Source organism: Gossypium hirsutum, chromosome D10, assembly GCF_007990345.1.
Source record: "Gossypium hirsutum isolate 1008001.06 chromosome D10, Gossypium_hirsutum_v2.1, whole genome shotgun sequence".
NCBI lineage: Eukaryota > Viridiplantae > Streptophyta > Magnoliopsida > Malvales > Malvaceae > Gossypium > Gossypium hirsutum.
The window spans coordinates 62,638,870-62,707,942 of record NC_053446.1 but is presented as its reverse complement, the minus strand read 5'-3'; the positions used below and the strand labels follow the sequence as shown (position 1 = coordinate 62,707,942).

At 33.6% G+C, this 69,073-nt stretch overlaps 4 protein-coding genes and 3 long non-coding RNA genes across 8 annotated transcripts; 4 read left to right on the top strand and 3 right to left on the bottom strand.

Annotated features, from left to right (window-relative positions):
• Positions 1–12,289: 12,289 nt before the first annotated feature.
• Positions 12,290–16,937, bottom strand: LOC121222113 (ankyrin repeat-containing protein BDA1-like). Its single transcript, XM_041102024.1, has 5 exons — positions 16,647–16,937; positions 16,344–16,559; positions 15,952–16,254; positions 12,895–13,000; positions 12,290–12,777 (listed from the first exon to the last, which is right to left on the bottom strand). Exons 1-5 carry the CDS (start codon positions 16,935–16,937, stop codon positions 12,290–12,292), a joined length of 1,404 nt encoding a protein of 467 aa, XP_040957958.1.
• A 739-nt stretch (positions 16,938–17,676) lies between these two features.
• On the bottom strand, positions 17,677–18,351 carry LOC107935703 (ankyrin repeat-containing protein BDA1-like). Its single transcript, XM_016868323.1, has 3 exons — positions 18,143–18,351; positions 17,928–18,030; positions 17,677–17,847 (listed from the first exon to the last, which is right to left on the bottom strand). Exons 1-3 carry the CDS (start codon positions 18,349–18,351, stop codon positions 17,677–17,679), a joined length of 483 nt encoding a protein of 160 aa, XP_016723812.1.
• A 1,943-nt stretch (positions 18,352–20,294) lies between these two features.
• On the bottom strand, positions 20,295–21,919 carry LOC107930710 (ankyrin repeat-containing protein BDA1). Its single transcript, XM_016862419.2, has 2 exons — positions 21,278–21,919; positions 20,295–21,189 (listed from the first exon to the last, which is right to left on the bottom strand). Exons 1-2 carry the CDS (start codon positions 21,869–21,871, stop codon positions 20,296–20,298), a joined length of 1,488 nt encoding a protein of 495 aa, XP_016717908.2. The 5' UTR covers positions 21,872–21,919; the 3' UTR covers position 20,295.
• Positions 21,920–29,021: 7,102 nt separating this feature from the next.
• LOC107930674 (uncharacterized) lies at positions 29,022–30,879 on the top strand. Its single transcript, XM_016862384.2, has 2 exons — positions 29,022–29,701; positions 29,780–30,879. The coding sequence occupies exons 1-2, from the start codon at positions 29,507–29,509 to the stop codon at positions 30,701–30,703; spliced, it is 1,119 nt and encodes a 372-aa protein (XP_016717873.1). The 5' UTR covers positions 29,022–29,506; the 3' UTR covers positions 30,704–30,879.
• A 6,039-nt stretch (positions 30,880–36,918) lies between these two features.
• LOC121222557 (uncharacterized) lies at positions 36,919–37,719 on the top strand. The gene is made up of 3 exons (XR_005919862.1): positions 36,919–37,183; positions 37,291–37,448; positions 37,629–37,719. It is a non-coding gene; the product is annotated as an uncharacterized lncRNA (long non-coding RNA).
• An 863-nt stretch (positions 37,720–38,582) lies between these two features.
• Positions 38,583–40,106, top strand: LOC107930712 (uncharacterized). The gene is made up of 2 exons (XR_001693058.2): positions 38,583–39,497; positions 39,769–40,106. It is a non-coding gene; the product is annotated as an uncharacterized lncRNA (long non-coding RNA).
• A 9,501-nt stretch (positions 40,107–49,607) lies between these two features.
• On the top strand, positions 49,608–50,252 carry LOC121222556 (uncharacterized). Of its 2 annotated transcripts, none has more exons than XR_005919861.1 (2): positions 49,608–49,724; positions 50,020–50,252. It is a non-coding gene; the product is annotated as an uncharacterized lncRNA (long non-coding RNA). The 2 variants fall into 2 exon arrangements; XR_005919860.1 differs by having other exon boundaries at positions 49,608–49,925.
• Positions 50,253–69,073: the final 18,821 nt, after the last annotated feature.

Here is a 69,073-nt window from a genome sequence, read left to right as displayed (position 1 = left end):
TACGAGAAAAGGCAGCAACATTGTAAAGGAAAAATTATAAATGCCAGAAAGAAGTGCGTTTTTATTGGAAAACTCACATAAGGAAGCATATAACTCCGTGTAAGATGCCATACAGTAGGAAAGTGGTAAGTAAATCAACAAAGAGAAAGGATGATATGGTAGGAGAAGTCCTATTAAAAGAACTGCAACCGAAAAGTTGAACATGTTCAAAACCAAAAACGAGTGATTAGATGTCCAATAATCTATTTTGGAAACGTCAATTGCGGAGGGACTGGGTATGGGTGCAGTATTGATGTCGGTTTTATGCAAAAATGTGTGGGAATTGAGAGACTGATCTTGACTTAAGGAGACTTGGTATTTCATGGGTGGACTGTCATAAGACATCTTTGGAGGGTTTAAAGAGGGTTCGTAAGTGGTTGTTATAAGTAGCACTATCACTATTAGAAGTGTGTTACGCATCTCATATGAAATACCGTTCTTTAGTCGACCTGTTTTTGTTTCCAATTTTTGAGACCATGGCATCTTTTCCTTTAATGATTCGATGTGGAATAAAGAGATGGAGGTATTCGGAAGCGAGTGTTGAAATTGGCCAACCATGCTGCTGTTTGAAGTGCATGCAGCTTGATGACATGCTGCAGCACGTATACTTGCTGTAGCAGCAAGGTTTTCTCTTTAGTTTCTTTGTTAAGCTACTTAGTTGAAAATGAACTAAGTTGGTATTGTTTTGATGTTTTTAGGTGTTGATTGACATAATCAGCTTGTGTGCAAGTTAAGTTTTACTTGTTTCAAAGTAAAACTAGTGGTAGTAGGTAGTATTTGGTGATGTATTTGACTATAAATATGTTGTTTTTCTAGTTGAATGAATGAGCTGAATAGGCTATCAGCCATAAGCTCCATTGCTGCACATTTGTGAGCAAGTAAAAATCCTTCTTGCACCTTGCTTCATTGTTATGCTCTCTGTTCTTTTCTTTTGCTGTTGCCAAATGTTCCAACAAATGGTATCAAGAGCCTAAGTCTTAAGGGACCATTGATTTTGCTTCCCCTGCTCAACACCGGCTCAAACTTATAAGACCCCCAAACAAGCTTGAATAAGCTGAAGGAGGAGTTTCAAGGAAAGGTGTGAGCTTTCCAAATGTGCAAGCTTAGCAAGATGTCAAAGCTGCAAGCTTAGCAAAGTGCGAGCCTATTGAAGACACCTATTGAAGACAATATGCAAAGATGTGAGTCTGTCAAAGGTGTGAGCTCAGCAACATGTGGAAGCTTAATGTGTGTTGTATAGTTGCAAGCCAAAATGGCAGAATGAAGGCAAGCAACTATACTCAGGAACTGTTTGTGCAAGAAGAAACAAGTTGTCAACCAAGGCTGTGAAGGAGGAGAAGACTCCATTTGGTGAACAAATCTTTGGCACAAAAGACTGGGATAGTCAAGTGTGTAAGTCAGATTTGTTTGTGAATGAGGCCAAGGTTGAAAATGAATTGGTCAGCTTGAAACAAAGCATCTAAGGGCTGCCAAGTTCAAAAACTTGATGAATGATATGTATTTGCAGCATGGAGTCCAAAGGAGGAGTGTTGAAATTGGCCAACCATGCTGCTGTTTGAAGTGCATGCAGCTTGATGACATGCTGCAACACGTATACTTGCTGTAGCAGCAAGGTTTTCTCTTTAGTTTCTTTGTTAAGCTACTTAGTTGAAAATGAACTAAGTTGGTATTGTTTTGATGTTTTTAGGTGCTGATTGACATAATCCGCTTGTGTGCAAGTTAAGTTTTACTTGTTTCAAAGTAAAACTAGTGGTAGTAGGTAGTATTTGGTGATGTATTTGACTATAAACATGTTGTTTTTCTAGTTGAATGAATGAGCTGAATAGGCTATCAGCCATAAGCTCCCTTGCTGCACATTTGTGAGCAAGAAAAAATCCTTCTTGCACCTTGCTTCATTGTTATGCTCTCTATTCTCTTCTTTTGCTGCTGCCAAATGTTCCAACAGCGAGGAAGAGGAAGCACTCAAACCTCCTGCTTTGCTTAGCATATCTATAATCCTATCCGCTTGCCTTTCATTCCATAGGTATTGTGATTGGATATCTAGTGCTGTCAATCCTTCCAAATTTTTGGCATTGATTTGGTCTCGACGCAAGTGTCCCAGCAATACTTACACCACCTGTTAATTAGAAATTAATTAATGTAAATTACCCTTTTATCATATACATACATATCAATAATTGACTTGATTAGGAAAATTAGCAAACCTGAGGTCTGTTTCTGATAGATGCAATGTGTAGCACAGTGTTGCCATCAATGTCTACCCAACTCAATAGTTCTTTCTCCCAACGTTCGGCAGACTCATGGCGGCTTCTTATAAGCCACCCTACCAAGACTTGGAAAGCTTCAAACATGTCGTTTTTCACAGCAAGATGGAATACCGTCTCATCTCGAACAGTCACATCTGCAATAGCCTCAGGGTAAACCTTAAGTAACTTGACCAAAAGATCAACATTTCCAGTTTGAACCACATGGTGCAGAGGAGTGAGGTCCTCCCTCCCTTTGACACGAACAAGGCCTTCATCAAACCTGAGGAGTCGAAGCACTGCTTTAGTTCTGTCATTTTGTGGAGCCAAGTGCATGGGGCTAAGCCCTGCTTGGTTTAGCTTTCTTGCAAACGTTGGCTTTAATTTGATCATCTCCATCATAAATTCAATATGCCCAACAGAGGTTGCTACTTGCAATTGAGTATTAAAAAAGGCACATCATCAATACGTTGTAAAACATATGGATGATATAATATAATTAAGTCAAAATTCATTGGATGATTGTATCATTAACTATTTCTTTATTTTGGTGTGAGGAACTTATCATGAATCCACTGATTTCTGCCGCTTCCGTTATTACTGCAGGGTCGGCTGTCGAGCTTGCTTCTATTGGACCTGGAGGCTGTCAAGGTACTGCTGCGGGCCAATCTGTAGAAGGTATCGCGAGACAACCTGAGGCGGAGGAAAAAATACAAGGTACTTTATTGCTTAGTTTGGCTTTTATGGAAGCTTTAACAATTTATGCACTGGTTGTAGCACTGGCACTCTTATTTGTGAATCCCTTTATTTAATCCTATAAACATGAGAATTTTGTATTTGTTTTTCTTATTTTATGGCTTGGGACTTACTCCTCGCTTTTTCGAATTCTATCAAGATTTCACCCCTACAATTAATATTCGTTAGGACAATAATCCGTGGGAAGGATTAATTTGAGGCTGAAGAATTATCACGCCAACTCGCTTTCTTCCTTCTCCTTCTTAGTTCAAAAGAACCCCTTATTTATTATTTATTGTTTAAAGGAGTGTAGCAACAAATGAGGTATTTTGCCATTGACATGAAACCTGCTCCCTAATTCTAATAAGAATTATTATTATTGGGAATTTTCAATTAAAAAAATATATTTCTAGCTAACTAGATAAATAGAATATATTTTTTTAACTCCGTTTAGACATAGGTAAATGAAAATTCATAATCATAATAATGAATAATTTTATAATAAATTTAATAATTTATTAAAACAAATAAAGAAATACATAGAACTAGAATAATTAGAATAATATAAATATGATAGAATAGAATAAATGGAAAAGGAGTCAAAGCGATATAATACAAAAAAAAACTGAATTCTTTTTGTTAGTCTATCTAAAATAAAATAGGAGATCATATGAAAAATGTAATCGATTCTTTCGTTTCCTTGGGTCACTGGCCATCTGCCGAGAGTTTCGGGGTTAATACCGATATTTTAGCAACAAATCTAATAAATCTAAGTGTAGTCCTTGGTGTATTAATCTTTTTTGGAAAGTGAGTGTGTGTGAGTTGTTTATTTCAAGAATAAGCTGGATTCACCCAATTGTACTTTTTTTCATTATCACTAGGAAATAAAAGAGTGCATGATCTCGCGAATTACTTCTGAATATATTTTTAAAATCATACTATAGAACTATAGCATTTCGTGATTCATTGGCACATCGACTTTGATTCTTTATTAACCAATAATCTGGGACCATTAACATGGTTAAGGCCAAACCCGTTTGAAGTTCAAATGCAATTGGGTACTCTTTTTACTACTATGTTACTAAATACAGAAATATTTTCAAAACAAAAATATTTTTTCGACATAAAACACTCATGTCGATAAAACGATTTGAGCCCCTTTTTCTAATGCTGAATCGATGACCTATGTATAAAGGGAGAAGAATTCTTTGAATTTTAAGGGGAAAAAAAAGAAACAACTTTGCTGACAAATTACAATTATACGTTATACAATTCTAAGTAGAATTAGAAATTCCAAATTATATGTAAATTTTTTATTTATTATTTTTGTTATACTTTTTAGTTTTTTGATATATTTTCTATTTTGGTTAGAAGAATCCTCCGAATATTCGCTTGTTTAAAAAATGAGGAGGATTTAGGTAAAAAGATTAGATTTGAAAAATGGGCTTGAACATTTAAAGACCAGGTCAGCCCAGGTTAAACCCGTTTTTATAAGTTTGTAATGTTAAATATTTTGTTATTTTTATATATTATATTATTTATAACACATAAAATTAAATCTATAGTAATATGTAATAGTACTCTAACGTGATGTTTTATATTTTATTATTTTTCTAAATATTTTACATATTTTTTATATCTATTTTATGGTCCATATTCGGAGTTCATGGCTGCCGCTCTAATAATATTATTTCCAAGGTTTGAACTTACATCTTTTCTTGGAAATGCAATATATTTTACTATTACACTCAACACTTATTTGTTTTGAATTAAGGATAATTATTTAAAATATTGCCAATGGAAATTTTTTAATTGTGCAAGTAGAATTTATATAGTCACGTGCCTTTAAATTATATTGAATTTTTTGAAAAATAAATAAGATATGTAACAAAATTTCAATCTCATTTAAAAAAAAACAAAACATGTAACAAAATCTCAACCTCGTTTTTAAAAAAAATAAACAAAATATGTAACAAAATCTCAACCTCGTTTGTAAAGCATACCAAGTAATTACAATTAAAGTAAATATTTTAGAATGCTGTTTTGATGAATCACGATGGTATGTATCATGAGCACATAGCAAATACATTTCCCTTTATTTAAGATCCTAGTTAAGATCCTTATTCAACAACTACTTGACAAACAAATTCGCACTTCTTTTATCATTACAACATAGCTCTTCCTCAAGAGACGATTAGGCCTAAACAAAAGTATGTGCAAACCTTCACCCTTGATAATAAAAAAGGAATAAGAGTCCGGTAGAAGAGATGAAGGGAACTAATGAACCAGCTCAACCCAATAACTACTCCATCACCATCTCTAATACAAACCCCAAAACTTCATTACGCTTTCGGCATTTACATTAGAAGGATCCACGAAACTGGACACAGTGTAGAAAGGAGGAAGCCAATGTAAAAGATTATATTATGAGGTTGGAGAATTTCGGATTGGTACTGGTTACCCACCTGCAGAGGCGGAGTCAGGGAGCTGGAGCCTCCTTAAAATGATTTTTTTTTCTATTTAAGTCTTTTATAATTTATAAAATTTTAAATTAGTAATGATAAAATTATATTTTGGCTCCTATAAATGACAAAATTTTGATTTAATCTTCTAAAAAATATAAAAATATAGACTATTAAATTGATAAATTTTCATTTTTATTATTACAGAAATATCGTTGGTGTTAAAGGCAGTAAGCAAGCTGGTCTAGCCTTGCTTGGACAGCAAGCCTCGTAGCTTGGGGAAGAAACAAAACAGAAGAAAAGCTTTGCAAGTGGAAAATAGAAAACAAAAGCAAAGAAAGGAGAGAATTTGAATGAAAAAGAAGCTAATTTTTCATTAACAAAACATTGGCAAGTTGGCATTACAAATATCAAACATTGAGTTAAACTTATAAATCAAAATACTACCTAATCACTTACCTAACTCCACTTAATACATTGGAAATTGTTAATCAGCTTGCATAAGTTACATTGGCTGGATTTTCAGTCAATCAATCATCAAAAATTACATCAAAAGTTTACCAACTAAGTTCTATAAGAACTAAGTTACAAAATATAAACTTAATCCAACAAAACTAGTTGAATTTGGACAGCAATGTCGAGCTCAAGCGGCTGCCTTCATGTGCTGCTTCTTTTCTGCATGTGGCTTGCATGGACACGTTTGTTGCTGCTTGTGTTGCATGGAAGCTAACTTCAACAAATATACAATTTAATTCAGATTCTTAGAAAATTTTGTCTCTTTGCCCATAACATAAAAGATTGACCCGCATACTACGAGAAAAGGCAGCAACATTGTAAAGGAAAAATTATAAACGCCAGAAAGAAGTGCGTTTTTATTGGAAAACTCACATAAGGAAGCATATAACTCCGTGTAAGATACCATACAGCCGGAAAGTGGTAAGTGAATCAACAAAGAGAAAGGATGATATGGTAGGAGAAGTCCTATTAAAAGAACTGCAACTGAAAAGTTGAACATGTTCAAAACCAAAAACGAGTGATTATATGTCCAATAATCTTTTTTGGAAACGTCAATTGCGGAGGGACTGGGTATGGGTGCAGTATTGATGTCGGTTTTATGCAAAAATGTGTGGGAATTGAGAGGCTGATCTTGACTTAAGGAGACTTGGTATTTCATGGATGGACTGTCATAAGGCATGTTTGGAGGGTTTAAAGAGGGTTCGTAAGTGGTTGTTATAAGTAGCGCTATCACTATTAGAAATGTGTTACGCATCTCATATGAAATACCGTTCTTTAGTCGACCTGTTTTTGTTTCCAATTTTTGAAACCATGGCATCTTTCCTTTAATGATTCGATGTGGAATGAAGAGATGGAGGTATTCGGAAGCGAGGAAGAGGAAGCACTCAAACCTCCTGCTTTGCTTAGCATATCTATAATCCTATCCGCTTGCCTTTCATTCCATGGGTATTGTGATTGGATATCTAGTGCTGTCAATCCCTCCAAATTTTTGGCATTGATTTGGTCTCGACGCAAGTGTCCCAGCAATACTTCCACCACCTGTTAATTGGAAATTAATTAATGGAAATTACCCTTTTATCATATACATACATATCAATAATTGACTTGATTAGGAAAATTAGCAAACCTGAGGTCGGTTTCTGATAGCTGCAATGTGTAGCACAGTGTTGCCATCAATGTCTACCCAACTCAGTAGTTCTTTCTCCCAACGTTCGGCAGACTCATGGCGGCTTCTTATAAGCCACCCTACCAAGACTTGGAAAGCTTCTGTTAAGTTTAGTTCCCATGCAAAGGTGGCCATGCACGACATGCAAAGGTGGTCATGCTCAAAGAAATAGCAGCAAGCAGTGGTGCCATGGTGTGCAGCAACTGAAGTTTGAAGCTGCCAATCCACTTGCTGTTTTTAGTTCCATTTTGATTATTTTGTAATCTAGTTCATGTTGAACTAAGTAGGTAAATGTTTTGATATTGATTGACTGAAAAATCAGCAATGCAAGTTGTACAAGCTAATCTTGTAAGTTTCAATGCAAATTAGTGGAGTTAGGTAGTTGATTAGGTGATTACTTGTTTGTTTTACTTGTTGACTAAAATATGTAATGGCTTAATGCCTTGTTGGTGTGTTAATGAAAAATATCAGCTCATTTTTCATTCAATCTTCTTCTCTCTTTTCTGTTATTCACTAGCTAGTTTCATTTTCTGTTTCTGCTTCCGAGTTTGCTTCTTCACCAAGGCTCGAGGCTTGCTATTCAAGCAAGATACAAAACAGCCTGTTATTGTCTCATCGTTCCAACAATTGGTATCTAGAGCCGTTGTCTTAGTGGACCTGTTGCTTCAAACCAAGGAACCTGATGGCTTCTTCAGGATTTTCACCAGCAGCCCCACCAGTCTTCAATGGAGAAAGCTTTCATACATGGCTGGTAAAGATGAAGACTTACCTGCAGGCCTTTGATCTGTGGGAAGTTGTTAACACAGATGCTGAGCCAGCACCACTAAGGGCTAATCCCACAGTAGCTCAAATCAGACAACATGCTGATGAGAGGACCAAAAGGCACAAAGCCATGTCCTGCATTTAGAACTGTGTATCAGATGTCATCTTTACCAGAATTATGGCCTGTGAGACTCCAAAACAGGCCTGGGACAAGCTTAAGGAGGAGTTTCAAGGCACTGAGAGAACAAGGCAACAGCAGCTGTTGAATTTGAGAAGGGATTTCGAGAATTTGAAGATGAAGGAAGAAGAAACAGTGAATCAGTATTCAGATAGAATTATGGCAGTGGTTAACAGTATAAGGCTCCTAGGTGAGCACTTTGATGAGGCAAGAATTGTGGAGAAAGTCCTCTCCACTTTGCCTGAGAAATGTGAAGCAAAGATATCCTCCCTAGAGGACTCAAGAGACCTTGCTAGCATTTCTTTGACTGAGTTAATCAACACCTTCTATGCTCAGGAACAAAGGAGAGCTAGCAGAGCTGAAGATCACCAAGAAGGTGCATTTCAAGCCAAAGCCAGAGAAGCCTCGAGCACCAATGCTCAAAGAGGCAAAAAGCCTTGGAAAAACAGGCCTAAGCCTGATAATGCAAGGAGTAATGACCAGCCCTGCAGACATTGCAAGAGGCCAGGTCATCCAGAAGACAAATGCTGGTTTAGGCTAGATGCAGTATGCCAACACTGCAAGAAGAAGGGTCATGTTGAAAGGGTCTGTAAAAACAGGAGTAAGCCAAGACAGAATCAATTTCAGCAGTCAAAGGTTGAAGCTCGAGTAGCTGAGGACAGTAGTGACCAAGAAGAACAGGTCTTTGCTGTTTTCTGCTTAGCTGCTGAGAAGAAATACTCAAAAGGCTGGTTGTTGGACAGTGGTTGCACTAACCACATGTCACCAGATGCCTCCTTGTTTAAAACCTTGGACAGAAGTTATAAAACCAAGGTCAAGGTTGGAAATGGTCAGTTTATAAGGGCTGAAGGAAGAGGAGAAGTGCTGATATGTACTCCCACAGGCAACAAGATCATTCCAAATGTGCTGTTGGTGCCAGAGATTGACAGAAACCTTCTCAGCATAGCTCAACTGCTAGAGAAAGGTTTTTCTGTTGTGTTCAAGGACAAACAATGCCACATTACTGATCCAAGTGGATCAAGCCTTATGACAGTCACAATGACTGATAAATGCTTTGAGGTTCACTGGGCAAATAACTCAAACTCAGCATACACAGCCTCTATTGAAGACTCCAAGCTTTGGCATCAAAAGCTTGGACATGCCAACTTCAGATCAATGGCTCGAATGGCCAAAGAGAGCTTGGCAGAGAACTTCACCAGCTCAGTGGAGCATGATGATGTGTGTGAAGTTTGTCAAATGGGGAAACAGGCAAGACTGCCATTTCCTACAAATTCAGCTTGGAGAGCTACTGAAAGACTGCAGCTGGTGCACTCTGATGTATGTGGTCCGATGAGGACTGAATCACTCAGCAAAAACAGGTATTTCATCCTCTTCATTGATGATCTTACAAGGTTTTGCTGGATTTTCTTCTTAAAACACAAGTCTGAGGTAACTCAAGTGTTTGTGAAGTTTAAAACTGCTGTAGAGACAGAAACAGGTTGCAAGCTGAAATCGATAAGGACAGACAATGGCACTGAGTACACTTCAGCTCAGTTTCAAGCCATTTGCAATGATGCTGGTATCAAACACCAGCTTACAAATGTCTACACACCTCAGCAGAATGGGGTATCAGAAAGAAAGAACAGAAGCTTAATGGATATGGCCAGGTGCCTGCTGTTTGAGAAGAAACTGCCCAAGACCATGTGGGCTGAGGCACTAAACACTGCTGTCTACCTTTAAAATAGGCTTCCTACTAAAGCTCTTGCATCCAAAACACCTTTCGAGGCTTGGTCTGGTTTCAAGCCTTCCTTGGCACATCTGAAGGTGTTTGGTTGCCTGTGTTATGCACAAATACCAGCAGCAAAGAGAGACAAGCTCTCTTAAAGGGCTCAACCAGGTGTTCTAGTAGGCTACAGCTCAGTCAAGAAGGGCTACAGGGTTCTGGATCCCTTGACAAACAAAGTCCAGGTGAGTAGAGATGTCATCTTTGATGAAAAAGCCTGCTGGAATTGGGAGAAAAATGAGCCAGAAGCAGTTTCAGAAGACCTAGTGCCTAATCAAGCTGAACTTGAGCAGCTAGGACCTGAAATGGATGTTGATGATGTGCCTGTGAGAGGCATAAGGCCCCTAGATGATATTTATGAAAGGGCACAGGTTGCAATAGCAGAACCTAGCAGTTTTGAAGAGGCTGAGGCAGATGAAGGCTGGAAACTAGCTATGGTCAATGAAATCAACATGATTGAGAAGAACCAGACATGGGAGCTAGTTGATAAACCTGCTGGAAAGAAGACCATTGGAGTAAAATGGGTCTATCGAGTAAAACAGAATGCAGATGGCAGTCTGAACAAGCTAAAAGCCAGGCTTGTTGTCAAAGGATTTAGCCAAAGGTATGGTCTGGACTACCTGGAGACATTTGCACCAGTAGCCAGGCTTGACACAGTTAGAATGATAGTTGCCTTGGCTGCTCAACATCAGTGGACCATTCATCAGCTTGATGTTAAGTCTGCATTTCTCAATGGTTTCCTGGAAGAAGAGATCTACATCGAGCAACCTCAAGGATTTGTGATCACTGGCAAAGAACACATGGTGTACAGACTGAAAAAGGCTTTATATGGCCTGAAACAGGCTCCTCGAGCCTGGTATGCTCGAATTGACTCTTACTTGCTCAGTTTGGAATTTGAGAGAAGTCCCAGTGAACCAACACTGTATGTGAAGAAGAACCAAGCTGAAACTCAGCTTATTCTGTCACTCTATGTTGATGATCTATTGGTAACTGGAGGAGATAGAAGAATGCTGGAAGATTTCAAAAGAAAAATGATGGAAATGTTTGAAATGTCTGATTTAGGCAGAATGAACTACTTCCTTGGAATGGAAGTGAAGCAAACAGAAAAGGGAATCTTTCTTAGTTAGAGTTCTTTTACTATGAAGATCCTGGATAAGTTCTCTATGAAGAACTGCAAGCCAACAAGCACACCAATGGCTGTTGGAGTGAAGCTTTCGAGGCAAGGGAGTGGTGAACCAATTTGCGAGACTATGTACAAGAGTCTCATTGGTAGTCTGTTGTATTTGACTGCAACAAGACCCGATATCATGTTTGCTGTTAGTGTGCTATTGAGATACATGAATTGCTGCAATGATCAGCACTTTCGAGCAGCTAAAAGAGTGCTAAGATACATCAAAGGCACCATTGATCATGGTGTATTGTTCAAAAGGGCTGAAAACATGAAGCTGATAGGCTATGTTGATAGTGACTGGGCTGGATCGAGTGATGACATGAGGAGCACATCCGGATATGCATTTAGTCTTGGCTCAGGCATGTTTTGCTGGAGTTCTAAGAAACAAAGTCTGGTGGCACAATCAATAGCAGAAGCTGAATATGTTGCTGCTGCATCTGCTGTGAATCAAGCCATATGGCTTAGAAAAATCTTGGCTGATTTAAACCAAAACCAAAAGGAGGCAACAGAGATTTATTGTGACAACAAATCTGCTGTTGCAATTGCAAAAAATCCCATTTTTCATGGCAGAACCAAGCACTTCAATATTAAGTTGCATGTTATAAGGGAGATGGAACAAGCTCATGAAATCGAGCTGATTCATTGCAATTCAGAAGTGCAAATTGCTGATATCTTCCCAAAGGCACTCAATGTGTCTAAATTTGTTAAATTTAAAAGGGAATTAGGTGTTACTAGCATGGAAACTAAGGAGGAGTGTTAAGTTTAGTTCCCATGCAAAGGTGGCCATGCACGACATGCAAAGGTGGTCATGCTCAAAGAAATAGCAGCAAGCAGTGGTGCCATGGTGTGTAGCAACTGAAGTTTGAAGCTGCCAATCCACTTGCTGTTTTTAGTTCCATTTTGATTGTTTTGTAATCTAGTTCATGTTGAACTAAGTAGGTAAATGTTTTGATATTGATTGACTGAAAAATCAGCAATGCAAGTTGTACAAGCTAATCTTGTAAGTTTCAATGCAAATTAGTGGAGTTAGGTAGTTGATTAGGTGATTACTTGTTTGTTTTACTTGTTGACTAAAATATGTAATGGCTTAATGCCTTGTTGGTGTGTTAATGAAAAATATCAGCTCATTTTTCATTCAATCTTCTTCTCTCTTTTCTGTTATTCACTAGCTAGTTTCATTTTCTGTTTCTGCTTCCGAGTTTGCTTCTTCACCAAGGCTCGAGGCTTGCTATTCAAGCAAGATACAAAACAGCCTGTTATTGTCTCATTGTTCCAACAGCTTCAAACATGTCGTTTTTCACAGCAAGATGGAATACCGTCTCATCTCGAACAGTCACATCTGCAATAGCCTCAGGACAAACCTTAAGTAACTTGACCAAAAGATCAACATTTCCAGTTTGAACCACATGGTGCAGAGGAGTGAGGTCCTCCCTCCCTTTGACACGAACAAGGCCTTCATCAAACCTGAGGAGTCGAAGCACTGCTTTAGTTCTGTCATTTTGCAGAGCCAAGTGCATGGGGCTAAACCCAGCTTGGTTTAGCTTTCTTGCAAACGTTGGCTTTAATTTGATCATCTCCATCATAAACTCAATATGCCCAGCAGAGGCTGCTATATGCAATGGAGTATGAGAAAAAGGTACAGCATCAATACGCTCTAAAACGTATGGATCATTCAGAATCAACTCATACAAGAGGTTAATTATATCTCCTGTTTGGGCAGCCTCTATCATCCTCTCATCCATAGCTTTTTTTGGGGTAATAAATTAGGCAGTAAATTTTCAGATTACTGAAAGCTGATGAAATTCGCAACAAAACATAAAGAAGAAAGAACCAGAAGACAATATAGAAAAGGGAATAGAACCTGTATTCTGCAAAAGCACAGGCATCTGACCACAGTTTATACATGATTTGAACACTTTAGTTTGAGGAAACAAATTTGTTCCAAGGTCCAAGGAAATTTCCAAGAACTAAAGCCACAGAAAACAGGTATCCAGTCCACATGAAATACACATTAAATAAAAAGGTTGATTTTATTTATGACATAAACGCACTAATTTGAGAAAATAAACATATTTAAAGGTCCGAGGGAATTTCCAACTATAAAACCTTGGACCAAACAAAAAGCAAGTTGAAGGAACGGTAAAAATTATTAAAAATATCCTATTTATAGAGTAAAACTAAGGGCGACTTAAACTCAATTTAATTCAAATAAAGAAAGAAAAATTAAATTTCTATTTAATGAAACTGAGTTATTTGATTTTTCAACTCAACTCGAATTAGTAATTTGAGTTTCGATTCAAATAATTCAAATATCAGATTGATGTAAATATTCGTTTGGTCCTTGACAATTTTGAAAATGAGTAGGTTAGTCTCTCTCTCAACAAAAATTACAAAAAATAAATTCAAAATATTTATTTTTAAAAAATTATAAAGATTATATAAGGAAAGATAAAATTTAAAAAGATTCTAAAATAATTATTGGAAGAGCTAAATAAGTTAAGTAATGATTCAAAACATTTTTAAAATAGGTTAAAAGATGTTATAAGTATCTGTACTCTTCAAAATTTTGAAATTTAATCCATATACTTTTATTTCCAAAAACTTAGTCCCTCTACCTTTCAATTTCAAAACTCAGGTCCAATTGTTAACACTCAAATTTTTTTTGTTAAATTTGTTGGTGTGACATTTAAAAAAAAAACACTTGGAAACCATGTAACTAAAAATATGTTGTAATGAACTTGAATTTAACATAAAGAAATTAAAAATATTAACAATATTAACAATTGGATTTGAATTTTAAAATCTGAAAAATAAATGAACTAAATTCTTAAAAATAAAAGCATAAAAACTAAATTCTAAATTTTCAAAGAGTACAACAACTTCTAAAGTATTTTACCCATGAAAATATGATAAAACTTCAATATATATATATATATGTGATTCACAACATTATCCGAATATTAACTATATCAAATCAAGGCATATACGTTGGTGAATTAGCGAAATATGTAAATATATATGTTGAATTTTAAATTTTAAAATTTATTTATCCATATTAAAATACTTTTTATTTTCAATCATATTATTATATTTATATTTACAAATAAAAAATTATATTAATATATTTATCAATGTAAAATTGAATTATTACTAAAATTTTAAGTATCTTAATTAAAAATTAATTATTACTAGATTTAATTATATTGATTAGTTATTGTTTTGAATAATGTTACTTGTATTAGTTACATAAAAGTAAAATTACATTGTAGGTCGATTATGTTAAAAATGCAATTTTGATTTAAAAAATTTCTATTATAATATTTGAAGTGATAAGTTAATATATTTTAATTACATTCAATAATTCAAATAAAAAATATTATTTTACATTAATTATTTCAATTAAAAATATAATATTTAAAATTAATTAAATATTAAAAGCATAAAATTACATACATCTACCTGACATTAAAAACTAGTAAATTATTTATTTAAATAATATAATGTAAGTTTAATCCAAGATAAGTCATAATTTTATTTTTTATAATTAAGATTTACGTGAACCGAAAATTATAAATTTACCAATAATATTAGAACTATAGTTCTAAACATTATATGTATTGTTTAATAACTTCTTTTTATATGTTGAGTTATATATCAAACTTTGTTTTGGTGTTACGTTTAAAGACATCGATTTATTTTGATATCTTATAAATATACTTATTTATGTATATAATATGTAAACTTAAAATGGTGATATATATCAATAATTTTGTTAGTAGTTTGTGAAAAATAAATTAAATAAAAAAATCATGTGCAAAACTGCACAAAACCAAAATTCATGTATAAAATTGTATTAGAAAAATATGGACATTACATGTAACATCCTAAATTTTGGGGTTAGAAGATTTGAGGTTTTAAGTAAGGGTTAGTGAGTAGGCTGAGTAATTGTGCTTGTTTTTGCGTTTTAATGTTAGAATGAGCCTGCTGGTTGGTAGTGGCGAGTGTGTTAGTTTACCTTCGGATTTCAAGTTTGAGCCCTCATGAGTGTTTTAGAGGAATCAATTTTATTTTAGCTTGTTTAAAGTTTCAATACTTATTTGTTATTTTCATTTAATTTAATTCTTTTTATTTTATTATTATTATTATTATTTTGTGTCTAAAACAGGGAGTTATCCTAAAAAAATCTTTTCACGTTCCTCCTCTCCCTCCCTCTTCCTCACGTTAGATTTGTTTCCATTTTTTTTTGTTCCAAATTTTTTTTATTTTTGTTGGGGAGATTTTATTATTTCCTTCTCCTACGTTCTGGCTTTCTTCTTTGTTGTTCTCCTCGTGCTTTGATCACAAATTTAGGTGTGGGTTTGAAAACTCATCATTTTCATTTTTAAAATTTTGATTTGGCTCCGTGAAATTCGACATATTTTGTGTGTTTCTGAAATTTACCAATCGAAGTGTCGATTGTTGTGGAATTGCTTGAAATACTATTTGTTTTTGGTGTATTACTATGTTAATGAGGATTGAGGGTTGTTTCGGTAGCAAATGCATGTTCTGTAGCTTGTTTCGGTGTGGTTTCGTAACCACACGGGCTTGTGCCACACACGGGCAGTTCATACGGCTGTGCAAATTTAGGAATTAGGGTTTTTCGATGATTTTTGGTGTCATACGATCTTGTGGTTTCGATTTGGAGATTTTAGTTGATAATCACATGGGCATGTGTTCTGGGCACACAGTAGTGTTCCGTGGCACACGAGCATGTGAGACTTTCACACGGCTGTGTCTGCTTTGCACCTTATTTTAACAATTTCGGACAAAGAGTAACATGGGTTATTCGCACAGTCATGTCTCTAGGGCACACGGTCGTGTGTGTGCCTCTTTTCACATAGGCGTGTGCCTCCTTCACATGGGCATGTGTCATAACTACTAGAAATGTGTTACGGATCTCATGTGGCATACCCTTCTTTTCTGGACCTGCTCTTGTCGCCCATTTTTGAGACCGTGACATCTTTTTCTTTAATGATTCGATGTGGAATGAAGAGATGGAGGTATTGGGAAACGAGGAAGAGGAAGCACTCAAACCACCTGCTTTGCTTAGCATATCTATAATCCTATCCGCTTGCCTTTCATTCCACGGGTATTGTGATTGGATATCTAGTGCTGTCAATCCCTCCAAATTTTTGGCATTGATTTGGTCTCGCCGCATGTGTTCCAGCAATACTTTTACCACCTGTTAATTAGAATATTCCTCTAAGTAACCCTTTTATCATCCATATATGCACATCAATAACTGACTTAATGACAAAAATTAGCATATACCCCAGCTCTGTTTCTAATAGCTGCAATGTGTAAAACAGTGTTGTCATCAATGTCTGCCCAACTCAGTAGTTCTTTCTCCCATTGGGCAGACTCATGGCAGCTTCTCATAAGCCACCCCACCAAGACTTGGAAAGCTTCAAACGTGTCGTTTTCTACAGCAAGATGGAAAACCATCTCATCTCGAACAGTCATATCTTCAATAGCCTCAGGACAAACCTCAAGAATTTTTTTCAAAAGATTAAAGTTTTCAGTTTGAACCACATGATGCAGAGGAGTGAGGTCCTCCCTCCCTTAGACACGAACAAGGCCTTCATCAAACCTGAGGAGTCGAAGCACTGCATGAGTTCTGTGATTTTGCAGAGCCAAGTGCATGGGGCTAAACCCTGCTTGGTTTAGCTTTCTTGCAAACGTTGGCTTTAATTTGATCATCTCCATCATAAATTCAATATGCCCAACAGAGGTTGCTACTTGCAATTGAGTATTAAAAAAAGGCACATCATCAATACGCTGTAAAACATATGGATCATTCAGAATCAACTCATACAAGAAGTTAATATCTCCCATGTGGGCAGCTTCTATCATCCTCTCATCCATAGCTTTTTTTGTGGGGGTAATAAATTAGGCAGTAAATTTTCAGATTAGTGAAAGCTGATGAAATTTGCAACAAAACACAAAGAAGAAAGAACCAGAAGACAAGATAGAAAGGAAATAGAACTTATATTTTGCAAAAACACAGGAATCTGACCAAAATTTATACATGACTCGAACACTCTTGTCTCAAAAAACAATTATCTTCCAAGGTCGAAGGAAATTTCCAAGTACCCCAAAGCCATAGAAAATAGACACCCAGTCCAAATCAAATGCAACTCAGGTTGAATAAAAGTTTTGATTTGAGAGGTGAGTAAAACGCACTAATTTGAGAAAATAAAACATCTTGAAAGATCAAAGGAAATTTCCAAGTAGGAAATCTTAGATCAAACAGAAAACAACCTAAATGAGTGGTGGAAGGAGTGATGAAAGAATGGTTTAGCAGACCATATGATTGACGATGTACTTTTCAAAATTTTAAATTTTTTTTCATATATTTTATTTTTAATAATTTAATCTTTTTTATTTTCATATTTTAAAATTCAGGATAAACAGTTAACAATTTTTTGTTAACATTGTTAACAGCAGTAATTAACAATGCTGTGGCCATCATGATAGGATGAGTGCCCATATGTTAACAGCAACTAAAAGCGGGCAACAGGTCCCAAATAAGGACGACACAATTGGACCACTCTCACCGTTTTTCCCATTGTAGACCGGAGCCTCATAGGTAGCGAAGAACCACTCAAACTCCTGCTTTGCTTAGCATATCTTTAATGGAGTCCCGATTATCCACTTGCCCTTCATCCAATGGCCATTCTGGTAACTCTGGTTCGATATCTAGGGCAGTGAATCCATCCAAATTTTTGGCATTGATATGATGTCGACACAAATGTTCCAGCAATACTTTTATCACCTGTTAGTTAAAAAAAATCAAATATATAACCCTATTATATGTATATTTAATAATTGAATTAACTAACAAAATTAGCATACCTGAGGTGAGTTTAAAACTGCAACGTGCAGAACAGTACTGTCATCAATGTCTGGCCAACTAAGTAGTTCTTTCTCCCAACATTTGGCAGCTCCATGGCGGCTTCTTATAAGCCACCCACCAAGAGCTCAAAAGCTTAAAACATGCTGGTTTTTACGGCAAGATGGAAAACCGTTTCATCTGGAACAGTCAGATCTTCAATAGCCTCAGGACAAACCTCAAGAAACTTGAACAAAAGATCAACCTTTCCAGTTTGAACAACTTGGTGCAGAGGAGTGAGGCCGTCCTCCCTTTCACACGAACAAAGGCCTTTGTCAACTTGAGGAGTCGAAGCACCGCTTGAGTTTTGTCATTTTGCGGAGCCAAGAGCAGAGGGCTAAGCCCAGCTTGGTTTAGCTTTCTTGCAATGGTGTTGTGAAGTGGCATGCAGTGGCGAATTCTTCCGGTGAAGCTGTGAGTTGAACAAAAAGTGCGAGTTCAATTGAAGCTGGGAGCTCATCAAAGTATGAGCTAGTAAAGTTTTTGGTGAACCACTAGTTGTAATGCTGGTAGGGTTCACCTTTGCTGATATAAATGTTTTGTAATTAATTTATTTGCTGAGATTACTTGTTAAAGCAAGTAGAGTTAGTATTGAATTGATATTTTTAGGTATTGATTTTACCTAATCAGTTTCTGTATAAATTTTAGCTTTATATTTTTAAGGTGTATTAGTAGGACTTGTTGAATTATCTGTAACCACTACACCCATATATTGTATTACATGTGTAAAAATAATAATAATGAAAAATTTTGAAAGCAAATATTTTCCTTTTTTTTCTCTTTATTTGCTCTCTCAACTTCTCTAAACTCCAACAAGTCGATAGTTAAGAACATCAAACGATCATATGTAGCTGTTTGGCAGCTGAGAAAACTTGCCAAGAAAGTAAATAGAAGCATAAACTTGAACTTTTATTATTCCGGAACTCACACATTTCAGCAACTATCGCTCAGCTTATATACTAACTGAGGGATATTGTTTGCTAATGTCACCCATGCAAGGCATACACACATGCATACATACGCAACAACCCTAACAGCCTTATTTTATAAAAACTTGAGAAATAAAAGTCCATATATCATAAATGAAAAAACAATTATTTTATAAAATAACCATTTTATTTAAATTTAATATTATATTAATTAACTTATTATTGTTAAATATTAAAGTGAAATATAAAAGTATTTTTTTATTGAATTTAGCCTTCAAGTTATTTTAAATTAAAATTGAATTTGCATATGAAATAATAATCAAATTGTAATCACTCCCTTAGCTTTTTCACTTTACAACGACGAAAGTTCCCCCTCCCCCCCTTCTCAAATTTCTTCACTTAATCGGATCACTCTCACCGTTTTGCTCATTGTGGACCGGAACCTCATCGGTCCAATCCTACCTAGAATTGTTATCTAGTGACAACTTGATATCTTCTTTTGATTTTATTTTTTCTTTGCTTGTTTGTTTGAAGGCTTGAAATAAATTCGACATGCTTAAAAGAAAATAGAATTTTTTCGTCCAAGTTTTATATTGGATTAATTATTTGATTGTCTGAAATTATAAAATAAAAATTTAAGTGTTAAAATATACTTTAAGTCCTTACTCCTTATACACTTTATACATTAGAAATTTAATTAGTCCATCTACTTTTACTTTTAAGATTTAATCTTTCTAATTTTCGAATTTAAAAATTCAAGTTTAGTTGTTAGCATCATCAACATTCTTTCTATTGTTTTTTCTTATTCCAAACGAATTGGCACTTAGAGGTAAAAGTTTCTTCAATAGTCCCATCTGACCTTAAGACGCTATACTAGTCTTAATTAAACACGACAATCAATAATCAATATGTCGGTATTATATTAATATATTTTTATATCATAAATATTTATATAATATAGATTTTAATTTATCAATAATTTAAATTATTTATCGATTGAATTTTAATTTAGTTAGTATCGATATTACTATTAGTGTAAAGAAAACATAAATTTGAGGCATTGTATAAAAAATTTTGTTAATTAAATTTTGTTTTTACTTGTATTTTTTTAAAGCTAAAAATAAAATCAATACTCTTAAAAAAAGATATTATATGTTAAAATAATTTAATCATTGCTTTTAATAATATCAAAATATTTTAAATTTAATATATTAGAATGATGTTTTAGTCTATCACATTTAAGTATTTAACAGATTTGCACTCCATATTTATATATGGAGCAAGATAGATGATATATATATATATATAACAACTCTAAAACTTAAACTTCTTTTATCAATGGAATGAAATGGTACATTCACCAACCTTGATTTTATTTATCGATGGCCATCACATCACTAAGCTAAGCAAACATAAAAACCTGCATGCAGCCAATGACAACGACTAGTAGGAGGAAGAAGAATTTTTGCTTGGTAATGTTTACCCTACTGCAAACATAAAATATTGTCTGGTATGATCCAAGGAAAACTAGCAATGTTGAGAAGAAAACATTACAAAAGGAGGCTACAACATATAATAAGTGTGCGTTTTCATTGGAAAACTCATATGAATATCCCCATGACCATGCGGAAACATCAAATAAATTCATGTAAGATCTCCCAAAGAAGGAAAGTGTTAGGAGAATCAAGGAAGAGAATGAATGAGGTGGTAGGAGAAGTGCTGTTAAGAACACTGCTACCCAAAAGGTGAACGTGTTGCAAAAAAAAATTGAGGAGTATTTAAATGTCCAATCATCTAGATCCAAAACGTCAATTGCGGAGGGACTGGGTATGGGAGCAGTATTGAAGTCGGTTTTATGCAAAAATGTGTGGGAATTGAGAGGCTCATCTTGACTTGAAGAGACTTGGTATTTCATGGATGGACTGTCATTAGGCTTCTTTGGAGGGTTTAAAGAGGCTTCGTATGTGGTTATTATAATTAGCACTGTCACTACTAGAAATGTGTTGCGCATCTCATGTCCCATACCCTTCTTTCCTCGACCTGCTCTTGTTGCCCATTTTTGAGACCGTGACATCTTGTCTTTTAAAGATTCGATGTGGAATGAAGAGATGGAGGTATTGGGAAGCGAGGAAGAGGAACCACTCAAACCTCCAGCTTTGCTTAGCATATCTATAATCTTATCCGCTTGCCTTTCTTTCCATGGGTACTGTGATTGGATATCTAGTGCTGTCAATCCCTCCAAATTTTTGGCATTGATTTGGTCTCGCCTCATGTGTTCCAGCAATACGTTTACCACCTGTTAATAAAATATTCATATAAGTAACCCTTTTATCATACATATATACTCATCAATAACTGACTTAATGACAAAAATTAGCATATACCCGAGGTCTGTTTCTGATAGCTGCAATGTGTAAAACAGTGTTGCCATCAATGTCTGGCCAACTAAGTAATTCTTTCTCCCATCGGGGAGACTCATACCAGCTTCTCATAAGCCACCCCACCAAGACTTGGAAAGCTTCGAACATGTCGTTTTTCACAGCAAGATGGAAAAACGTCTCATCTCGAACAGTCATATCTTCAATAGCCTCAGGACAAACCTCAAGAAACTTTTTCAAAAGATTCAAGTTTTCATTTTGAACCACATGATGCAGAGGAGTGAGGTCCTCCCTCCCTTTAACACGAACAAGTCCTTCATCAAACCTGAGGAGTCGAAGCACTGCATGAGTTCTGTGATTTTGCAGAGCCAAGTGCATGGGGCTAAACCCAGCTTGGTTTAGCTTTCTTGCAAACGTTGGCTTTAATTTGATCATCTCCATCATAAACTCAATATGCCCAACAGAGGCAGCTACATGCAATGGTGTATGGAAAAAAGGCACATCATCAATACGCTCTAAAACATATCGATCATTCAGAATCAACTCATACAAGAGGTTAAAATCTCCTGTTTGGGCAGCCTCTATCATCCTCTCATCCATAACTTTTCTTTTGGGGGTAATAAATTGAGCAGTTAATCTTCAGATAATTGAAAATTGAAAACTAAGGAAATTTGCAACGAAACACAGAAAAAAGAACCAGAAGAGAATGTAGGAAAGGAAATTTGCATAACACAGGAACCTGACCAAAATTTATACATGACTCGATCACTCTTGTCTCAAAAAACAGATTTCTTCGAAGGTCGTAGGAAACTTCCAAGTATCCCAAAGCCATAGATAATGTACATCCAGTCCAAATCAACTGCAACTTGAATAAAAATTTTGATTTTATAGGTGATTAAAACGCACTAATTTTAGAAAATAAAACTTCTTGAAAGGTCAAAGGAAATTTCGATGTACGAAATCTTAAATCAAATAAAAAACAAGATAAATGAGCGGTGAAGAGAGTGATGACTGAATGATATAGCGGACTATATGATTAAGGATAGTTTAAATTCTTAAAAATAAAAGCATATGAACTAGTATGCCATAAGGAGGAAGATATTTTTCTTTTGGGTACAAACCTATATAGTATATAACTGGCTATCTAGTATAATACCACGAGAACTAATATCAGTGGCGAAGCCAAGGGGGGGTGGCAGGGCCCTCGGCCCTCCTGAAATGGAAAAATTTTCAGTTAGACCCTTTATAATTTATAAAATTCTAAATTAGTAATGGTAAAATTACACTTTGGCCCCCAAAAATAATAAAAATTTGATTTAATAAGCATTGCTTGAGTCATGTAAATAAGCATTGCTTGGTTAATAAATTTTAATCAACTTTCTCCATTTTCAATTTTTGTGCCTTTAGTTAGTTCTCCATTGAAACAATAGTGGTATCGAGAGCCTCTTTTTCTTGAGGGACCTATGAGAGAGGCCTTATGAGAATCCTAAGACAAAAATTGAGAGATACACTTGTAAGGAATTGAGAAAAATGGAATCAAGATCAAGCAATCTGTCTGTCTTAACCCCACATGTGTTTGATGGAAAGAACTATCAAGCATAGGCTATGAGAATGCAAGCATACATGGAGGGTTGTGATTATTGGGAAGTTATCGAGGAAGACTATGAGGTGGTTCCACTTTCCAAAAATCCAACTATGAACCAGATCAAACTGCACAAAGAAAGAACCACTTGGAAAGCAAATGTAAAGGTTTGCCTTTATGTTGTTGTTTCACTAGCCATATTCAATAGAATTATTATTTTTGGATCAATAAAGGAGATACTACCTCAAGGTTGAGTATCAAGGAGATAAGAGGTTCTAGATCATGAAGGTGTTGAACTTGACCAGGGAATTCGATAGGCTACAAATAAAAGATTTTGAGTCAATCAAAGAATACTCAAACAAGTTGATAGATATTGCTAATAAGGTAAGGGTTTCGGGACTCACTACACCAAAACAGGCTTTTAGCAGCACTTGGACAAAAAACACCGATAAAAATTGAGCATTAGCAGCGCTTTATGGAAATCGCCACTAAAGATTGAGCATTTGCGGCGATTTTTGAAAAAACGCCGCTAAAAATGAGCATTCGTGGCATTTTTTTCAGCCTGTTTATGAATTCTATTCATTTATATTAAGTATTAGCAATTGCTGAAATCTTTTTAGATTTGTATCCTATCTTCCAGATTTACTGATTTGCTTTTCAATCAAAATGATGTCTTGAGAAGAACCCTCTCTACTTATTTTCTTTAATCGTCAAAATATAATCTTCATATATTATTTGGTATTTGGGAATTATCAATGATTCCTAAGCTACTTGCATTATAGATTATGTATTTGTTTCTTTTTGTTAGAAGATTTATGTTATTTGATTCAAAAGAGCTCAATAAGATACTTATTTCAAGATGATGACACTGTTTATCTTTTAATATTGACTGCAGGTGGAGTGACTTCCATGGATGATTTCTTGAAGGAATTCTTCCCAAAGATATATAGAAGGAAACAAGCACATCGTCATGGTCTTTTATCTTAGTCGGAACTTGAATTTGGTGTTATTGAAACAGGGTTTTGTAGCTACCTTGTGTACTAGCTTCTTTAACCATGATTGTTAATTATTACGTGTTTTGTAGCTTCTTTTATATTTGGCCGAGTTAATATAGATCAGATGAGCTGTGAGGTAGATTGCTCATTTATTTAAACATAATATTTTAATTCTAAATTTAAATTCATTAATTTTTATATTTAGCTTTAAAGTTAAAATTTTAATAGAAATTTTAATTTATTTAATATTTTTTATCCTTAAAAGCATATAGTTTAAAGTTTAAATTTCAAAAATAAAACATAATATAATATTTATCATAGAAATAAATATTATTTAATTAAAATAATTTTTTTTTAAATCATGAAAGTCATTCTTTATAGTGGCGTTTGTGGTAGAAGCGCCGCTAAAGGTCATGATCTTTAGCAGTGTTTTTTCACATAAACACCGCTAAAATTAGCGGCGTTGTCTATAGCGGCGTTTTTTGCGGCACTTGTTAAAGCGCTGCTAATACTTTTAGCGGCGCTTAAAAATGCCGCTAAAAGTCTATTTTGTTGTAGTGACTAATCTCTCTGATTGTAGACTAATGTAGAAAATACTAATCTCTGTGCTTGAGAAGTATGAAGGAACAATTACTTCTTTGGAGAACACAAATGACTTGACTCAACTGAGAGTAGTCGAGTTGATCAGTGCTTTACAAGCACAGTAGTAGAAGAGACTAATGAGGCAGGAAGGAAGCATTGAAGGCTAAGATGTAGCAGGGTGAAGAAGGAAAGGACTAGAAGTGGAAAGGGAAGAAGAGTGGTGCCAGTAGTGGATCAGAAGTTGCTGCAAAAGGTAGTGGTGGTAGTGGTGCTGGAAATTCTGATAAGTACTCTTAATGTAAGTATTGTGGAAATTCAGAAGTTGCCCATTTTTGAGACCGTGCATCTTGTCTTTTAAAGATTCGATTAGGAATGAAGGGATGAAGGTATTGGAAGTGAGGAAGAGAACCACTCAAACCTCCTGCTTTTCTTAGCATCTATAATCCTATCTGCTTGCCTTTCATTCCATGGGTACTGAGATTGGATATCTAGTGCTGTCAATCCCTCCAAATTTTTGGCATTGATTTGGTCACGGCATGTGTTTCAGCAATAGTTTTGCCACCTATCAATTAGAATATTCCTATAAGTAACCCTTTTATCATGCATATATGCACATCAGTAACTGACTTAATGACAAAAATGAGCATATACCCAAGGTCTGTTTCTAATAGTTGCAATGTGTAAAACAGTGTTGCCATCGATGTCTGGCCAACTCAGCAGTTATTTCTTCCATTGGGCAGGCTCATGGAAGCTTCTCATAAGCACCCCACCAAGACTTGGAAGCTTCAAACATGTCGTTTTTCACAGCAAGATGGAACATTGTCTCATCTCGAACAGTCACATCTGCAATAGCCTCAGGACAAACCTTAAGTAACTTGATCAAAAGATCAACATTTCCTGTTTGAAAATTTTAACGGTTTTGCAAAAATAGAATATGGTTTAGTTAAATCAAATCAAGCTCTTACGATTTCAAAAATGTAAAATTTATAATAAAAAAAAACTTGAAATTATTTACCAAATTGAGGGCTAAAGTAGAAAGCTCCAAAACCCTAAAACAGTGGAGAAGAAGATGAAGAGAAAAATGTTTTGTTTTTCATTTAATTTTAACTTTTATACTTAAATTAAACTTAACTAATCATAATTAATTTAATTAATTAAATCAAGTTGTTGCTAAAAATAGCTATCAAAATCGACCCTATATGACGATGAAATCCCTAGATTTGAACAAAACTCAATGGGCATCTAATTTCGTCTCTGAATTCACTTAATTCCTCCCTAAAATTTATGATAATGTTGAAAATCCCTACAATATTACCACTTGCATTGCTTGGGGTTATAAATCCAAGTAGTATATGGGACAAATTAAATCCGTATTCATCCATCACTATTGACAGCAAGTACGTGAGTGACGGAGATTCATACTGGATTAAATTCTCAAGTCCCTTGATTACCGGAGTCCTTTTATTAATTTACAAGTGTGAGTGGAAGACTTTAGTGCCAGTTTGACGTTGTTGACGGTTAAAAAATAACTTCTAAAAAGTTGAATTTCAAGATAATTAATATTTAAAAGGTTGTGGTTTGTTAATTTAAAATATTAGGTATTATTGTTAAAAATGATGGTGAAATGTTTTATAGGGTTGAAAATTAAAAATTAAATTAGTTTAGATAATATTTAAATAATTCAATAAATATTTTTTATTAATTAATCAACTATTTGTATTTAAGTCAACCATATTGATACATTGATATAATGTTTATATTAAAATTAAATGCATCTAGTTTTAGAGTTTTATTATGACGTGTTACCATTTATTTAATATCTAAAAAATCATTAAAAACAGATATAATTATTGTATATTTTTTAACAAGTGGGATTTGGTATCAAACAAAACGTTAAACATTACAACAGGAAGAAGAAAAATCAAACACTTCAATATTATCCTCCTGCTAAAGCGTTCTTTCATCAATCCTTTAGCTTCCGTTTTGTGCGGTCTAAGATTTCATCAGTCCTTTCAATATATGTGTACCTTCTCAATTGGTTGGACTCGTGTGTTTATGCTAAATAAAGATTCTTTTTACTTTTCTATATTGTCTTATGTTCCTGCATATTTCATCCTCTCCCCCCAACACACACACACCTTGCCGTGGATGAGACGATGAGAAAGACTGCACAAGGACATATTAACGTCTTATATGAGTTGACTCAGAATGATCAATATGTTTTAGAGCGTATTGATCACGTTCCTTTTCTTGATACCCCATTGCACGTAGCAGCCTTTGCAGGGCATTTTGAGTTTATGATGGAGATGAACTTAAAGTCGTGGTTTGCTAGAAAGCTAAACTAAGCTGGTTTATCAAATCGCCCCAAAATGAATAGAAAAGTTAGCGTTTATTAACTTTGTTGACATGACATACATTAAATTGTCATGTAAGCAATTAATTTATTTTTTAATTTAAAAAATTCAAAAAATATAAAATTATTTTTAAAAATTAAAAACTATTAAAGTTATATTAAATAGTATAAAAATTATAAAAAAAATTAAGGGTAAACTATACAAAATGTCACTCAACTATGCCCTCGTTCCTGATTTAGTCACCCAATTTGAAAAGTTTTTAATTAGGCACCAACATTTGAATTCGTTAAATTGATAATGGAAAGTGTGGGATGTGCCTCGCATTTATCAGACAATTTGTAATGTTTCGTGAAACTAACTAAAATTTGACTAAAGCATGCGCACCTATCAATTAATAGTATAGCTATGGGGAGCAAAGATATCATTCCAAGAAGACTAAAAGTACTGGTAATTACTCTTTTTTCCATTATTTAATCGAATAATTTGAGTGATTTATTAAAACTAAAATTAACTAATTTAATTACCAATGAACGCAATAAAGAACAAAATAAGAAAATAATCGATTAACAACCAAGAAGCAAAACAATACACAAGAAAGAATCCACCTAGATTTCATCTATCACTATCAATCTAAATGTCACAAGTCCTGTAAAAACTAAATGGCCTACTACATGCCCGTGTGGCTTACATGGCTGTGTGGAATGGTCTAGCTCGTGTGGCTCCTGTAACTTGCTTCGAAATTTCATTTTTCGCTCATTTTTTACTCCTTTTGCTCTCAAGTGCTCTATTAAGCATTAATACATGAATTTAAAGTATTAGGAGTATAAAATTCACAATTAACATCAAATAATCACCCAAAATGTATTAAGAATGATGTTAAAATATGTCACTTTTAGTTAGCACTTATCAGTTTATAGGCACTTACAAAAGTTAGCTAGCGATGTCACGATGAGAATCCTCGTTTAATTAGCATAAATATATATTTAAAATTATAAAAATATATTATTTAAAAAATAAAAAATATAAAATTATATGCAACATACCTAAGATTAAAAAATTACTACTAGTAGTTTACTTTGATTTTTTTTATAATAAGTAATTTAATTTAATTAATTAGTGCATTTTAAAGTTTACTTTATAATCTTGTTATTTTATTGTGAGTTTTATCTTTTTTAAAGTTATAATTTTGTGTTTTAAAATTATTATTATTTTTTTTTTTACTTGTACGATGCTTAATGTTACTAAATATGTTTTAGTCTTCCTCTCCGCTTTCTTTCAAAATATCTTATTCAATTTTTTTTTTGCAATGCTTCATCTTTTCACCAAAAGAACCTTCTATACCTCAATGTGAGAACAGTTATTACGTTCAGATTTCGATTAGTGCATTAATGCTTTTAAACATATAGACATGGTTACCTGAACAAAATTGAGTTGGTTGGGATACTGATTCATAGAGAAATAACAAACTAATGAAAAAGAGTCAACAAAAGAAGAAAAAGAGATAATAATCTAAAAAATAAAATCTAATAATACGATAAAAAATAAACAAACTTTACTTAACTTAAACAAAAAAAACCAAATTTTCTTTACTCATTTTACTTAATTTTCCCTCCTTTTTTCTTCTTTTTAGTCCAAACATGTTGTAAGTGATGGTAGCTCTTATCTACTTATCATTTTTCCCACCTTTTTTATTGGAAAAAAAATATTATTTATTTTCTTTATGAATTATCAAATGTTCTTAAAAAATTAAGTCACTAAATAATATATTTTTTAAATATTTTATAATACTTTTATAAGATATTTGTCAACCATTGAACTTGTCGTGGAAGTACCAAATATTATTATTAAAAGAATAACTTATATTAGAATGATTCTAAATATTTTAAATTTTTAAGCACCAATAAAATAATAACACCTTATTAATTTTTAGAGACATAAAATTAGTATGATATAGTATTCATCCATATTCAATATATTCTCTAATCCATTTTATTTAATATATTAAAGAAATTAGATTAAATAAATGTTTTTAAACGTTTTAACTAAAATTAAATTGAATTAAAAAAAATTAGATTAAAAATATATATTAAATATGAATTTAATTACTATTTCTTTCTAATAGGCAACAATTCACCTGTATACGTGTAGAGGCTGACATCACATATAAATCCAAAATAATTAAAGTGCTATAAAATGTCAAACACTTCATCTGGAAAAAATAATCAAACACTTCATTGTATCCTTAACATAATCATATCCTCTGCTAAAGCGTTTTTTCTTCACTCCATTTCTATATTCTGCAAATTTCCGCACCTTGCTATGGATGAGAGGATGAAGGGGGCTGCACAAACAGGAGACATAAACATCTTGTATGAGTTAATTCTGAATGATCCATATGCTTTACAGCGTATCGATGATGTACCTTTTTTCCATACTCCTTTGCATGTAGCAGCCTCTGCAGGGCATATTGATTTTATGATGGAGATGATCAACTTAAAGCCATCGTTTGCAAGAAAGCTAAACCAAGCTGGGTTTAGCCCCATGCATTTGGCTCTGCAAAATAAAAAAAACTCAAACAGTGCTTCGACTCCTCAGGTTTGATGAAGGCCTTGTTCGTGTCAAAGGGCGGGAGGGCTTGACTCCTTTGCATGATGTGGTTCAAAATGGAAATGTTGATTTTTTGATCAAGTTCCTTGAGGTTTGCCCCGAGGCTATTGAAGATATGACTGTTCGAGATGAGACGGTTTTCCATCTTGCCGTAAAAAATGACAGGTTTGAAGCTTTCCAAGTCTTGGTGGGGTGGCTTATAAGGAGCCGCCATAAAGCTGCCAGCCGTTGGGAGAAAGAACTACTGAGTTGGGCAGACATTGATGGCAACACTGTTTTACATGTTGCTGCTATCAGAAATAGACCTCAGGTATGATAATTTTGCTAGTGAAATTTTTTATGTATATATATACTCAAAGGTTACTTGTATGAATATTCTAATTAACAGGTGGTAAAAGTACTGCTGGAACGCTTGTGTGGTGACCATATCAATGCCAAAAATGCGGAGGGATTGACTGCACTTGATATCCCATCACAATACACATTGGATGAAGAGAAAGTGGACTATAAGGAGTCCATTAAAGACATGATAAGCAAAGCAGGAGGTTTGAGTGGTTCCTCTTCCTCGCTTCCCAAAACCTCCATCTCTTCATTCCACATCGCATATTTAAAAGGAAAGGTGTCAGTTCTTCAAAATTTTGCAACAATAGCAAGTCGTGGAAAGAAGGGAATCCCATATGAGATGCGTAACACATTTTTAGTAGTCACAGTGCTAATTATAACAGCCACATATACTGCCACTTTGAACCCTCCAAAGCAGCCTGATACCATTTCAAATTCCCAGAATTTCCATCTCATGTATGACGCATCTTTAGGTTCAACCAGCACTGGACCCGTACCAAGTCCTCCACCCGCTGAAAAAGAAGATTTAAAAAATATGCTAGACGTGTCCACAATGTTTTGGTTATACAACACTTTAACCTTTTGGGCAGCAACTGTTTTAACTGCCTATCTCCTACCCAGCCGTTCAATCTGCTTGTTTATTCTCATAACACTTTCCTTGTTTGGGACCTGTTACATGCTTTTAGTTGCTGTTTCCATACGGACACTCGAACTTCAGTATTTTTTCTCTCTTTCGACTCCTGGATCCGTTTCCTATTCTAGACTCAGCATTACTAATTACTGCTTGGCAACGGTACTAGCTCTCGTGACATTATACAGGACATCCTATTATATGCTATACAGGTCTGTACCCAAAAGAAGGTTCTTCCTCCTCCTACAAGTCGTTTCCCTTTGCATCTTTGCTGCTATTCTTATTCCAGCTATCCTAAATTCTGAATTCATACTGGAGATTACCAAATACGGAATATAGATTGACAAAGGAAACTTGTTTAAATGAGTCAATAATACTATCATTGTAGGGTTGGATGCTGATATTAGTGTTTTGGATTTAGAAGTTAACAATGCTCCTGGGTTTATAGGCTGATGACCATGAGCAATAAGTGATTGTAGAGTCGGTTCAGATTGAAAAGAATAGACATTTGGTGAGCTCTGATTTCTAGTTGATGAATGTGGGAAAGACTTTTGATATATACAGATTACTTTATAATTACATGTCATTATATAATCTTATGAGCTCAAAATTTTACTATCATATCCAAAAGATATTTCGAACAATCTCGTCCATTAATTATGTTAACATAGAACGAATGCAACTTTTGTTACATATATCATAATTAAATCCATCCCTAATCACATATATTAGCACAACCAAATGACATAGATCAAGTATGGATGTGTAACATGAAAATTATATGTAATATGATTCAAACATGCATATTCTAACTGGTCCTTATTAACCTTAGTGAGATCAAACTTTACCAAATAAACTTTATTTCTATAAAAAATAAACTTAATATTCGTAAACTAAAATAATTGAAAATGTGTTTATAACATAAAAACATTTAAAAGTACAAACTCCTACTAAAATCAAATATCCTTAAATGACATTACACCCATATCAACAGTGTGCTCAGGAAAAAAACTTTGGGTGGTAGTCACTTAATAAGCGAATCCGTAATCATGGAGTTCGTCTCAATATACTTTATAGACATCTAACCACCCTGAACTTTTATTATAATAACAATGAACTTAAAGCCTATGTGCTTTGACTTTGATGTGCTTCTATTGTTATTGTTGTTGACACCATTTTTTTGATAAAAAGGGGTCGACTTGGGTTTTGAAAAATGAAAATGAAAGTGGGAGTCGCCACCAATCTTTTTTGATAAGGTGTGATCGGATCACCTCAAAAAGTGGTTGTTTTAATAAATGATTTGATTTTATTAAAACAACAAGTTTGGTCCACGAAATTCAGAAAAACGGGTTCGGGAGTCGGTTACGCACGAGGAAGGATTAGCACCCTCGATACGCCCAAAATTGGTACCTAGTTGATTACTTAATGTCTTAGCGTCGAAAAACTGAAAACTTTAAAGAGATTTAAAATACGATCCTAAAAAAACTTAAATGACATAGATTAAGATTTAAGAGAATATTTGGCTAAACGAGAAATCGAAACCCAGCACATTAGGGCACGTTTTCTCGAATTTCCCAAACTCAAAACATTGCCTTATTTTTATTTTTTTAGAAAAATCCTCATCTCGAGAAAACAATGTATCATATCCAATGCGTTAGGACACAACGTATTGAATTCCCGATAATGAGCTTTTATTTATGTTTTTTTTATATATAAAAAAAGAGTAGTCTCAATTATTTAGACTCAACGAAGAAAATCGGAACCCAATACGTTAGGACTCGATTCTCTCAAAGATCCCAAATACCGAGTATTATTTATATTTTTAAAATTTCTTTTTTTGAATCTGGGTGAAAATTAACGTAATGTAATGACAATTATGATAATGTAAGTAAAATAATACGAGCAACAATAAAAAGGACACATATATAAAAAAAATTATACATGAAATAATGAGTAAGTAAAAAGAACTAAAGCATTTCATAAAAATAATGATAAGCAAATAAATAAATATCAAATAAAACAATTAATAAAAATATAAATTACAAAAAAAAAATAATGTTTATGTATATATATATGTACTTAAATTATAAATTATAAAATATATGAATGTATGTACATATAAAAAAATATGCATGTTTAGGTGTATATATATAAAGTATAAAAAAACATAAGTATGTGCATATAAGAATATATATATATATATATATAAAAACTATATGAAAATATAAAACATTTCAGCCACTAATTTAAAAAAAACAAAAAAAAAACCTTTCCTCATCCCTCTCAAACGTTCGGCCTTTGGGTCTTTTTAGCGCCGCCATAGCGCCACCGTGGACGGTGGCCGGCGTTGCGCAAAATGGGCATTCTAGTCCCCGTTTTAAGACCCAATCGAAGGCTATATTCGTTTGGCCCAAAAATCAAGACGAAGGACCCCCTAACTCGACCTTTCGGGGCCGATTTCAACGATGAGCAGACCCCGACGGCGGCGCAACTGAAAGGCGAAATGGGTAAGTCTTCATTCTTTCCTTTTATTTACTACCTTTATTTACATACGTGTAAACGAAAAAAGAAAAGAGAACAGAAAAACGAGTCTACAAAACCGAAAAGAAAAGAAAAGAAAAAATCACCTTCAATCTTTTTTTCTTTATTTCCCTGCTAATATTTTTTTATACAAAAATCGGGGGGGGGGAGGGAGTACCCCATTTACAATGGTGGTTATGGCTTTATAGCCATTTTTTACAATATTTTTGCTATTATTTGCTATTGCTTTTTCTCTTGTTTGCAGGTGTTGACGTTGATGGAGTAGGTGATTGACGGGCGGCTCGGCGTCAGAGGTGGTGGTGGCAGAGGCTACGAGCGGCGGCCATACTAGAAGATGTTAAAGGAGGCAAAGACGGCTAGGGTTAGGCAGTAGGCTAGGGTTTCATTTTTTCTGAAAAAGTCTCAAACATTTTGGGCTACTGGGCCTTCATTTTTTTTTGGTTGGATATTGGGCCTCGGGTTTGGGTTTAATCTTGTTGGGCTAGGTGTTATTGGATTGAGGTTTGGGTCATGGGTGTTGGGTTGGTGTTTAGGTGGGTTGGGTCTGCTGAGTTAAATTTGTAATTAGGCTGAGGTTTGGGTGCATTGGGTTCTTGGGCCCTGGGCAAATTTGGGCTTGTACAGCTGCCCCTCTTTCCTCGTTGTCGTGTAACGAGAATAGAGAAAAGACCAAGAAAGACCAAATTTACCCGGTCTCGCCAAGTCTTGACTTCTTCTAGTGCTTCTCTTCTTCAGATAGCCTCATTCCAATCCACTGTGTCTTGTTGCTTCAATCCACTCCACTGCACTTCAGAGAGATATAGCTCGTAGCTTCAATCCATTCTATTGCAACTTCAGGGGGACGAGATTCGTGGTTTTAATCTACTCTACTGCAACGTCAGGGAGATAAGACTTGTTGCTTCAACCTGCTTCACGTAACTTCAAGAAGATAAGGTTTTAAAATGATAAGATCCGTTATCGACAGTCTGCTCCACTACAACTTCAAGGAGATAAGACTTGTAGTCGGTCTTCAATTTGCTCCACTGCATCTTCAGGGAGATAGGATTTGTTATGGTAGATTTAGTCCGACCTACTGCAACTTCAGAGGTATAGGATTTATTATTTTAGTACACTCCATTGCAACTTTAGGGAGATAAAATCATCGTGGTCTGCTCTACTGCAACTCCAGAGAGATAATATCTGCTATCTTCAGTCTATTCTACTGCAACCTCAGTGAGATAAGACTTGTAGCTTCAATAAAGTTTGATGCGATCTACTCTACTGCAACTTCGGAGAGATAAGATCCATCCTTTTAATCTGCTCCACTACTGCTTAAGGTGACAGAATCTGTAATTTTTAACCAACTCCACTGCCAAATACAGGAAGACAAGATCTACTATCTACGATCTACTCTATTGCCAAATATAGGAAGACAAGATCTGCTATCTTCAATCTACTTCGCTGCCAAATACAGGAAGACAATATCTGCTATCTTCGATCTACTCTACTGCCAAATACAGGAAGACAAGATCTGCTATCTATGATCTACTCCTCTACCAAATACAGGAAGACAAGATCTGCTATCTACGATCTACTTCGCTGCCAAATACAAAAAGACAAGATCTGCTATCTACGCTTCGCTGCTAAATACAGGAAGGCAAGATTTGCTATCTTCGATCTACTCCACTGCCAAATATAAGAAGACAAGATCTGCTATCTATGATCTACTCTGCTGCCAAATACAGGAAAACAAGATCTGCTATCTACGATCTACTTCGCTGCCAAATACAGGAAGACAAGATCTGCTATCTACGATCTACTTCGCTGCCAAATACAGGAAGATAAGATCTGCTATCTCTAGTCCACTCCTCTGTAATTTCTGAGAGATAAAACTTGATATGACAACTTCAATTCATCCCATTGCAACTTCAGGGGTATGGGTAACTTTATTAATATGTTCTCTGGGGAACATGACCTGTAAAATCCATTTTATGAATCTATTTATGCCTAATGATTAGGATATTATGATCAGAACGAATCAAATGCTCCTAACTAGGTGTGTATGTGAATTATATTTGCATGAATGCAGAATGTCATGAGAATGATCCCTTTTTAATGTTAGGGTTGTTATTGCTCGTTATTCAATAAGGTTTTATTACCAACATATCAGAATGTTATCTTGCTCGACTGGTAACACTCATCTCTTACTTAGCCAGATTGCCCCCTACTGTAATCTTCAGAGTTCAATCCGTTGTAATCTTCAAGGTTAAGTCCATGGTAATTTTGGGGCATAAAATTCGAGCCATCTTCCTCCCACTGAGTATAAGATCTGACTTTTCTCAATCCTCTCCCACTGTAATTCAGGGATACAGTATCTGAATCTCTTTGGTCTTCTACACCATTCCCAAGGTGTCATACCAAATGTTTATGCACGATTGTGGAATTTTCTCTTCCAAAAACCTTTTTTATCACTCGGTGATCATTGCTCGTTTGTTCATTGAAACTTTGTCACCATCTCGACATTTTTTCATTTTGTTCAATTCATGCTTGGACAACAAAATTCGAAGGGATAGTCTTAATTTAGACTTTCCTTCTTAGACATTTCACCCTTTAAACTTGGTATGCTCTAAACAATAGTCCTATTTCAGGTTCCTGTATTATTTAGAAACTTTCAGAGTAATATGCAAAACTCCTTTTGCTTGAATATTCAGTCAATTAATTGTTATTTCAATGTAAAATGCTTGAAAAAGATTATCAATATGGATAAGATGAAATTTTATTAAGAACAAAGCTCAAAATGAATAAATTATTCAAGATAACAAATTTTGCTAAGATAAGATGAAAAAGATTATCATAGTGGGAAAGATGAAATTTTATTGAGAGCAGAGCTCTAAACAAATAAATTAAGCAGAACAGCGAATTTTGCTAAGATTCAAAATGAATAAGATGAAAAGGATTATCACAATGGACAAGATGAAATTTTATTGAGAACAAAGCTCGAAATAAATAATCAAGATAGTAAATTTGCTAAGATACGAAATGAGAATAAATTAATCAAGATGGCATATTTGCCAAAATAAAAATGAATAAAATGGAAACAAGTGCCCCAGATATCGCAGCATGAGCTTTTCTGTATAAGCTTCTTGAGGACTCTTTTGAACTTGATATGTGTCTAGAAGTCCTAAAAGACTTTGTTGATGGCCTGAGATGCAGCGTCTCACCTTCTTGCTAATTCAGAGAGGACAAGGCCACCGCATGCCCAACCTTTGATCAAAATTTGAACTACCTATTCCTGGGTTTTCAATTCAAAACCCCTTTGGTCTCAAGGCGCCCTTTGCGGGTTTTCATCTTGGCCTCTCCTTTTTCTTTTTTCATTCTTCTTTTCTTTTCTTTTTATTTTCGTTTGTTTTTTTGTTTTTTTTTTACGTTCTTTGATTGAATCCGCACTCGTAGGATTAGGTAAGTCCTTGCTATCCTTTCTGGTCGAAATCAACACTTTTCCAGATCCTCTTTCTTATAAAGTCCCTTTTGTATGGGGAGGATTTTCTTCGATGTTAGGTTCCATTCATGGAACTCTTTAGGGTGAACCTTCTTTGGTGAGCTCGCATCTTTTGTTTTTGGTGTATTTGACCCAGACGGATAACTTTGAACATTTCTCTTCAATCGGGATCTGATCCAACACTCGGAGGGAAGGAATCTTGACCTCAATGAGCAAAACTGCGCTAAGCCAATGTGTTGCCCCTTCAGTAATTTTTCCTCTTTTTTGTTTTGTTTTTGCTCCCACTGCACCGTGCATTCTAGGGCAAAATGTGTTAACCTTGAACAGACTGCAAACTTCTGATATTGTGTCGTTGTTCACTTTTACAGCTTGTTTGGTTTGGTGTATTGGCATAGCCAATACACCCCTAATCGGTGGGCCCCACCTAATCCGGGTGTAACACGTCGTTTGGTTTGATGTATTGGTAATACGCACCTAATCCATTACCTTCTTAATCGGTGAAAACCACCGATTTCTATTCCCCCCTCTTTGCCCAGATTAGCTACCGATTAAGTATCACCTCCCTGATTTGCCCTCCCCCCATCCCCTTGTTTCTCTTCTGTTCCTTCATCCGATTTCCTTCCTTATTTTTTTGCTTTTGTTTTCTGCCGATTTCCTCCCAGTCCATTACGCCTCTTTGCTGCCGATTTGTTCCCTCCGTTTCCTTTCTTTTCTTTTTCGCTCTGCCACTCTTTCGATTGCCTTCTCAACCAGTCGACCTTCTTCTTCTCAACCAGTCTCCAGGTTACTGCAACTGAAAGGTAAAGGAATGGAATCACTGTAATGAGTTTCAACTCTCTCTTTTCTTTTCTTTTCTTTTCTAACTCTCTTTTCCTCACTGTAATTAGTTTCAATGGCTGCCTTGTAGTGTCTTTAGCTTAATTCTAGGTTAGCAGATTCGAATCACTGTCACCGTAGAAAGAAACCAACGGTGAAACCAAAAAAGCCGACGATATCCCCACTGTCACCGTAGCCATCGCTGGTTCTATCGTCGACAACGCTCAGTCTCTCGAGCTCGCCACTCGAGTAATGGAAAATCCCTCTGTTTCTCTTCACTCTTTCTACCCTATGTTACAAATTTTCATTTAATTTCTCATTTTTCTTTCAGTTGGCGAGTCAAATTGCTCGTGCTGCTACTATTTTTCAGATCAATGAGTTTTTTTAACCTAATTTCTTATTTGTTTAATGGTCTAATTATTGTTTTAGGCCATCTATTATGCTGAAATTTGAGATGTTGCCTCCACTTGATGCTCCACATCATCTGCGTAAGCATGAGTGGGCTCCCTACCGGGAAGGTAAAGTTTGGCTGCTGCCTTTTGTAATTGTTATAGGTTTCTTACTAGGTCTATAATTGTTAAAAGGTGAATTGTAGGAAGGATAGATGCGGACAGATAAATTGATATGCTTTTTAAATGTAAAGAGCTTGGATGTAATTTGTATGGGGAATTGATTGGAAACTGAGGTTACAGGCTTTTATAAAGAAATGATAAGGTTAGGTTAGGTTCCAGATTGTTAGGAACTTGGGTGCAGTTTCTATGGGGAATCTTAGCAATCTGTTGCCTACTAGAAGACATGCTTGATCAATGGTGAGCCTAAATTGAATCTTTGGCTGACTTCATTTGTTGCGATAACTTTATAGGTGTCACACTTGAGGAAAAACACACAAGCTCTGTGGGAACAGTGGTCGATTTAGGTTTAGATAAGGTATGTCTGTTCTTGTGCGAGTGTGACTCACTTTAACTTGCTGCCTGCATAATTTCTTTTCTTTTTAATCAAGCGGCAAATTTTAACCTTAATAGGAAAATTTTAATGATAGCTATCAACTTATTTGACCACATACTGGTCCTTAATGGCTATATTATCCTGAAAATCTTCTTGTTTGCCCCTTGAAGTTGTTAATGGCTTACGGTTATTGTCTTTTTTCTTTCGTACTTTTGGCTCAAACTTCTTTTTGAGCATAGAAGTTATAAATGGAAAGAAATTAAGTCTGTTGATGAACATTTATTAATTCTTAGTTGCTAATTTCATGCTGTTCAATTATGTGATGATTCATTTTTCTTGAATTACATGTGTATCAGATGTGCATCGATGTCCAGCTAACATAGTCATTAAGCATTCTTATCTAAGTAAAGTATTTGGAAATAAAGACAAGAATTGTTGATAATTCTGTCTCAGGATTAGGTTTTTAGTGGTAAGGTTTAGGGTAGGCCATGAATCAGGACAGTTCCATGCTCATGGATTCTATAGCTTATTTTGAGAGTGGTCAGAGTTTCATATTTTTGGCACAATGAATCGGAATTATTAATCTCATTTATGACTTGCTTACTTTCAAGAGTTCACTTGTGTTTCAGTTCTTAGGCAGAATTTGTATGTAGGAACTGTTTGTGGGTTGACTTGCCACCTTGATGAGGATCTCTATTATGGGACTTGGGTGTAACTAAATGTTTCTGATAGCAGGAAGATGTGTATGAAGAACATGGGTTTAGGTAGTTGTTCTGGTTTCTCAGGGTGTTGTATATTCTGAGTTTTGCTATGATTCAACTGATTCCTTGGTGGTAGATTTTGGTCAGGGGATTCTGAAGTTTGGATTGTGGTTTTATCTGTCAATCTCGAGTGAGGATCTTTAGCTAATTGTTCCGAGTGCTGAGAGTAATCTACTGCAGTAGTCTCTGTCGATCTCGAGCGATGATCTTTAGCTAATCACGGTTATATGCTTGCTTGTTATATGCTTGTTATGTTATGTTGCTTGCTTGTTATATGATTTTTGGAAAATCAAATAATGATGATTATTTGATATATTCATTTACTTGCAAATTGCAGTACAAAATGCAATACAAAATGGGTCTTTTCTGTTTATGGTTCATTTGAGGTTTCAATGTTTATGGAGAATTCATAGCTGCAACAGTTCACCCTAATAAACTAGAGCGTGAGGAGCATCTCGTTGCTGCATTCCGATACTTTGATAAGGATGGAAGTGGGTATATTACAGTTGATGAGCTTCAACAAGCTTGTGTTGAGCATAACATGACAGATGTTTTACTCGAGGATATAATCAGAGAAGTTGATCAAGATAATGTAAGCCATATTCTCGAGCTAGCTGATTTGCTTCATCGATTTTTATAGTTATTCTCTTATATGATTGAGAGTAAATGGTAATAGCAGGGTACAATGTCTAAGTACATTTGCAGGTCCTCGATCCTCATTGCACTTCTTTTATCAGTTGGAATAGGTCTTCTTTTTTATCCTTTAATCGATGATTTAAGTTTTGATTTTCTGCTTCTACAGGATGGAAGAATCGATTATGGTGAATTTGTTGCTATGGTACTAATTTTCAGTTTGTTGGCAGATTGTACAGCAGATCCAGAATATGATGACTCATGACAAAAGCGATCGGGAAACGGTTTTGGTTCGTCGCATGCTCCAGGACGAGTTACTTGATGTTGTTTGTTTGAAGCATTAGAGAGATGCTGTTGGTTAATGGAATGCCATAGGTTTTGTAAAACTTTGAGGAGTGTGGAACTGTTAAAGTTATTCAAAATTAACAAGCTCAATATAAAGCAACAAATTTATATTAGATTCGCAGAATATACTTGCTGCATAAATGCCTTTGATTTCCATAAGTTCATATTTAAAGTTGGAATTTATAAATGTTTCAATGAGTATATGCTGCCACAGTTTATAGGATCTTAGAGAAATGTAATTTTCACTAACACAAATTACTCTTCTTTGCGGCTTAATTTAACTTTTAACACTAGTAATTTGCCACTAAATTTATTTCTTTTTACAAAATATTTAGAAAAAATATTAAATTATATTTAGAAAAATTATATTTAATATTAATTATTTCAAATTATATTTTATAGTATCATATATTATGATTTGAGTAAATTCATATAAGAATATTGATTATTAAGAATTTTATTATAAATAATATATTTTAATTAAAATATATTTAATAATAATTATGTTAAAATATGATTAAATTATTTATTACTGATAATAATAATCTTATTAAAATTTAAATAACAATAACAATAATCATTTACCAAAACAATTTTATGCTAAGGGTATTCTAGTCATTTTAGTTTTTTCCATTATGCTATTACACCTCTATTCCATTCAACCAAACACAAGATTACTATTACGCCTCTATTCCATTACATTCAACCAAACAGTGGATTAGCTATTACACCTCTAATCCAATACACCTCTAATCCCAATACACCTCTAATCCAATACACCTCTAATCCAATACAGCGAACCAAACGCACCCTTAGTGTATTGTCAGATATGTTCCTTTTTGACATTCCATACTGACATATGATTTTTCAAGAATTTACAGACTGTTAACTTTGCGACATTGACATATGAAGCAACTTCTGCCCACTTAGTTAAGTAATCGATGACTATAAAGATAGCCGTCAAAAACCTTAGGCGAGATTGGCCTAATGACATCCGTGCCCCATCTAGAGAAAGGCCATGGCTTCCATTGATTCTTTGTAAGGTAGGATCTTGTTCTCTCGTCCTTAACAAACTAAGAGATAAGCTACAGTCTCAGTTATCTCCAAAGTCTTGAAGTTTAATCTGGACACATATCTTGCTCAAAAGGAGGTTCTGAGTCAATAGTAGTGTCGCTCATATCATTGATATCTGAAGACCTATTATAGGGACGAAAGTATATCCAAAGAATAAAAGAATCTAAGAATAAAAATTTGCTCGAAGTGAGAAACAAAGATGCATTTTATTGAAATAAAGATGTTGGACATAAGTTTATCTCACAAAAGGATTCTTATTGCCCCTAGGCTTAAAGCAATAAGCGTGTTTTGGATATTACTCCGAATTAGCTCTACAAAATACAGGGATCTCTTCCACAGTCCCATTGCTCAAAACACCCCTAAGTATGTACGGGTAAATATCTAACAAGGTCCCTTCTTCAGTTGTTTCTTCGCACAGCGTTAATTTGAACGTTTCCCAATATTTCCTCATTCATCGCATTCACCCCGATTATCAATATGATTAGGCAGTAGATTTTTTTGTATCGAACTTGACAATGCCTATACTGATGAGCCTTTCAACCACCTTTTTAAAGGCAACGCAATCTTTTATTGAATGCCCCGTAATTCCTGCATGATAGTCACATTGTGCATTCGTGTCATACCATTTGGGGTACGGAGGTTGTAAAGGCTTCAAGTAGAAAGGGGAGGCGATGTGTGCGTTAAATAAATTATGATACAGCTCCCGAAATGACATTGGGATTGGTACAAATTTAGACTTCTCAATGTTTTGCTTTGTGCCGAATTCTTGCTCTGGGAGATCTGATGGCTAGAATCAACCGTCCTTTTCTGGCTTGTTGTAATCAGCTTTGAATAACCCTCATTATACCTACTCACATCATTCACGTCATCTTTCCTCTTCCTCGGGGCCCTCGAAGTATTGATTTGAGGATTCCACTCTTGCCCTTTCTGTTTGTAACATCTCCAAATGGTTTTGAGAGCTCTACTCTCACCTGTTTTGTTCCTGCTAGATCATCAAGGACAACGGGACTAGTTAGATTTCCCCTAAGGTTGTAACCTGAGCCTGTCGTGAAATTCACCGGTGTCGAGGTACTGGTCTGGTATTGTGGTCGGATGTTAACATTTACCTTTTGTGGACATGCATTCGGTTGTGCTTGGATGTTTGTTGGGGTAAAACCTAGAAAATGAGCAGGGTCTTCATCATTATCTCTAAAGTGGACCACTGGGTTTTTTCCTTTTTCTAACCCTCTATCCAATAACTGGGTTAACTGACTTATCAGATTTCTTTGGACTTCTAGCATCTGATCCTTCATATCTTGTTGAAATTTGGTAAATTGCTCTTGCATCTGTATTTGCCTTTGCTTTAATCTCTCCAATCTTTGGTCCATTCTTTTAGTTTTTGCTCGGATTCCGTAAGGGTGTTGGTTCTCTAGATTAGCTGAAATCATTTTACTCAATTAGAGTCTTTTGATGGTCCTTAATGCATGTAATGTTATGTAATACAAATGCGTGAAATGAATGCAAAAAGAAAGAGAGGCATTGATTCCTAATTCAATTCCATTAGAACAACTTTTCTAGAGAACAAATTTCTTTACATAAAATAGATTACATCTGCTACTTTGCCCCCATATTCCTGGCGAAGACATCAATCTTTTCTTCATATCCAGATGTTAGGATCAAATCTTGCGAATTTCCCAAAATTTACCTTTACTATCTTCTTTTTTGATTGATCTGAGCCACGACCCATTGCTCCCTTACGATGCTCTTTAGTTTCGTGACCACTCTCGAATGATCTTTGTCGGTTTGAATCCTCAGGCAGTGAAGCATAGTCGTATATTCCTCCACAAACTTCTAACCTTCTCTTGTTGTGTTTAATTAGTCCATAATCAGACAGTCGCATCATATTCTACTTTATCAAGAAATTCGTTTTCCATGACAAGCTTTTCTATTTAGCAATCAAATTTGAATCAACACCTCTTTTCTATGATGAAAATGCAATGCAGTTATAACCAAAACAAAACAGGTTAGTACAAAGCAAAAGTAAACAAGAAAAAAAAATAAAAAGAGCACCTATTCGGGTAACTACTAGGGGTTCAAAGTAGTTATACCTAGGGTGGGCTCCTAAGGTCTTCTACATGTGGTTTGGTTCTAAAGCAATGGTACCCAAACCAGTCGATTCCTCGATCTTCACCCATTATAGGCTCATACGGACCGAGTTCGGTTCAGGGGAATACATTTCCCTATGGCTGCACGGAGATGAAAATCTCACGAAGACATAGATACAGATGTATCCCAAAAGTGATCCACTATCCTGCACGGAGGTGAAAACCTCACGAAGGAGTAGCTTCTCACTCCAACTTAAAAGGGTGTAACTGAGTGGTCATGTAATGCAATGCGCAGAAACATATCGAAAATTCAAACCAATAGAGTAATTACAAACCGAAGTAATGAAAATCATACCAAAACGGACGAAATACAACAAAATGATCGTAAATTTAAACCAAGTTTTCAGGTGACCTCTAGGTATTTGGTGTGGTTCTACCTAGGGTAGGCTCCTAGGGCTCATTACATGCGGTTCGGCTCTAAAGTAAGGGTACCTAAACCAGCAGATTCCTCGGTCCTGACCCATTATAGGCTCATGCAGACTGAGTTCAGTTTAGGGGAATACATTTCCCTATGGCCATGCGGAGATGAAAATCTCACGAAAACATAGGTACGGATATATACCAGAAGCGATTCACTATCCTATGCGGAGGTGAAAACCTCACGAAAGCGTAGTTTCTCACTCCCACTAAGAAGGGTGTGACCAACGGTTATGCAATGCAATGTACAGATTGATACCAAAACTTAAACTAACACAACAATTATAAACTATAATGATGAAGATCATAATAAAGACGAATGAAATGCAACGAAAGGATCGTATGTTTAAACCAATTTTTGATTTTCGACAAAAAAATAAAAAAAATAATCAACTCGTGGCTTGACTCTCGTTCTTGGGTCCCCAGTGGAGTCGCCAAGCTGTTGGCACCATTTTTTTGATAAAACAGGGTCGACTTGGGTTTTGAAAAATGAAAACGAAAGTGGGAGTCGCCACCAATCTTTTTTGATAAGGTGTGATCGGATCACCTCAAAAAGTGGTTGTTTTAATAAATGATTTGATTTTATTAAAAAACAAGTTTGGTCCATGAAATTCAGAAAAATGGGTTCGGGAGTCGATTATGCACGAGGAAGGATTAGCACCCTCGATACGCCCAAAATTGGTACCTAGTTGATCACTTAATATCTTAGTGTCGAAAAACTGAAAACTTTAAAGAGATTTAAAATACGATCCTAAAAAAACTTAAATGACATAGATTAAGATTTAAGAGAATATTTGGCTAAACGAGAAATCGAAACCCAGCACATTAGGGCACGTTTTCTTGAATTTCCCAAACTCAAAACATTGCCTTATTTTTATTTTTTTAGAAAAATCCTCATCTCGAGAAAACAATGTATCATATCCAATGCGTTAGGACACAACGTATTGAATTCTCGATAATGAGCTTTTATTTATGTTTTTTTATATATAAAAAAGAGTAGTCTCGATTATTTAGATTCAACGAAGAAAATCGGAACCCAATACGTTAGGGCTCGATTCTCTCGAAGATCCCAAATACCGAGTATTATTTATATTTTTAAAATTTGTTTTTTTGAATTTGGGTGAAAATTGACGTAATGGAATGACAATTATGATAATGTAAGTAAAATAATACGAGCAACAATAAAAAGGACACATATATAAAAAAACAATTATACATGAAATAATGAGTAAGTAAAAAGAACTAAAGCATTTCATAAAAATAATGTGAAAAGAACTAAAGCATTTCATAAAAATAAAGATGAGCAAATAAATAAATATCAAATAAAACAATTAATAACAATATAAATTACAAAAAAATAATAATAATAAAGTTTATGTACATATATATGTATATGTACTTAAATTATAAAATATATGAATGTATGTACATATAAAAAAATATGCATGTTTAGGTGTGTATATATATAAAGTATAAAAAAACATAAGCATGTGCATATAAGAATATATATGTATATAAAAACTATATGAAAATATAAAACATATAGGTATGTGTATATATGTATAAATATGTATATAGATATATAGATATAAATTATAAAATATCAAAATATCAAAATAAGTATATACAAATATATATGATAAAATTTGAAATTCTAAAGGTAAAAATGAGCAAATAATATTTATTATAATTAATAATAACAGTATAACATCAAATTTATTACTTAATAAGAAAATAAACAAAATACAAAAGGACTAAATTAAAACTTGAAACGAACTTCGGGGTTTAAATATGCAAACAAACAAAAGGAATAGTGCAGGACTGAAGTAAAACGCGCTTAAAGCGTGAGCGACTTGTGGGGAAATATTTCCCAGTCCTAAAATGCTGCGTTTCGACTAGGGGCAGCACATGGTCTAAGGACCAAATCGAAATAGAGGCAAAATTCGCGGGCCAAATAACAAAAAGACCAAAAAGGATCATATCGGCTACGCTGCAAAAGCGGAGGGACTCCCCGTATAAATAACCCCTCAAGGCTAAAACACGCGGATCCTGGCCAAACGGGTCGAGTAGAACCGGCCCCTTTCAAAACGACGCCGTTTTGGCATCTGGAGGGCCAAATTGAAACGATGCTATTTCGAAAATGGTATTTAAGCCATATTTTCTTCAAAAATAAACATTTCAGCCACTAATTTAAAAAAACAAAAAAAAACTTTCCTCATCCCTCTCAAACGTTCGGCCTTTGGGTCTTCTTAGCACCGCCATAGCGCCACCGTGGACGGTGGCCGGCGTTGCGCAAAATGGGCATTCTAGTCCCCGTTTTAAGACCCAATCGAAGGCTAGATTCGTTTGGCCCGAAAATCAAGACAAAGGACCCCCTAACTCGACCTTTCGGGCCGATTTCAATTATGAGCAGACCCCGACGGCGGCGTAACCGAAAGGCGAAATGGGTAAGTCTTCATTCTTTCCTTTTATTTACTACCTTTATTTACATACGTGTAAACGAAAAAAGAAAAGAGAACAGAAAAACGGGTCTACAAAACCGAAAAGAAAAGTAAAGAAAAGAAAAAATCACCTTCAATCTTTTTTCCTTTATTTCCCTGCTAATATTTTTTTATACAAAAATCCGGGGGGGGGGGGGAAGAACCCCGTTTACAGTGGTGGTTATGGCTTTATAGCCATTTTTTACAATATTTTTGCTATTATTTGCTATTGCTTTTTCTCTTGTTTGCAGGTGTTGACGTTGATGGAGTAGGTGATTGATGGGTGGCTCGGCGTCAGAGGTGGCGGTGGCAGAGGCTACGAGCGGCAGCCAAACTAGAAGATGTCAGAGGAGGCAGAGGCGGCTAGGGTTAGGCAGTAGGCTAGGGTTTCATTTTTTCTGAAAAAGTCTCAAACATTTTGGGCTACTGGGCCTTCATTTTTTTGGGTTGGATATTGGGCCTCGGGTTTGGGTTTAATCTTGTTGGGCTAGGTGCTATTGGATTGAGGTTTGGGTCATCGGTGTTGGGTTGGGTCTGCTGAGTTAAATTTGTAATTAGGCTGAGGTTTGGGTGTATTGGGTTTTTGGGCCTCGGGCAAATTTGGGCTTGTACAATTAGAATAAAAGACTACTAACTATTGTTACAATTTGCACTCTAGTGACAAAATTTTGCATCAATATTTCATCAAAATTGGAGTTTGTATACTTGATGTTCTCTAACTTATCAAACATCCAATATGTGAGCATGTAATATTTTGTTTTCTAAAGATACCTCATAACCCTCTTGGTTGTTATCTAATGGCCTATACTAGAGTTGCTTAAATGTTTGCCTAACATCCCAACAATATATGCAATATACGGATGCATACATATTTGAGCATACAGTAGACTCATAATAGATGGTGCATAGGGAATCTTTTACATTTTCTAAATTTCACATGAGCAAACCACATAGTCATGTGACCCACACGAGTGTGTGGTAGGCTATGTCAATTTCATGGAATTGCCACACAAACAATGTAAAATCAAGATTTTTAGATTTTTGGGGCATTATGAAACGTATATGTGAAAAATTAAGAAAATATATGAGAGAGCCGTCATAAAATATTCAAGAAAGCAACTCGAAAAATGCCATTGAAGCCATCTTGAAAACAAATTTACGTCAAGATTGAAGATTCTCAGTTGATTTCCTAGGAGATTATCATGAATTTTTTTATTTCTTTCGGTTATACTATATCTTGGATGTTTTTATTTTCAAGCTTGAACTAATTTTCTAAATACCTAGGGAAATGAGCCCTATGATGGATTCTATCATTTTTTTTATTTTATGCAATAAATACTTAGTTTATTGTTCCCAATTATGTGTGATTAATTCTTGGTTTGATATTTCTAAATTATTAATTTGTGTTTGATGTGCTTAAATATGTAGTTAAATAGACCATATTTAAGAGTAGATATTACATAATTGAGTAGAGTTGCGTATACTTTAAACAACGAAAATATACACAACAATCCCGCAACAACTTTTATTGCTACAATAAAATTTTAGTAACAATTTTTAGCATTGGTAATACCCATTTTTTTTAGTGCAACCAACTTATAGGGCAACGATAAACTCAAAATCAACATATACCCATGGCCACCGAACATCAATGATATGAAGCTTTGTATCCTAGATATCCAAATCGACCCTATATGACGATGAAATCCCCAGATTTGAACAAAACTCAGTGGAACTCTGATTTCGTCTCTAAATTCACTAAAATTTATGATAATGCTGGAAATCCCTGCAATATTAAACCATTGTTTTCAAATTCAACAATTCATTTTGTAGACACCATTTCTTTGATGAAAACGGGGTCGACTTGGATTTTGAAAACGAAAACGGAAAAAGGGAGTCGCCACCAATCTTTTTTTGATAAGGTGTGATCGGATCACCTTAAAAAGTGGTTGTTTTTAATAAACGATTTGATTTTATTAAAACAACGGTTTTGGTCTACGAAATTCAAAAAAACAGGTTCGGGAGTCGGTTAAGCACGAGGAAGGATTAGCACCCTCGATACGCCCAAAATTGGTACCAAATTGATTGTTCAATGTCTTAATGTCGGGATTTTGAAAAAATTTTAAAATACAATCCTTTTATTTTGAAGTTAAATTTGATTTTTAAAACTATGCATTTTGAGAAGGATATCTAATTATTTGGGCCAAAAGAGAAGATCAAAACCCAGTAAGTTAGGGTTCGATTTCACCAAATTCCCAAATACCAAACATTGCCTTTATTTATTATTTTTTTAAAATCCTCGTCTCGAGAAAATAACATGTCATATCCAATACGTTAGGACACAACGTGTTGAATTCCCGAGAATGGGTTATTTGAAATTTGTATGTTAAAAAATGTTCAATTATTTAGACTCGACGAAGAAAATTAGAACCCAATACGTTAGGGCTCAATTCTCTCGAGGATTTCAAACTTCGAGTATTTTTGAAAGTTTTTGAATAGAATAACTTTGTAATTTGTAATCTTTTGAATAAATAAAAACGATCGTATAATAATGTACTATGCGAATTGATTATTCGTAAACTAAAGCATACACTAATGAATAACAAAAATTTAATATATGAATAAACAATATCATATACAAAAGAGCAACAATTTTATATCCTACATTATGCAAATACTAACATCCATATTAGCAAGCAAAATGAATTAAAAAGTTAATATTAAAAAAGGGTAACAAGCGAATTAAATAAAATGTAACAAGTTTTTTTTTAAATAACAAAAACAAAAAAAGTGACATAAAAGAAGGGAAATTATATATTAAAATAAGTTTAAAATAATATATATACACATGAAAGTTTGAAATAAATGAAAAATATAGTTAAAAACAAATACTTCATAAAATAATAGTATCCCAATAAATTTAAAAATAAATATTATAAAACTATAGAATTGTACAAATTATATTTAGTTATCATAAAAATAATAAGTATTAAATTTTAATAATAATATATGAAAACTTAAAATAACACACGAAAGAAAACTTTTAGAATAATGCTTCAATAGATTTAAATAATACCAATAATGAATTTATACTAATAAGTTGAATTATTAAAATAACATTAGATTAAACTGAAATATATTAAAGAAAACAGAACCAAAATATTTAAATTAATTAATATGAACAAACTAAAATAGAGATTAAAATGGATTTAATGCTTAATCGAAAAAAGAAAATAAATTAAAAGGAAATTAAAAGGCAAAATCAAGCCTGCGCATTACATGAGGGATTAAATGGGAAATATTCCCTGCCCTTCAAAACGCATATTGGCGGAAGGGACCAAAATGAAACAACAGTGACATATCAGGCAAAATCTAAAAAAATAAAAAGATTGATTTGGATGCGCTTTAAAGGCAAGGGACTAAGCGCGAAAATATACCACCAGAGGCCAAAACGTGCGAATCTAGCTGGTCCGGGTCTGGTTGGACGTGCGGGTATACAAATACGACACCGTTTTGGTGGCCACTGATTCAGGCCCCAAACGACGCTGTTTCAACACCCCAAAAAACCAATTTTAAAACCCTAAACAAGGTTATTCGGCCACTAAAAAAATAGCAGAAAAAAAACTTTGCCTTTCCCTTCTCCCCTTGCGCCGTTCTCAGGCTAAAACCATACCTAGCCTCTCTGGTATCCACGAAACCGATGAGAACGACGACAGGGTCACCGAGGTAAGTACTTCCTTTACCTTTTATTATATGTATATGCTTATGTATAGGGCTAACAGCAAAACAGAAAAAAGAAAAGCCAAAGAAAAAGGAACCCAATCGAGAAAAGAGAAAAAGAAAACCTTTCTTCTGTATTGATTTCGTTTTTCTGATACAATATGCGTGTGTTGATATTGCGTATCAATCCCCCCTCAAATACAAAAGGTTTCTCCTGTTTTATATCCCTTCGTTTTAAAATAATAAAAATGAAAAATACAATTTCTTTCTCTGCTGCGTTTTTCGTTTGCGTTTGCTGCAGGTACGGCCGTACGGTGTCAGGGACGTGGCTAGGTGTATGTGGGGAGAGGCGCTGGAAGCGTGGTTCGTGGGGCATGTGCGAGGGCTTGGCTGCGGCGCCTGGTACCTCTGAAACTGTTTAGGGTTTTTGCAAAATGAAAAAATCTGGGCTGGTTTTGGCTATTGGGCTAGCTGTAATTTGGGTTTGTACTGGGCCATTTATAAATGGGCTCGATTTATATTTTGGGTCTGATAGATTTTTGTAATTTTGGACTTTGGACTTTTTAAATTTTGATTTGGTTTATTTATTACGGGCCGGGCAAATATTGGGCCTTACACATTTCATATTTAACACTTATCTGCAAATCACACAACGTAATAAATCACTTCATTTTGAGTAAATTAAAAGTTCACCACAATAAAGATAGCCTTCGCTTCATTCACAAAACCTGGACGACCAAAATAGTTAAAACATTTTAGAAAATATTATAAAATTTTAAAAACCATTAAAAATCCAAAAAAGAAATCATAAAATGCAAAAAATAAAATCTTAAGACTTAGAAAAATATTTTTAAAATACCTAAAAAAATTCATAATCTTTTTTTGAAAATGATATAATTTTTAAACAATAAATATATGAAACTTTAAAAAATTTAAAAATTTTAATAAAATATTTTAATTTTATTTTTGGAAATTTGTGCTTATAAAATTTTATTAATTTCTTTAGAGTTTTATGCTTTTTTTATTTTTTTACGATTTTTATGAATTTTTATATACTTTAGTGGATTTTTAAATTTTTTCATAGGTGACAGCATTTAATTAGATAGAAATTTTTTTTTCTAAAAAATATAAATAAGATAACGAAGTATATAGAATGAAAGTACATAAATCAAACTGATAAAAATATATTAGTGTGATAATTTAATTATAGTACACAAGTCAAAATCAGGCTTAAACAAACAAACGAATAATCTTTATTTCCTAGCCTACTATCAATTACATTAAGAGCCGAAAAAAACACTTCCCTTTTCGTAATTGAACTCTCAAAGTCTAACAGAAAATAGAAGATGGAGTTATGAGGGAAGAGGTTAGGATGAAATAACAATGCAAGATGAATAGCTATTTTGTTATTGATTTTATTTTTGTTCCAAATAGCTTTGAGCCTCCAAAAAATTGATAACACTAGAATTTCTTATATATAATTTGTAGGAGTCACAAATAAATACCAAAAGACTTCAGAAATATTATATCATCCATTCTGTATATAACTATCAACTACAAATTATTTATACATGTTCAAATAGTGGTTTTTCTTTTGCAGTTTAAATATCAATATTCCTTCTTTTCATTTCTATAAAAAAGGAAAAAATAAACTTTGTTTTTAAAGGAAATAAGGAGCACTAAGGATAACTTCTGTCATGGAAGATTCAAAAGGTGTCATATTGAGAGGTGAGTACTAAATCGAATCGAGTAAATGAGTATTATTTTTTCATTTTAATTTGATTTAAATTTTTTTAATTTAATTGAGTTAAGTTAAACAAGTTTGTTCAAGATAAATTTTTTAAAAAGTAAATTTTCCATATTAAAATATTATTGATAATATGACTAAATTTTGATTTAAAGAACATACATAATATATATATCAGAGGCAAATCTAAAGGGTTGGTAAGGCTCCGGCCCTCTTAAAATGAAAAATTACTATTTAGATCTTTTAAAAAATTTTAAAGTTTTAAATTAGTAGATGTAAAATTACACTTTGACCCCCCTAAAATTATAAAAATTTTAATTTAATCCTTTAAAAAATATAAAGATATAGATCATTAAAAATTAAAAATTCATTTCGGCCCCCTAAAAAACTTTTCTGGCTTCGCCCCTAAAAAAAATCAAATAATTGATTAACTTAAAATTGTAAAAAAGAAATTAAATTTCTTTAAATTGCTCACAGCTAGTAATGTTTTAAATCATGTTTGTGATATCTAAATTTGATGTGAGTGTAGGGCTCACAAATAAACATATATAAAACCATGACTTGACCAAGACATTATATATATCAGCCATATTATCTACAACTCTAAATTATAAACTAATTACTAAAATTGGTCGAATTGTATCATTTAAAATATTTATTTAATTTTATATAAAATTTTTAAAATATTTGATATTATAAAATCTTTGAAAAAATATATTTTTTAATTGTTAAACTCATTGATATAATCATTCTCTTTGAAATCATCTGGTATATCAAAGGTAAATTTTACTTCAATTACTTTTTTTTTTGGTTGATGAAAATTGATAGAATAATATATTTGTGAAAAACCACTTGAAGAAGATCAATAGCATCTTCCAAACATGATAAAAGTAGGTTAGATGTGAAGATTTCAATACTTTTAATAAATTTCTCAATTTGTAACATTAATTAACATAATCAACCTAGATTTGAAACACAGATGCATGCTTAAAAGAAAGAAGTAAATAATGAAACATATGGTTTCAAGATAATTAATTATAAGAATATATAAAATATGTATGGCATTAAAATAAAAAATTAAATTAATTTGGGAGCAAAAATAAAATTTAAACATATAAATACATCAAATTAAAAATACTAATTAAACGCAATACAACTGTCTATCAAAGTGTTGTCGTCAATTGTCAGTTAGTGTCGAGTTGACTTGTGATATCAACTCAATCAATAAATTTATTAATATATATACAACTGATGAAGATAATAAATTGTGCGTATTAAAATAAAAATGTATAAAATATGATAAAATAAAGTTTTGGTTGAGTGGTAAATTCAAGATTTTATTTCAAATCCCATCATATTCATATTTTTATTGATTTTTTTGACATAAAATATTAAAATATCCTCAAATAATATAATTTATTTTAATTATAAAATAATATTTTCGTAATTTCTTGATTAAATTGAAGTTTGATTGACTCATAATATTAACTCAATCAATGATTAATATTTTGTTAAACAAAAGAGATTTTTGTTTTCGTATCGAATTTTTTATTTTATAACTTCACAATCTTGAACTGCCCATAAAGAGATTTCTTTTAATTAATGTGTAATAAATAATTGTTTTTGAAAAATTTCAACATAGATTCTGATTATGTCTATTCTTTTCAACACAATGTTTAGAACTACCAATAATCACTTTCTAATCCATAAATAAAAAGATAATGAGCTTTAATACACTCGAACCTATGTTCTCATACATTGACAATAATATTTATACCAATCAAGCTAATACTCAATTGATAATAAATAATTTTTTTTAAATGCGATGAAATAGTGACTGGAATTTTACATGGGATCACAAATCCAAATAATACAGGACAAGAACCAAAAAAAAAAATCCATGTATAGTAGACAATTCATCCATCACCGTTGACAGTAAATAGTATGTGTGTGGGGGTATGCTCATTGACATTCCTAAGTGTTTTTCTCTTTCCTTCATTATTGTAGCCAATTTTTACCATGTGAGGATTAGCCCTTTCTCAACTTTCTTAATTACACAAGGCCTTTATTTATTTATTTACTTAGGAGTAAACGTTGTTTGATAAAAAAATATATTATAAAATTAAATATTACATTTAAGTTATAAAATCTATTTGATGTATTCCTTAAAATTAATTTTGAAAAATAATTATACTTTTTTTTTAAATAAGGATAAAGGATAATGGTAAAAAATAAAATAAAATAAAAATAATTGAAAAATGTTTACATTAAGCTTATGTTTGGATAAATGTTAGGGTAAACTATTAAAATAGCCACTTTTGCTTACATTTTAGTTATTTATGTTTGAAATGTTACATTTTAGTCACTTACGTTATCACGTTATAACATTTTAGTCACTGAGCTATTAATTTTTGTTAACCGTGTAACAATAAGTTGATGTGACATGTTAAATCATCTTTCAAACAAAAATTTTAGGATGATTTATGCAACTAATCCCCATATTTTTTTCGTTTTGAGCAATTTAATTTAATTTTTTTATGTTCTTTTAACTTTCCTTTATATTTCATTCTCTTCTGCTTCTCCTTTTTGTTTTCTTCCCTTTCCCATTTCTTTTAATGTAGTTTTTATGTTTTTCATTTGTTAAAACTAGTCCCTATATATATATAGATAAATATATTTAAACAATTTAATTTTTTTTTCAAATGAGGCGAGCTTGTGGACTTGTTTTGCTAAACTATGAAAAGGAAAGAAAATGAATTATTTTACTTTTATTTTTTTTAATTTTGACAGTTCATAAATAATATATAATAACAAAATTAAATCACAGCAAATTAAAATTATAGAAAAATATCAATATTCTATATAAAATAATAATTAAAATGTTAACCAATAATATATTGGTATATTCTCTTTTTTTTAATAAGCTTATTTTATCAAACTAAAAAAAATATCTTAACCAAAATTACAAATGAAGGATTCCTAATAATTTAACAAAATAGTTAATAAAAAATATTGTTAAAATTTTTAAAAATATATATCAAACAAATTTAAAATTAAATATTTCTAGTAACCTAAAAAAATAGAAAATAAAAATAAGATTGTTACAAGTTAAAAAGAAGAAGAAGAGATAATAATCTAAAATATAAAATCTAATGATACGATAAAAAATTTACTTAATTTTCTTTACTTAAACAAAGAAACCGAATTTTCTTTCCCTCAATTTACTTAATTTTCCCTTCTTTTTTCTTCTTTTTAATCCAAACATGTTGTAAGTGATAATAGCTATTATCTACTTATCATTTTTCACTTTTTTTTTTAAAAAATATTATTTATTTTCTTTATGAATTATCAAATATTCTTAAAAAATTAAGTCACTAAATAATTTTTTTAAAATATTTTATTGTACTTATATAAAATATTTGTCAACTATTGAACTTACTCGTGTAAATACCAAATATTATTATCAAGGGAATAACTTATATTAAAATGATTCTAAATATTTTAATTTTTTTAAGCACCAATAAAATAATAATATATTAATTTTTAGAGATATAGTATTCATTCATATTTAATATATTTTCTAATCCAATTTATTTAATATATTAAAGAAATTAGATTAAATAAATGTTTTTAAACGTTTTAACTAAAATTAAATTGAATTAAAAATATATATTAAATATGAATTTAATTACTAAATATAATTACTATTTCTTAATTTCGAATAGGTGACAATCACATGTATACGTGTAGACGCTGACATCAGATATAAATCCAAAATAATTAAGTGATATAAAATGTCAAACACTCCATCTGGAAAAAATAATCAAACACTTCAGTATATCCTTAACATAATCATATCGTCTGCTAAAGCGGTTTTTCTTCACTCCATTTCTATATTCTGCAAATTTCCGCACCTTGCCATGGATGAGAGGATAATTATTAAATATAAAAGCGAAATATAAAACTATTTTTATTCAATTTAGCCTTCAAGTTATTTTAAAATTAAATTGAATAGAAAATTCAATAAAAAAATCTTAGTGGCAAAATTCAATTAAATTAAAGTAAAGCAATAAAATTCAATATCAAATATCAATCAAATTGAAGTATAGTGACAAATTTGTACATTAACCCTAAATCTTTTTATTAATAATTTATTAAATCATTAATAAAATGTTATGTGACTTGAAAGATTTATCTAAATTTATTTCACAGATTAAAGCCCAAAAACATTAGGAAGATGTCCAAAATGTCCTAAAAGTTTGATGCATAAATAGTCGAAAAACCTAAAAAAACTATATTTTACTTTGACTAGAACCGAAGTCATTCACGATAGAGCTTCCTTCCCTAGAAAGTTTCGTTGAAGTTAAAAAGGACGAGGAGGAAATTCTTGAGACTTTTGATAAAGTCGAACAGAAAATAGAAGATGAAGTTATGAGGGAAGAGGTTAGGATGAAATAACAATGCAAGATAATAGCTATTTTGTTAAGCCTATACATATTGATTTTATTTTTGTTCCAAATAGCTTTGAGCCTCACGAAAAATTGATAATACTAGAATTTCTTTCATAAACTTTTAGTTTTAATACTTGATTTATTTTCAACTATTTAGGAGGGCTGCGTGGCCCCTTCTCTCCCCTTATGTGGCTTTGGGAAAGTGTGTGAAATGATATAGCAATTGATTGCTTCAATTACTTTATTCCATTCAATATTTCCCACTTATCTATTTATCTTAAATATTTATATTTTTAAATAATAAAATTAAGTTTGGATAGATAGTAGGGTGCGGTGTATTTAATTTATTTTTTGTCTCACACCATAATATTTCTATAATATATAATATTATCGTTATTTTTATTTTTATACTAACCGTAGATAAATGCACCGCCTATCTAAACTCACCCTAAAAAACTTAAAAAAAATAAATGCGAACTTTAGTTTCCATTATAAAACAAATATATAACATTTGAAAAATAATTAAAATACTAATATGTTACATAAATTTTAAACCAAATATATAACATTAGATCAATTTTATCATTTGCTAAATTTTATTCGTCAGAAAAGAAAAGCAAAAGAAAGAAAATGAATAATTTACACGATTTTGTAAAAGTCTGGAAACGAAAAAAAATTATTTCTTTCATAAACTTTTAGTTTTAATACTTGATTTATTTTCAACTATTTTTTCACTTTCTACATGTTATGTCAAACAACCACCATCCATTCAACTCAATCACGTACTTTTACTGTATTGGAATTATAATTAGGGGTGAGAATGGTTGGTTAAAGAACCAAAAGGGGATCAAAACTCTCAAGTTCCCTCGACTTTTAAGTTGTTCCTAATGTTCAATTTTATTAAGTCAAGATGTTATCCGAATCATTCTGTGGTGAAATAACATTTAAAAACATCTAGCCAAAAATGTTAAACAAAGGTGCTTACGGAGAGGCAACTCCATAGTTAAATAATATTTGTTTATTTATTTATTGCATTGCATTGTATATAGAATGCATATCTAGGTTGCATGTGAATTTGCATTTTCATGTGCATTAGTTTTTGTTTTGTTTGAAGAAAAGCAATTGGTACTCATAATTCATATATTTTAGACCCTTATGGCTTTACTTTATATCCTCTCAGGGGCGGCAAGAGGGGAGCCTAGCAGGGTTTCTATCCCTTCCCTTAAAATGTGAAATTTAAAATTTAACCCTTTAAATTAAGTTTATAAAATTTTAAGTTAATAAATAGTAAAATTGTACTTTAGCCCTAAAAATGATAAAATATTGATTTAGTCCATTAAAAATTGTAAAGATATAAGCTATTGAAATGGTGAAATTGTATTTTAACTCTCGTAAAAATATACAGCTTAATTTCGTCTCCCAAAAAAGAAATTTCTAGCTTCACCCTAACTCCTCTCCAACCTTTAACTAGAAAGAAAAATTACATAAACAACATATAAATACCGACTGTGTTAAGACTCAAATTAACAATTTTACATCATATATTATTTTCTTACTTCTTTTCTCTATAGTAAAAATTATTCGATATAAATGTTAGACATAACAATATTAATTCATACCAGTTCAAATAGTAACTTTAATTGGATTTTAAATTACAATAATCTTTATGAATTTAATTCCTACCAAAGAAGGGGAAAAAAAAAACCTTGTTTTGACATAATTAGCCACAGAGTTAAAGGGGAGAAAAGACAGAAGAGGATGACTTCTCCTTTTATGGTCAACAATAGGAAGATTACAAAAGGTCTAATATTATATAGTTTAATTCTAAATCAATGTTTATGATATGTGATTTTGATGTGTGTGTAGGGGTCACAAATAAATACCAAAAAACAAAACAATGACTTCTCCTTTTATGGTCAACCAAGGGAAGACTTCAGAAATATTATATCATCCATTCTGTATATAAATTATTTAATAAATTTGATTCACCAATATCTTATTTTACTTCTCTAATTGGTATTAAAGTTTATATTTGCGTACAATATTAATTTATACATGTTCAAATAGTGGTTCTTCTTTTGCAGTTTAAATATCAATTCATTTCTATAAAAAAGGAAAAAATAAACTTTGTTTTTAAAGGAAATAAGGAGCACTAAAACACACACGCCAAGGATAACTTCTCCTTTTATGATCTAGGAAGATTCAAAAGGTGTAATATTGAGAGGTGAGTATTAGATTCAATCGCGTAAATAGGTATTATTTTATTATTCTAATTTGATTTTAATTTTTTTAATTTAATTGAGACAAGCTAAATAAGTTTTTTTTTAAAAGTAAATTTTTCATATTAAAATATTATTGATAATATGACTAAATTTTGAGTTACAAAACATAAATAATATATATATCAGAGGCAAATCTAAAGGGTTGGTAGGGGCCCCGGCCCCTTAAAATGAAAAATTATTATTTAGGTCCTTTAAAAAATCTTAAAGTTTTAAATTAGTAGAGATAAAATTACATTTTGCCCCCCTAAAATTATAAAAATTTTAATTTAATCCTTTAAAAATATAAAGATATAGACTATTAAAAATTAAAAATTCATTTCGGCCTCTAAAAAACTTTTCTGAATTCGCCCCTAAAAAAATCAAATAATTGATTAACTTAAAATTGTAAAAAAGAAATTAAGTTTCTTTAAATTGCTCACAGCTATTAATATTATATGGTTTTGTTTTAAATCATGTTTGTGATATCTAAATTTGATGTGAGTGTAGGGCTCACAAATAAACATATATAAAACCATGACTTGACCAAGACATTATATATATCAGCCATATTATATACAACTCTAAATTATAAACTAATTATTAAAATTGGTCCAAATATCATTTAAAATATTTATTTAATTTTTATATAAAATTTTTAAAAAATTTTATATTATAAAATCTTTGAAAAAAATATATTTTTTAATTGTTAAACTCATTGATATAATCATTCTCTTTGAAATCATCTGGTATATCAAAGGTAAATTTTACTTTAATTACTTTTTTTTTGGTTGATGAAAATTGATAGAATAATATATTTGTGAAAAATAAATATATATTTTTTATTGATTTTTTTGACATAAAAATATTAAAATATCCTCAAATAATATAATTTATTTTAATTATGGAATGATATTTTCGTAATTTCTTAATTAAATTGGTGTCCGATTGACTCATAATATTAACTCAATCAATGATTAATATTTTGTTAAACAAAAGAGATTTCTATTATCCAATTGAATTTTTATTTTATAGCTTCAACAATATTCTTGAACTACCCATAAAGAAATTTCTTTTAGTTCATGTGTAATAAATATATTTTTTCGAAAAGTTTCAATATAGATTCTCATCATATCTATTATTTTCTACGCAATGTCTAGAACTACCAATAACTACTTCCTAATTCATAAATAAGAGGATAATGCGTTTTAACACCACTACACCAAAACAAGTCTTTAGCGGCATTTTTTAGGCCTTTAGCGGCGCTTTTTAATGCCACTAAAGGTATTTGCGGCGCTTCCACAAGCGCCGCAAAAAATGCCACTAAGGAAAACATCGCAAACATTTGCAGCGTTTACAAAAAAACGCCGCTAAAGACCATGTTCTTTAGCGGCGCTTAGTAAAAAACGCCACTAAAGACCATGTTCTTTAGGGGCGCTTTGGTAAAAACGCCACTAAAGACCATGTTCTTTAGCGGCGTTTTTATACAAAAACGCCACTATTTTTGGGATTTTTTTATTAAATTTTTCATTTTTTCAGCCCTCCTGTAACAACAAATCAAAAGCAACCAGATCTAAAACAGCCAAAAGCAATAAATTTATATAATATTTCAAATTAAACGAATAAAATAATATTAATATCAATAAATAAAAGTGAATTCATATTATTTTGCAAAAATGTTAAATGTTAAAATGATAAAAATATTTATGCCATACACTATGAAGGCGGAAGTTGCGACTGAAACATCTTCATCATAATCTGAAGCTGTTGCTGGAGTTCGTCGTACTTTTTGGTCTGCTCTGCTTCTCTCGCTGCAGCCTCCGCTTCCCTCGCTGCAGCCGCTGCTTCCCTCGCTGCCGCCTCTGCTTTAAGTTGTAGCTGGAGTTCTTCATATTTCCTTTGAACCTCAACTGTGGTCGCTTGCATCTGAGCCATCTGGTCTTTTAACCTCTGAACTTCAGCTTGAGCCTGACTCCCTAAAGCCATGTATTGGTGGGAGCTGGATCCAAAATATTGGGTTGGGCTAACAAAAGATCCTTGAAATCGAACCTGGCCATACCTTTCAGGACCCAAAACTTCAGTAATAATCCGATTATCAATGTCTTCAAGATGAACAGAACTATCACTAGAAGCAATCGCTTCGTACTCAACCTTTTTATCCTTTAGTTTTTCCTAATAAATAAATCACATAGTTAGGAACGCAATATTATATATTAAAAAACATATGCAACATAACAATAGTCACATTACAAGCAATGAATTAAACCATTAGAAAATAAACACTATAAATAACTAAAATAAGTCAAATCGTATTAAGTAGACGTATCATTATTTCACCAGCTTCAGGAGTCATGGGAGATCCATCTTTCTTCCTATGTGTAATTTCAAAAAGTTGAAGGCATCCAACTTTTTGACCAAACGACAGTTCTTACAATATAGTAGTAAAAATATTATTTAATAGAAAGTTATACATATTCGACAATATTAAAAAATTAAAAATACCTCCGCCTCAGCTACACATGCAAAACTTCTCGACCCGGCTGTGTGGGTGAATTTTTGTTTCTGCCTGCTACTTTTTCCAACTTGTTCACGATCCTACGTTATGAACTTTTTAGTACGTAAATAGAAAATACTATTTACCAAAATAATTACAATAGTTTGGAAGTACGTCATACCTCGCCTTTCTTCGAATGCCAAAATCTAACCGCATCTTCCCATTGGTACCTCAACATACCCGGCGGGACATTTTGCAATTTCTCATCGAGGGTTGTTTTTGTCTTATAATAATTTCTCTTCAAAGTACTTTTATTGTCTCTCCATCTTTTTCCCAATGCCTTCTTTACATAAGCATCCGAGACCTCTAAAGCAAACCTCGTCTACAAAAAACAAAAAACACAAGTTAATAAAGTAAATATAAATGAAACTATTTCCCAATCATTACAGATGACATTAACATTTTGTTACCTTAATATTATCGACGGCTTGGTTTTTGTTGCTATCGGGAATTTGATGCCATAAGTCGTAGTTGATAGGTAACATATTCAGATTTCGTGCTAAAATGCCCATGTATCCTGCTAAAAGTCGAGCTTCTGATCCAACAGGCTGACCAAAACCGTTTCGTCCAACTTTGACACGCTCGACTGGATCTAACTCGTATAACTCTCTAAGTAGCGTACGTCCTCGACCTCTGCGCGTCCCACCATTTTCAGCTACAAATGGTATATTATAATATAAGAATTTGAAAAAAATCAACTATAAGTTAACACGCATGTAAATTAAATGTAAAATTACTTTGAACTTCTGTAGGATCATCAACTGTAATCGGAACATTCGAAGATCCAATTGCTGTCTGTTGTTCAGTACTATTTGTTTCTATCGTGTTTGGATCATTTTGAACAATGCTTCCCCTTAGAATTTTTCTTCTAGGCATTTTATCTACAATACACATAAAATAGTTGACAACTTAATAATTAATTACAACAATAACATCACATATAAAACAGTTGAAATATATAATAAGACCAATATTTAAATTATGACAAAAAACTTATAATTAAACAATCGTAAAATCTTACTACATCATTATTCGTAAATATCTTCATCGGTATCCTGACGAACACATTGAAATTATGCACTAGTACTAGGGATATTATCGTTTAAGTTTTGTTCTGGAAAGGGCAAAGTTTCTGATCTGTCGTCGATGTTATCTCTACTTCCACTGCCCATGTCAAACAAGTCTCTTGGGATGTTACGGAGTACAACGTACCAACCCTCATCAGTTGGATCTTTTGAGTAAAAAACTTGTTTGACTTGAGATGAGAATACATACGGCTCATCTATCAGTTGTTGTCATGTGTGAATCAATCGGTCAAAGTTCACCATTGTAAAACCAAATTGATCTTGCTTAATTCCACGAGCTGTATTAACATCGGCCCAATCACCACGAAATAAGACAACTTTCCATTTGCCGTAGTAATCCAACTCAATTATGTCAGTAAGATGTCTGAAATATTCCACATTTCCCACGACAGGATTATTGTCCCTTGCACTAGCATAACTTGTTGTTGACAGCATTTTTTGATTGAAAAACGGGGTCGACTTGGGTTTTGAAAAGTGAAACGGGAGTCGCCACCAATCCTTTTTTATGAGGTGTGATTGGATCACCTTGAAAAGTGGTTGTTTTTTTTAAACGGTTTGATTTTCTTAAAACAACAGGTTTGGTCCACGAAATTCAGAAAAACGGGTTCGGGAGTCGGTTACGCACGAGGAAGGATTAGCACCCTCGATACGCCCAAAATTGGTACCTTAGTTGATTACTTAATGTCTTAATGTCGAAAATTGAGAATTTAAAAGAATTTTAAAAATACGATCCTTTTATTAAAATGTTAAAAATTTTCAAGAAAAGGAGGATATTTCACGTTATTCGAGAAAAAAGAATCATATTCAGTAAGTTAGAATACAATATCTCAAATTCTCGATACGCGAATGAAAAAGTTTATTTAAGAAATTTTAGCCGTCTTGAATTTAAAAATGAGATCATAACCAGTAAGTTAGGATGCGATCCCTTTTTTAAATTTCGAGATCATTTAAAACTTGATTTTGAAAAGATTCGTGTATTTTAGATTCATCGAGAAAATCGAAACCCAGTAAGTTAGGGCACGATTTTCTCGAATCCAAACACGAAATGCCATTTTAAAAAATCGTTACATCAAGTAAGATAAAACACAAAATCATAGTGAAAGCAAATTATAATTTTTTATGCATGGTAAATAATAGAAGTCAACAAAAATAAAAAAATAAACAAACAAGAATAAAGACATTTAAGCAAATAATAACGAACATGTAAATAAATAAATAAATAAATCAACATGAAATGATAATTATAATAATGAATAAAATGGTGATATATACATATGTATGTATGTTAGAAGCAAATTATACGAGGTAAAAATATAAAGTTAAATACAAAAAAGAAGTATATAATTATAAAATACATGTATATACATAAATAAAGAAATAGAAATGCTCATAAAAATAAAATATTCGTATGCACGTGTATTATATTGTTTATGCGTGGGTATAAATATTATGTAGTGTACGTATATAAATATATAGATATTAAATAAATAAAAAGCAGGATAGATATAAAAATATTGAATATATATAATATAATATCATTATTAGATAAATATTAAAGTTTATAAATATATAGATTCGTAATAATTTTAGACGTATATATTATAGTATATAAGCACATATATATATGAATAATAATAATAAAATAATAATAAATAAATAAATGAGCAAAAGAAAAAAACATGATTAAAAAGGACTTAAATCGAAATAAAACAAATTTTCTGGGCCAATTTAAAAATAAAAAGGGGCGGAGGGACCTAATTGCAAGCGCCTAAAAGCGAAGGGATCAAATGGGCAAATAACCCAATCGCCTCAAAACGCAGCGCAACAGTGGGCCAGATGGAGATAAAATTAAAATTATAGGGATAGATTAAAAATAAAAGGAAATAGCAAAGAGGACCGAATTGCAATGCGTTTTAAAACTGGAGGGACTGAGCGCGCAAATAGCCCATCCAGCGAAAACACGCGGACCCTCCCCTCGGGTCGGGTCACCGCGCGGGTCAGGTTGGAACGGCGTCGTTTCAACGCCTGGGGCTATGGCGCAAAACGGCGCCGTTTTGAAATGCTTATAAAAATAAAAATTTTCTTTTTTGCTTCATTTTCTGCCTTTCCCTAAAAAAAAAGCTGAGTCTCATCCTCTTCCCTCTCTCCCTCACGACTTCTGGCCTTAGACTCAGGCCTCCGTCGCACCACCTCCACGGCCGGTGGCCGGAGTTGCGCGGAATAGGCTTTCCAACCCTCCTTTCGGTGTCCTCGAAGGCTAGGCCTTCTCAACCGAGGGACCGAGTATAAAAGGAAGAAACCTTCCTCCCCGTTCGACTCCGGTGACGGCGAAGGAGGGCTCCGACTCTAGCCTCCGAATCCAACAGGTATTTTCCTTTTTAGTTTAGTTTTCGTTAAGAAAGATTGTAGAAAAACAACAAAAATGAAATAAAATAAAAGGAAAATAAAGGAAACAAAATCGTAACAATAGAAAAAGAGACCGAATCAACCTTTTATTTTGATCTTTTTTATATTCACTGGTGTTGTTTCCCCCCCTTTTTTACATTGAAAATGAATGGCTCTTTATAGCCGATTATACAAAGTCCTATTGTTGTTTTGTTACTGTTTGCTGCGTTTCTATTTCTGTTGCTGCTTCCGTCATGTTTGCAGGTGTTTAAGGAGGTGATGGGAGTAGGTGGAGGAGAGATGGCTATGGGACGTGCGGCTGACAGAGAGCAGCGGCAAGTGGGATACTAGGGTTTCAGTTTCTGAAACCCTAGTCTGATGTGGGCTTGGCTGTTGGGACAGGGTGCTGGGCCTTTTATTTCTTTCTTGGGCCCGGACAAATGGGCCTGCAACAGCTACCCCTCTTTGCTCGTTGTCGTGTAACGATAACAGAGCAAAGACTAAGAAAGGCCCATTTTGCCCGGTCTCGCCGAGTCTTGACCTGTTCTGGTACTTCTCCATTTCAAGTAGTTTCATTCCAGTCCACTAGGTCTTGTTGCTTCGATCCATTCCACTGCATTTTAGAGAGATGCGTCCTGTAGCCTTTATCTTCTTCGTAGCAACTTCAGGGGGACGAGGTTTGTGGTTTTCAATCTATTCCACTGCATCTTCAGGGAAATAAGACTTGATGCGACCTACTCTGCTGTAACCTCAGAGAGATAAGATCCTTTATTTTAACCCACTCCACTGTAACTTCAGGGAGATAGGATAGTGTCTTCGATCTGCTCCGCTGTAATCTCGGGGAGATAAGATCTCTGGCTTCAATCTGCTCCACTGTAACTTCAGGGGGACAAGATCTGTAATTTCCAATCTATTCCACTACAGGTCAGGGATATAGGACTTGTGGTTTGAATCCGCTTCCTTACACTTGAAGATAAGATTTTCTGTCTTTGATCTGCTCCGCTACGGCTTAGGGAGACAAAATCTGTAACCTTTAGCCAGCTCCAATGCAACCGATGGAGGCAAGGCTTTGTTTTTGATCTGCTTTGCTGTTAATGCAGGAAGGCAAGATCTGCTTCTTTAACTAGCTCTACTGCAATCGATGGATGCAAGGCTTTGTTTTCGATCTGCTTCGCTGTTAATGTAGGAAGGCAAGATCTTTTGTCTTCAACCAGCTCTATCACAACCGAAAGAGGCAAGGTTTGTGTCTTCGATCTGCTTCGCTGTCAATGCAGAAAGGCAAGATCCTTTGTCTTCAACCAGCTCCATCACAACCGAAAAAGGCAAGGTTTGTGTCTTCGATCTGCTTCGCTGTCAATGTAGGAAGGCAAGATCTTTTGTCTTCAACCAGCTCTATCACAACCGAAAGAGGCAAGGTTTGTGTCTTCGATCTGCTTCGCTGTCAATGCAGAAAAGCAAGATCTTTTGTCTTGAACCAGCTCCATCACAACCGAAAGAGGCAAGGTTTGTGTCTTCGATCTGCTTCGCTGTCAATGTAGGAAGGCAAGATCTTTTGTCTTCAACCAGCTCTATCACAACCGAAAGAGGCAAGGTTTGTGTCTTCGATCTGCTTCGCTGTCAATACAGAAAAGCAAGATCTTTTGTCTTCAACCAGCTCTATCACAACCGAAAGAGGCAAGGTTTATGTCTTCGACCTGCTTCACTATCAATGCAGGAAGGCAAGATCTTTAACTTCATTGATCTGTCCCTTGAGGAACATGACCTGTATGTTCTATTTTATGAACCTAATTGTGCCTAGTGATTAGGATGACATAATCAGAATGAATCAAATGCTCCTAACTAGATATGTATGAATGACATTTGAGTGAATGCAAAATGTCATGAAGATGATTCCTTAATGCTTAGGTTAACATCACGTAAAAACTTATTAAGGTTTTATCACTGACGTACTACAACGCCTTTTTGCTCGTCTGGTATATCCAAAGAAACACTTAATCTGGTTGCCCCCCACTGTAAACCTTAAAGTTTAATCTATTAGGGCACAAAATTTGTACCATCATTCTCCCTCTACAATCCAAGGGTAGAAAGGTATGGCTTTTCTCAATCTTCTCCTATCGCAATTGAATGTGAAACTCTTTGGTCATTTACCTCATTCCCAAGGTGTCATACCAAATGCTCATGCACAATTGCAAAATTTTCTTCTCCCAGAAGACCTTTTCCTTTTGCCTGGTAAACATCGCTTGTTGGCTCATTGAAGCTTTGCCACCAACACGACATCTTGTCATTTTGCTCAATCAATATTTGGACAACAAAATCTTAAAAGATAGCCTTTAACTTAAACTATTCCCTCTTAGATATTTCACCCTTTAAACTTGGTGCGTTCTAAACGATAGTCCTGTTTCAGGTTCCTATATTATTTAGAAACTTCTAGAGTAATATGCAAAACTTTCATTGTGAAAGTATCATCATTCCAATGCAACATACTTGCAAAAAAGAATATAACAATGGATGAAATAGAATTGATTTGAGAGCAAGCTCGAAATGAATAAATTATCAAGGGTAATAAAAGAGGAATTGATTGGAACACGTATCTTGAAAAAGAATGAAGTATTCCAAGAACAACAACAAATTCAATATATAAATAGTATGAAGGTTAGGTGCCCCAGATATCGCAGCTTGAACTTCTCTGTACAAACTTTCTGAAGACTTTCCTGAGTTTGACATGTGTTTAGGAGATCTACAGGACTTTGTCGATGCCCCAAGATGTCGCCCTACTCTTTCAGGTATAGCAGGATCACCACATGCCCCAATCTGATCACTTCATGCCCCATTCTGATCAATATTTGAGCCGCCCCTTTCGGGTTTTCAACTCAAATCCCCTTTGGCCTAAGGTGCCCTTTGCGGGTTTTCCCCTTAGCCTCTCCATTTTTACTCTTTTCATTTTCCATTTTCATTCTTCATCTTTTTTTTTTTGAACTTCATTGTCTTACAATACTGTGACAAATTATGATGTCTGATTTTGAACCGATTACAGCCCTCAACTATCATGTTGTCATTCCAGTTCAATACATTTTCCCATACCATCGTCTCTGGAATTCTATATTGGCATATGATGACATTGACGCATGCTGTAGCCTTTATCCATTTGATGAAGTAATTAATGATCTCAATAGTGAAGCAATGCCCATTAGAAGTCTTCGATAATGGTGATGTCCATGCCCCATTGTGCTCAAAATTTGAGTCGTCCTTTTTCAGTTTTCAACCCAAAACCACTTTTGGTCACAAAGCGCCCTTTTTGGCTTTTCGCCTTGGCCTCTTCTTTTCTTTTCTTTGCTTTTCATATTTTTATTTTGACTTTGATTGATTTCTCTTTTTCTTTTTATTTTTTATTTTTGATTTTGATTTTGTTTTTTTTCTTTTCCTTTTCCCTTATTTTTTTTGAATCGGATCTAAACTCTTGGGATTAGACAAGTCCTTGTTATCCCCTTCAAAGGATCTTCTCTGATATCGAATTTCCTTTATAGAACCTTTTAGGGCAAAACTACAACTGGAAACTTTTGATCTTCTTCTTCCATCGGGATAAAATCCAGCAACATCTTGAAGGAATAGAAACTCAACTTCAAACGGGCAAAGCTATGCTGAATTGACGAGAACGATATTGCCCCGGCAAAGAATTGCATCGTTCGCACTGTAAATTTCTGACATCGTGCTGTTGTGCAGGTTTTATTATAAGAATCGAGGCATACCCTGGTATGATCATACAAAGTCATCTTTGAATTTTTCGTCTCTGTAGGCAGGTCAATTCTAGTCTTCATCAAGCTCACAATTTCTAATGATTCACTGAGAGGTAGGATCTGTTTATCCTTTTGTTCTACCATCCTCAACAAGTTTGGAGATAAGCTACGATCTGTGTCATCTTCAAAGTCGTGAGATCCCTTTAAACACATATCTCGCTCAAAAGGAGGTTCTAAGTCTGTAGCAGTGTCATTCATGTCGTTGATATCCAGGGACCTATTGTAGGTACAAAATAATATATAAAGAATGTATGAATTTAAGAATAATTATCTGCACAGTATGATTATGAATGAACGAAAGAATGATTTGGATGGAAGAATAAAAGAATGATCAATGAAAAAATATTAGTTCAAAAGATCGCAAAGATGCATTCCATTAAAATAATGACGTTCAGACATAAGCCTTTTTCACAAAAGACTTCTTGTTGCTCTAGGCTGAAAGCAACAAGTGTGTTTTGAATATTACTCTGAGTAAGCTCTAAATACTACAAAGGTTTCTTTAGAACACTCCCAGGTTTATAAGGGCGAACACCTAATAAGATCCCTTTTCAATTATGCCTTCATATATGGTATTGATGTGAAAACTTCCCAACACTTTCTCATATATTGCGTTCACCCCATTGTTAATCATGATTGGGTGGCGAATTTTCTGCATTAGATGAATCACCAAACTTGACGACACCCATGTTGATGAGCTTTTCAACCAGTTTCTTGAAGGCTATGCAGTTCTCTATGGAGTGCCCCGTATTTCCCGCATGATATTCGCAATGTGCATTCGCATCGTGCCATTTGGGGTACGGTGGCTCTGGAGGTTTCGTGTAGAGAGGGGCGACAATACGTGCGTTGAATAAGCTTTGATACAACTCCTTATATGCCATCGGAATTGGCGTGAATTGAAGGTTCTCAGTGCCTTGCTTCACATACGATTCTTGTCTAGATGAAACTTGCTGACTAGTAATCACCTTTCTTGGCTGTGTAATCGATTTGTTGTAGGTGTTCACATTGCTCACCTCATTTTCCTTCTTCTTTAAGTCTGACCTCCTATTATTTTCTCCAGCATCAATCTTTCCATTTCTCACGG

Bases quoted from the DNA above. Each gene is read 5' to 3' on its own strand.
- LOC121222113 (XM_041102024.1), bottom strand. From the start codon at position 16,937: ATGGATGAGAGGATGATAGAAGCTGCCCACATGGGAGATATTAACTTC. The intron at 16,560-16,646 runs GTTCGTGTCTAA...AAAATTCTTGAG, and splicing joins TCAGGTTTGATGAAGGCCTT to GTTTGTCCTGAGGCTATTGA. The intron at 13,001-15,951 runs GTAGTTATGACA...CTGTGGCTTTAG, and splicing joins AGATCCGTAACACATTTCTA to TTCTTGGAAATTTCCTTGGA.
- LOC107935703 (XM_016868323.1), bottom strand. From the start codon at position 18,351: ATGCCACTTCACAACACCATTGCAAGAAAGCTAAACCAAGCTGGGCTT. The intron at 18,031-18,142 runs GTTTGTCCTGAG...GTGGCTTATAAG, and splicing joins TTTTGTTCAAGTTTCTTGAG to AAGCCGCCATGGAGCTGCCA. The intron at 17,848-17,927 runs GTATGCTAATTT...TTTAACTAACAG, and splicing joins CAGTTTTAAACTCACCTCAG to GTGATAAAAGTATTGCTGGA.
- LOC107930710 (XM_016862419.2), bottom strand. From the start codon at position 21,871: ATGGATGAGAGGATGATAGAGGCTGCCCAAACAGGAGATTTTAACCTC. The intron at 21,190-21,277 runs GTATATGCTAAT...TTTTATTAACAG, and splicing joins CTATCAGAAACAGACCTCGG to GTGGTAAACGTATTGCTGGA.
- LOC107930674 (XM_016862384.2), top strand. From the start codon at position 29,507: ATGACTGTTCGAGATGAGACGGTTTTCCATCTTGCCGTAAAAAATGAC. The intron at 29,702-29,779 runs GTATGATAATTT...TCTAATTAACAG, and splicing joins CTATCAGAAATAGACCTCAG to GTGGTAAAAGTACTGCTGGA.